This window comes from Ammodytes marinus, assembly GCF_949987685.1.
Source record: "Ammodytes marinus genome assembly, chromosome: 2".
Lineage (NCBI taxonomy): Eukaryota > Metazoa > Chordata > Actinopteri > Uranoscopiformes > Ammodytidae > Ammodytes > Ammodytes marinus.
This window is the reverse complement of record NC_137231.1, coordinates 1,804,628-1,876,716: the sequence shown is the minus strand read 5'-3', so window position 1 is coordinate 1,876,716 and position 72,089 is coordinate 1,804,628. Positions and strand designations below refer to the sequence as shown.

Genomic DNA, 72,089 nt, shown 5'->3' with positions numbered 1-72,089 from the left:
CCACTGGAGTTAGAAATATTAACGAATGAGTTTATGGTAGCCTATGGAGAAGAATTAACGGGGATATTGTCACATAACTCTGATCTACTCTCCTCGGCAATTCAGAAAAAAACAGAGCAATCATTTCGCTTCCGTATGAGAAGCCATAGTCTATTTTAAAAAGTTACGCATATCAGCAGTAAAGTAATAAAGCTGGCGCGGCACAGCATTTCTGACAGTGTTTTATATTCGCTGTATAATATGTTGGGAAGCTATAGCCTAATAGCCCACTGTGCAGTAAACAGACTGTCGCTTCTTTTAAATGGGGAGTGAAAGACATTAACGTCTGACACATAAGGTGACAGTTTCCATTGAAGAGCCTGATTGATTTATTACCAGATCCATTTTTCTCAAGTGATCACAGTTTAAATTATTATATCATTTTTATATTCATATTAGGCTATTTAACGAGGCTCGTCTGTGACTTTAGGATCGCACAAGTGAACAGTAACAATCGCGTGCAGCCGCAGCGTTACATGAATCCACCTGACATAAATCTGTTCAGTGGCACAGACGTTAAAAAGCATACAATACAAATAGGTTTATTAATCTGAATGTAGAGCATGTCACAATGTGTAAGGTGGCCGCCTATATGAACAGGCTGAGAACAAGGCTACTGATCAGATAAATGATCGGTCAAATGTAAAATCATCAGGAAATGATAAAAAAATCCCGATGGAGATTTCTATGGAGTGATTTTGCTTCAAACTGTACAGGGACGCGTGTGACAGTGACTCTTTCTTCAGTCGGAGCTGCAGCGTAAAGTGAAAACAAACTCAGGGTAGGTCTAACCACCTATCCAGCAGGTTAGACCCACGGCGTATGTTGCCGCAGTAACTGACTCTCGGTTGCGCTGAACCTGCTACCTGAAACGGAAAACCCAGAGTTTCCACTAACTCAGAGCGAACAAACTCTGGGTTGCCTCAAAACCAGCTACCTGAAATAGGCCCCAGGATATCTTTGTTTGTTGTTTTCTTTCATGTCTCCAGTTGGAGTTTGTTGTAACTCTGCTCCTCTTTTCTTCCGTGCCATTTGCCTCCGCTGTTCACCTTTCCTGCTCGCCTGCCTGCGGGTTTCCGGATATCCACTTGCCTCTGCTCGCCACGCCATTCAGCCGTCCAGTGTTCTGCCAGCCTGCCTGAAATAAACATTGTTCTAAACTGACTACTTGGGTTTCTGTTTGCGTTTGGGTTATACCGGCTATCATAACAATCTGAATGTCTTAAATATCATAGTTTAACTTATTTGCTTGTAGGAATTAATTTGTTCACCCTCTGAGTCAGTCTTTCTAATGATTCAGTCTGGAGATGTCTAAATAGATATGCCTTTATTCTTACAGTGGAACAAGGACATGCACCTTTATTTTCCTCAACTCTTTGCTGCCTCATCATTATGTATATTCATAGTGTGACAGGAATTAATGAGACTTTATTAGACTTTATTGTACTTTCCAGAACTCCTTCTTGCTCTGGGAGATGCAGATGGAAACAGTATGGTGTTTTTATGGGGCCCTGGCATCTCAGCTGACTTTATTGGATTTGTGTTGCCATGGTTTCTTAGATGCTATCTGTGTGATGACTGGAAGCTCTCTAATACCCTGCAGATGTATTCAGATGAGGAGCCTCTGGTTACTGCTGGTACATATCAGTGAATTGCTTTATAATTAGAAGCATGAAGACCTCAAGTTTAAACTTTCATAAAGAATTTTTTTTCTTATATATATATATACTTTGTCATATCTCACGGATGCTTTATTCTATCATTCCAATTTTTCTTGACTTTGGCAATCAATGTGTCCCCAATGACCTAGTCCACTAGCCTGGAAATCCAGACCCATATCTTGAACGATAAATGGTCTGGCCACGATCAATAGACCTCCCCAACTCAAGGGGCGGCTCCTACTCGTGCATTTCAAATGCCACTGCATGCAGTGAAAGTCGCCATTTCGTTCAAATCCATGATGGCAGCCATATTGGCTTATTGGAAACTGGAATCATGCATTTTATTGTTTATTATTCTTTGACGATTTCAAAAATGTATGGTTTACCTAATCCCCCAAAAACTCCAACTGAAATGACATAGTGAACTGGACTAACCTCATATAATTGTTTTCTGATTCCCTTGTAATTAGTGTTTTTGAAAAATAAAAATGTATCGTTGTAAATTTGACCCCAGTCAAAATCGCTCAATTGCTTTAATAGAACTATTTATCGGGTTCGTGTTGGCCATGGGTCCTGATTTAAAGTAGCACACACCATCAGGGGGGTTAGGGGAACTCATTTTAAAGCAGATCCATCAGTTATCAATGTTTGCTCCTCCTGTCACATGAACTGAGCATAGCATGAACAGCCTCTAAACACCATTCATTTTACATTATTAACAAATTGGTCTTTATTTGATTATTGATTTATATGTTTTCATTCTTTGCATTGACAGGGCTCATACTGGGCCTCATTTATCAACTGTGCGTAGACCAGAAAAGTGGGTATACGCACATTTCTACGCAAACCTCAGCATTTATCAATTTGGACGTGAGCATAGGGTACGCACTTGTAAGTGGACATGAGAAGTTGAATGGGTCAACTTCCGAACACTCTGTTTTGTTAGGGTAAGTCATCAAAGCAATAACATACTCCACCCTTAAAGGCCTACTTCACCGGTTTGAATATGAAGGTGTATTGAATTCTGAGATCCTATGTAGTATAAATGTGCAAACAAAATTAAAATCGGTTCATCCTAGCCTGAGAAAAGGCAGAAAGAGTGTTTTTTTTAACCCTATATTTCTCTTTCTCGTGACATCACAGAAAGAGAAATATAGGGTTAAAAAAAAACGTACTTTTGTAAATATTACTGTGATGTCACAGTAAAAGACATCACAATAATATTTACAAAGTAAGTTTTTTTTTAACCCTATATTTCTCTTTCTGTGATGTCACGAGAAGGAGAAATATAGGGTTAAAAAAAACACTCTTTCTGCCTTTTCTCAGGCTAGGATGAACCGATTTCAATTTTTTTCGCACATTTATACTACATAGGATCTCAGAATTCAATACACCTTCATATTCAAACCGGTGAAGTAGGCCTTTAAATTCATATTTGTGTCGATCAAAATGCTAACAGGATTATTTTACAAATGTAACTACATGTTGTAAATATTATAAAATAATTACAAGTGTAGCAACAGTCACAGTTGGAATGTGACTTCCTAGCTAAAGCTTCATTCATTTAATAATTTGGTTGAGGTCAGCCATGTTTTCAGTGACCTGAGAGATGACCATGAGCTGAGCTTTTCTAAATGGAACTCAACACTCCAGTGGTTACTTTCAGCAGCAACTGTTGTCTTGAACAGTATGTAAGCTCAAGTCTGCCCCCATCTCACTGATTATCGAGGGCTTGGAGCGAAAAGGAGGTAAGTGACATTTTCAGAATTTTACAGAAGAGCAAAAACAAACTTTTTATTGATCATAAATATTTAATAAAAAACAGCATATGGAAGCAATCTCTACTTTAATAGAGATTAGGCTTCAAGGGATTCATATTTTAGAAAAAAATTCAAATAAAAAAATAAAATTTATTAAAATTTAATAAAAAAGTGTTTATTTTAGTGTCATATGTGGGTATGTCAAATTCTCGAAACATATTCAAAAACACTTCTGTAATATAAGTGTTGGTCTTTTTGCAATCCCTCCATATTGTCAGATCTTTTAGCCTATTTATGATGCACTTACGCCTTTTGTGTGCCTACGCCTTTTGTGCGCCAAGCTCAGTGCACTTACGCCTTTTTTGCTCCAAACTCAACTGAAGGTTTTCACTTACGCCTTTATGTTTTCAGCCTTTATTTCAAAAAGTAAAATGTTAATTGACGTTATTCTTTTACCATATGATATAACTTATCAAGACCTTTTAAAATTATATATAAAAGTCATTTTCGCAAAATATGTCACTTACGCCCCTTTTGCTCCAAGCCCTCATTATCATCTCCAGAGTTTCAATTTGCACTGCAAGGTGAAGAATCTCTAGACCAAGATGGACAAGGTGTCTAAGAAGGGACTGTTATTAATGGTTATTATTGATTTGATTGAGATTTGATCCTTGTCCTTTAATATTATAGTTTCATTTGATTGTTTCCTATATGTTGTAACATACGTGTTTACATGTGAAACACACTCCTTGCACACAAACTAATTAAAGGCATATAGGTAATTTGAATCCAAACACTGTCAAAATCAGCTAATATCTACTCACCATCGGCTACCTGTCCGTAGTGTTTGTGCAATGGTGTTTACACACAGCCGTGGCTCCGCTAACGGCGATCTATAAACCCTGGCTCAGAGCCAGCAGCTGGAAATTATACTAACCACAGACAGAACGTCTGAAGTGACGGGCCGGGCACTCGCTCTGAGCGACAGATATTAACGCGGTTAGTATAAACTAGGGCTGTCAAAATTATCGCGTTAACGCAGGGTGATTAATTTCTGGAATTAACGGCGTTAATTTTTTTAACGCATGCGCAGAATGATCCGCCCCGTACATCCCACCGGCTCTGTACTACAGTCATCTAACGTTGTGGCTGACCCAGGGTCAGTAGCTGCGCGCAGCCAAACATAGAAGCATGTTAGCCCGTGCCGTGTTTTAAAGTTTTAAACTGCTAATGGTCACGTCTGTGTCGGGCTGGCAGTTGATGTCGGGAGCAACAGGAGGAGAAACATTGTCCGACACAAACGTCTGCAGTTTTCAGAGGTGTGTGTGAGTAGACATCAACATAACGTCGGCTTCCTGGCACAAATGAACAGTCCCGTACGACGTGGTCGCGTCTACAAACGCACAGACACACACACACCGCGGACTGTAATCAAGTTGTATTTAAGAATGCACAACCTATAGGTTCACCAAATAAATGGCATTCTATAGCCTATCCTATATTTGCCCAAAGACATAGTAAAGAGACAGACCAATTGAATTATGGTTTGGTTTAAATTTATTTTCAGTATTAAAACCATAATTTGGATTTTCAATTAATAAACAAAGCCTACTAATTTTAAATGTACATATCCACCTTCTGTCATTTATCTTTCCGTTCATACAACAATATACCGAGAAAATTCGATTTTTTCGGGCATGTTTCGAATTGTAAAATGAATCGTGATTAATCGTGATTAATCCACAGAATCCTGTGATTAATCTGATTAAAAATTTTAATCGTTTGACAGCCCTAGTAAAAACATAAACAAACGTTGGCTGGAGATGACCTAGTACTGTATGTATTTAATGCTGTTATTTGCTCTGCTGCTGCTCTGCCCAATGACAGAACCCCTCTGCTGGTATTGCACCTTTAGGAACACTTGTACAGTACATGTAGTTCACCTTGTGCATTCCAGTGTGAATCACATTATTAAGGGGGGAGGGAATAGTGCATAGAAGAGATACAATCAGTGTGACTTGCATTTAACTCCTGACAAAATTGCCAGGACACTGTCTCAGTCTTCCCTCTACTAAGCTGTGGGCTGTTGGTTTAAGGCAAAAATAACACATTTATCAGGACATGTAGCTGCTCTGATGTTTACAGTAGTTTCAATGGGCCTCATTTATCAAACTTGCATGGAAACTGGTGCAGATTCTGGCACAAATAGGCCTACCTCCCTATGCCAGGTATCGCGTGGGATTTATCAAACAGTCGTATCTCGCCAATCTCGGCGTATGCCAGGCAATTATTGATAAATGCGGCGGCTGAAAACAATGGTTATTTGAATATCACGCCCCTATATTTTCTCAGTTTAGAGGCCTCGCCCAGAGGTTTTGCGACATGGATATGCGCATTACGGCAAAGAAGAGGAACTTCCCTGAAGTAGAAATAGACAGAATAACAGCGAAAGTAGAAAAAAAAAGAGTTTCATTAAGGAGCATTACAAGCAGCATCACAGAACGCCAGAAGACAGCAGCTAGGAAGGAAATAACTGCTGCGGTCAACAGCGTTGGTGTTGACAACAAACGATCTCCAGCTGAGGATTTTGCATTTGAGGTTTACATCAGTAGGCTACTATCGCTCAAATGCTATAAAACAGCATATACAATTATATGTCGCCATTTCTTTACATAGATGAAGAAAAAGTGGTCTGACTCAAAAATCGCCACTAAAAAAGTGTGTTGCTGCTCTGAAATGCAACCAACTGCAGGTGCGGGCATAATATAGCCAGCTGCACAAGCCGACCCGGCAACGATCAGCTGTGAGAGCGCCCACCGTCCTGCTCCACCAGCAGATCGGAAAAACAAGACGAAAAGTGCCGGTTAATGGTGGAAATAAATCGCTCGCTTTAGTGAACAATGACACATTAAAAGAGGAACTAAAACCTCAAAAGTGCGCAGAATAAATAAAATGTTAAGCTGAATGTTGTGCCGTGTATTTTTGTTATCATAAAGAGCAGCGTACTACTTGCATAGCCTACATATTTACACTGTGTGCAAAATTTTTGGCAAGTTGTATTTTTGAGGATTAATTTTATTATTGAACAACTACTGTGCTCTCGGTCAATCCAAAATGTTAAAGAACCTAAACCTGAATATTTACGAAAGTAAAAGTGAGGTTTTGTCTTTCTTACGAGAATATATATATGTTTTGCTATTATTAGGCAACTATTAGTATGCAGAATTATTCTGCTTCCTTCCATTCATAGAGTCTGTCAGTTCAGCCCAAAAAGGTCCAACTAGCTCATCTTTAAAGATACTAATAGTTGCCTTTAAAGATGAGCTAGTTGGACCTTTTCGGCCTGCTGCTGCACAAAAAGTTGATCGTCAACAGATCAAGAAACTGACAGACTCCATGAATGGAAGGCTTGTGACAGTTATTGAAAAGAAGGGTGGCTATATTGGTCACTGATTTTCTTTTTTGAAATGTCGGAAATTTTTATTTTGAGTTGTTTTATTATTCTCACTTTAACAGATGAAAATAAACAAGTGAGATGGGAAAATTTTTGTTTTTTTATTTAGTTGCAGAATAATTCTGCATACTAATAGTGTCATGATCCTGCTTGGGCCTCAGGCCCTTGTGTTGTTTTTTCCCCTTTACCCTTGTCTGTGTTCTGGTGTAATTGCAGGGTTGGAGTCAGGTGTGCTGGAGTCAGTTACCAGCATTCACAGCTGCCATCAATCAACTATTAACTGCTCTTCATATACCCGGCGCTACCTTCCAGACACGGCCAGATTGTAAACTCTGTTACCCAGTCAGTAACTCTCCAGCCACCTAGACCTTTTGTAGTTCCCCCTGCATTTAGCATGTTGCTAAATTCTGTTCTTTTTTGCCACAGTCTCCCAGCCTGACTCCAGCCACCAGCCCTCGTCAGCCAGCTCTCCCTCCCTGGACCCCTCTGCCTGCCTGCTCTTGCCTGCCTCTGCTCGTCTCCCCGGATTCTCCCCTTGGCACTTCCTCCTGGACCCCCATGCCTGTCAGCCACTCCAGAGCCCGGCCCAAAACCCCAGATTCCTTCTAAATAAACCCTCTTAAACTGGTACTGTCTCTGCGCCTGTGTCCTCCCTGTCCAGCCGTTACAAATAGTTGCCTAATGATAGAAAAACATATATATATTCTCGTAAGAAAGACAAAACCTCACTTTTACTTTTGTAAACATTCAGGTTTAGGTTCTTTAACATTTTGGATTGACCGAGAACACTGTAGTTGTTCAATAATAAAATTAATCCTCAAAAATACAACTTGCCTAAAAATTTTGCACACAGTGTAATACTTAGACTAACATTTTGAATGAATGCAGCCCCTGTGCCTCAGTGTCCCCCCCAGCTGCTCCAAGTCGGAGATAACTGCCCTTACGCAGTCCCATGCAGTGCTCCTAAGTGGCCGGTGTGTGCAGTATTGAATCAGCGCTCCTACACATTTTTAAGTGATACATATCTTTATTTCGGTCTGAGCAAACACTGCATTTTTATTATCTTCTAATAATTGTCCAACAAAGTCATCGGCTACCCGGCACAGCCTGCACTGCGAGTCCATGCTGTTTACAAACTTGCGTACACGAGCTGAGAGCTGGCGTGGGATTTGAGCGTATCCTACCCTCACGTCCATATTGATAAATGCCGAGGTTTGCGTGGAAATGTGCGTACACCCACTTTTTTGGTCTACGCACGGTTGATAAATGAGGGCCATAGTGTCTTTGTGAATTGTAATCCTTCTTCACGGCAACACTTTCCTTGCAAATTAAACAGACAGACTTCCCCTCAGAGCCGGCCGAAGCCTTCATGGGGCCCTAAACAGAATTTGATTAGGGCCCCCTCTCCAAAGTCAGCGCTGCCCAAATCATTGACTATTGCTATTTGCCATTCAGACACCCAGTGTTTTCTGCGATTGCCTCCAATCAATCAGTTTTGACACCCCTGCACTATTGGGTTAACAAAGAAAAAAAATTTAAAATTAAAAGGGCCATATTACATTATATTTTTAAAATCGGCCGCGGGCCGTAGTTTGGGCACCCCTGGTTTAAGGGTTCCCTGTCCCTCTTCAACACAGTCTCATCCAGAGAGCAGCCCAGGTACAGTGCTGCTTTGTTCTATCTCTCCATGGGCTGTGAGCTACACAAAGCTCCAGGGCTTGTTATCAGGACTCTTTGTCCTGGCTCGTAATTCCCCCTGCACAGATCCCCATCCATACAACAGGCTCCAATAAAGGCCAAAGCCCTCAAGCTTTATTTCACCAAATAGGGTTGAAACTCATGTTCCTCAGTTTAATATACAGTATGTTGATAATGATGACGAGGCTCAAATGGGAATACATGCAGTAAGTCACTTGTACACAGGGCACATTGATATGTGTCTTTTCTCAAATGGCCTCTCAAGTTGTCCACTTCCGAGGGGGTCCTGGCACAGCCATAGTACAGCAGTTTGGGGTTAAGTGCCTTGCTCAACGGACACAATGGTAGAGATGGTGAGCACCGTAGTTTTATAACTAACACCCTCCTGTCCGGTGCCAAAGATCCAACCAGAGACCTCATGGTTACTGGTCGGCCCCTCTTTCCTCTAGGCCATCCTACCAGCCGTACCATGCATACTAATCCTAAACCTGCCATCAGAGCACCACAGCACTGCTTTACACTGCTGTCTACCCCTTTCCAAAGGATGACATAGAAATGATGGCAGTTGGGAAAATCTAACTTATAAATTGTAATACTTGATGACATAATGTTAATAATGCCAAGCAGAATGAGCCGTAACCTACTAAAACAAAGTTTACTTTGCCTCACCAGCATCATCAGATGACCTATATTCATCTGAAATAGTCATTATTTACAACAACGTAAACACATTACCTCATCGTGATCCATACTAACTGCCGTCTCTCGTTCATTCGCTTTGTGTGAGGATACGTAATCTTTCAGCTCCGTGAGAGGTGACACTGCATCAACTCATTGCAATCAGGGGTGTGTAGCACTGACTGGCATTAGTTGATGCTGTGTCACTAACCACTCTCACGGAGCCGAAAAGAGTCCGGTGCCCTCACACTTTCAACACACGGACATGCACTGTATTGCTTCCTGATCATTTGAATCTTGCACGCCCGGCACAAGCTAGAAAACAGCTTTACGACAGCTGGCGTCGTAAAAATACTACCGCCTTTGTCCAAAGAGGCCGCCAACGTGCAATGTTAGTTGTAGTGGCTTTAATTGATTTTATGTATAGCACATTCTAAGGGAGTTAAGCCAGTGCAGCAGATTGAAATCAATAATTATAGCCTACTATCAGTATTTTATTTCAAGGTGCTTTATTCTTTCTATCAAAATAGGACGTGCACTCCGTCCATAGACAACAGCGTTAGTGTTGCTTTTATGCAAAAAGAAAAGCATCAAGCCTCTTTAATGACGTGATTATAGCTGTAGCCTTTCTGCCTTCTCATAACACACACATCCTAATATATCTTCAGTGTATATAAGCAATCACTGTAAAATGAATATGATAAACTGACAACAAATGGATTTTAACAACACAAGAAGCTGATGTCCTTTCTTGCGTAATACATATTAATATGTCAACACTCATGGAGGGCAAGAATAGTTTGTTGAAAACATATCTTTCTTACAAAACTTATTAACCTCTTATTAAAGACATGCATCTGGAGCTTCTTATGTATTATATGAATCATGTAACTGATAGACATACACTAGAATAAGCACTATTGGCTTAATTGTATGCATTCAGGCCGGCAGTAGCCAGGAGCAGGGGTCAGCCCGGCCCAATGGAGACAATTAGCTTCAGGTTATGTTATGTATTATGTTTTCTGTTCTTGACTTCCATTCAGTTTATATTGAATGGTATGTATGTTCTATTGTCTGTATTTCTCTCCTATTTTGGCCCTTGTGAGTTTTCTTAATTTAATCTTTAAAAAATAAAATGCAAAACAGACAACATGGATAGATTGCGTTGCTCTTTATTCAGCAAACAAACTAAGTTGGTTTGTGGATTGACAAACAGCCATATATCCTGCGTCAACCATAATCTCCTCGTCAATTATCATCCACATCCACGCGCTGAGAAATGAACGGGGGAGGCTCCAATATTCCAATATGGTTCCTTTTCTTCACGTGATGAGTGAATGATGCATCTACAAAAAGACAGAAAAACGGTTCAAAATGTACGGTTATAGAAAGAGAATTCATATAAAACACTGTTTCAAACCGCCATGGTTGCGCGCTGTAAAAAGTGTCAAAACAGCTCATTTACACATACATCAAGAACAACTCATTCCAACACAGTTAAGAACTAATGGATCTGTATTTCCTCAGATGCTATTTGTCCCAGAATCCTGTGTGCCTTGTACACTAATGAAGCTTCAGTCTGACAAAAAGACTGTTCGTTGTTTGTTGTGTTATTACCATGATCATGTGACTATAATAATGTATTTTATGGCTGTTGTCTGAATGTGCATACTTTTGATTGACTAACACAGTGTGCTACTCTGATGGTTCTTAGCACTATAGTAAATATTGACCCTGGATCTTCATTTTGCTGGCTTCTTATTGCCTGAGTTTTTTGAGGTACCTGTATATGATATATATATATATATATATATTTGACTCGGCGTCATTGAAAATGAGGGTCACCCCTCAATTGGTCTCTCGAGGATAAATAAAAGTTAAATGAAAAATGAAATGAAATATATTCCCCACTGTGCCAACACAGTGATCTCACTACACACAATGAAAGGCTGGCTTCTTTGAGGCTAAAGCTATTGTCAGTCTGAACACGGCTAATCGGTCAATCATTTCAGTTACTTTAAGGCCCTGTTCTCACGGCAACACGAAACGGTGCAAATGCGGAAAAATTCCCGCGGTTGCACTATATCATGTCCATGAAAACAGCAAACGCAGGCATGAAACCGCAAGTTTTTGAGATCACGTCCCAGGGAGGATTTTTTGGAAAACACAACGGTTTTGGTTTCGTGTGAACATCGAAACCATTTCCCCTGGTAACGCTGACGTCACAGCTCCACTTCACGTATGCATAGTCTATAACATTTGCTGTCAATACCCACACGCGAGTTATAAAGTTAGAAGACAACATAACGTGCAGGGCTTAAATAGGCCTATAACACTCGCCAATTTAGTCTGTAGTCTATTAGTAAGTTATTGATACCATGCACCCGCCACTTTGTCTGGGGAAAGATTTGTGCTCTGCCGCTTTTTCTAGCAAAATAAACTTGTGTACACGGCTCTCTCTACATTAAAAAACACTATCCATAGTTCATCAGCGCGCAACGGTTAAGTTACTGTTCAACAAAAGGAGCATTAAGGCTACGGCTTCACAGTAAAAGCATTTCACTGGCTAAACATTAACAGCATTTCACTGGACAAACGTGAGTTGACTTTTATTTTGAAGTACGCCTAACAGGAAAAGTAGCCGCTCACGAAGCCCCTTCACTATCAGCATGTCTTCTGTTTTTACGAGTTCAATGCGGTGAAATAAGAGGACAGAAAGCTTGTCATTTACAATACTTGTAACCCCAAGCTTACACCAACCGCTTTATGAACGTTAGTGGCATTAATTTTCGGTTTCAGTAAGGTTTTATGCATCAAATTGTACCGGAAAAGCTATCTACTACTACCTTGTACCGCCAACTGCTGGCCTGGCATGCTTACTACATCGATTTCGTCCCGTTTCCTCTGAAAACATGTGCACGGGTGAAGATGTCAGATAAATTGTGTCTGAACGGGGTTTTTAAAAAAAAAAAAAACGGGAAAACTGTCACGTTTTCACCGTGAGAACAGGGCCTAAGAAATATCAGGCGGGCTAATACTTGTTGGGTAGTCTCGCACAGCCAGCCCAAAATACTGCTACTAGTAGTATGGTCTGGGCACACGCCATTTAGTTTCGAGTATAGGGGAAAAACTGGACTGGCCTGTTTTCATTGCTTTAAACCAATCACAATCATCTTGAGCAGCGCTAAGGAGAGGAAGCCGCAACGTGTCCTTTCAAAATAGTGCAATTTGGTGCTGACCATGGATCTATATTAAAAGGTGCCGACCGACACCGTTAATGTGTGTGCAGCAACATTATGAGCTGGATACTATCAAACCGTATCAAACACACACGCTCACTTTCTGTTGTCTCACGTTCTGAGCAGAGCATAAACCACAGGCTACAGCGGGAAGAGGAAGGGGAGGAGTTTGGCGACAGTATCTGTCGTGAGCACGATACTAGTTGTCTATATCCGGTTAGCTAGACTACTTGTTGTGTAGAGCAAACTATTCAACCCAATAACTAATAGTCCACCACCTTTCAAACTGGGATTCAGTGAAATTGAAATCAAGGTGATGAATTGAAGAACGCAAAGCACAGTCCAGAGCATTGCGTTTTTGTCAGCAGTGTTGGTATGATTTGTGCAAATGCTCAATTCACTGAATAGCCTTTGATAGTGTATTCTAACTTTGGTCTGTCAGGATCAGAGATGGAAGTAGCATTAACAATGGCACGATAGATTGCTGTTTGTTCACTGGTCAACGTTAGTCCATGGTCATTCCTTGGCCTTAATCAAGCTCTTATCATTTTAATGCCAACGATGACGATCCCTTCACCTGAACAAGGCTTATTTTTAACCATACCATGATTTTCCTGAACCTTAACCAAGTCTTTTGTGTCTTAACTAAAACAATTCTTGACCATATTTATTAAACAGATATGCAGACAGTCAATATGCTGCTGAGAGTAAAACATTTATCTTCACTCTGCAATTTAAAGTTATTGCTCTTTTAAATTGAGACTGTGTCCTTGGGGTGAATCTTTCTGTACTAACGGTTGGTAAATGTATGGGAAAGTGAACCAGAGAAAAAAGCATATACCTATTAAGGGTTCTACAGTATGTGGATGCACAGGTGAGCTGTGCAGTGGCCGGTGACCTGTGGTGAGTACTAGGCAGAAGGTGTAAAACACATTGAATCTTAACACCAAAATCACATTCCCCCCACCTGCACCTCTGGGTGGAAATACCGACAGACAGACAGACAGACAGACAGTGTGTGGCATGTTCCTCAATGTTGCACAAATGTGGTAGACAATGCACTCCAACAGAGACATACATTCCCTGCCTTTTCAAGCATGCCCTCAAATATTGCTCAATAGTTTTGTCACCGTCAAGAACAAATTGATGATATTATGCAATGATTCTGATTCCTTACATAGCAACCCAAAGATCAGCAAAGAAACATCAGAGATCTCACAGAAACTGCTCTCAACAGAAATGATTCAATGTGACAGCTTCTCCCAAGTACTGAGTAGTGGACTGATGATGAGTTGACCATGCCTAACACGGCTTCCTGTTAAAAGTGGGGATGTACAGTCTCTGTAGAAACGTAACCAAGCAAAGCCAAAATGAATGAAGTAACAAAAAAACAAAAAAGGTGATAATGAGCGGAGAGGAAATAAAATAATGATGTTGATTAGATTTTAGCTGCTGGTGTGAAGCAGCCATGAGGCTCGCTCTCTTCACCCTCACCCACAATGCTTCTCTCATCACAATCACTCTTAGAACTTTTAGGCTTCACTCTCACTTCCAGCTAGATATAACACTTAACTAAAACAGAAAAAAAAGTCTTGCGTCATAGTCAAATGTGTTTTCTGAATGTGTGTATTTTGTAGATACATCAATTTGACATGTAATGCACAATAGTGAAATGTAGGCTCTGGATGCATTCAAACTTTTTAACATAATTTTAATGTAGTTGTTTTTTTTCCAACACAGTGCAGGATCACTGAATAGACTGGACTAAATTGCTTTTGATTGAGCAGTTTGACTTGGTACAATATGTTTTTCTCTATGTGGTCCCCTGTGTTCCTCCCTTGTATAACCTACTAGCCATGCGTACATGTCAGCGGTCTTACAAACAGCATTTATTTTTAATTTAATTCACTCATTTTGTATAAGCCCATACAGGAAAAGGTCCAGGATATTAAAATGACTTCAATGTATTTAATTTTCTTTGTGCAGCCTCTTTGTTCTGCCATGCACTGACATCTTCCTTTTATCGCTTTCAGTTATCATGAAGAAAAAAAAATTATTTGCCATGCGTCCCCTTTGTGAAAAGCTTCCATAGCCTATGGAGGAGAGAATGCTTAAAAAAAACATGGTATGCTAGTTGATTATTTTGTCATTTGGATTTATATGAAACTACAGCATACAGTAGGATATTTGTCTGCTATTTGTGTCATGGTAAATTACCAATTTCTCAAAAATTATAGCAAGGGAGATAATAGCTGAAAGTATTCACGACTATAAATTGGTTTTGAATATGCCCAATACCCCTGATGATTTCTTCACCAGATGGACAATCATCCTGCAGAAAGAATTTGACATAAAAATATTTTCAAAGTAAAATAAACTGATTAATAGGTCAATAAATGCTGAGCCTATAGATGTCAACTGTGGCTATGAATTCAACTCCAGGAAGGATAGTATATACGCAACATGGCGTTCTGCAATCTACTGCTGAATGAAATCTGTCGTGACCGAAGGATGCGCTGCACTATCATCCCCTAAACTCTCTGTCAAACTTCATCTATTATATTCAAAGAATAATCTCAAACTGGTAGAAGGAGAGTATTGAGTGTCGGGATTAACCAGGAGGAGGATGAGGTGCGTTCACAAAACTGGATTTTGACACATATTGAAACATTACCTGATCGTCGATTGGCTATTTTGTTAAGATATAACGAAACTCCCTGAGTATGAGATCATACATGATCACACACTAATCAGCTTGAAACAAATCAAAAAGATAAATGTTTGTGACACTATGTTTACTTGCTGAAAAGGAGTCTCAGTCTCACTATCAAATTGCGTTTTCATTTAAAAAAGCCGTAACAATAAAAACAGCAACAGTGGACAAAGGGGAAATCTAAATTCCAGTGAACACATGCAGCCAATATGTGACGGAAAGGTCGGACACTTGTACCATAAAGTCAGACCGCAGACTGCACTCTGATGTGTCTGTTTGATGGCAAAAAGCCAAAGGGCGGTTTTCAATTATTTCTTATTTTTCTAAAAAACATGAAGAACACATTTGTTCTTGTCTCATTGTTTCGAAATTAATAGAGATGACGTCACTAAAATCAAGATAATTTCATTTGTTTGTAGAAGGGTTTAGAAAATAATTCATCAATTGAAAATAATCTAATTTTACTGTCAGATTTGATCGATTTCATTCAAGAAAGAAAGAATAATGACAGGAGTCAGAAATGTCTTAGGCGTGTTTGTCGTAAAGCAGACAGGTTGTTTCATATCTCTGCCGGCTAATGTGCGAATGTCCACTAAGAGAAAAAAAAAGAAAGCCCAACTCCTCAATGTCATAGGCTACTTTGTAAATTATTCAAATGTATCAAACAATACATTGTTATAGAAAATCCACAGACCAAACTCCAATTGTTTTTACTTTCTTTTTACTTCAGTTAAGAAATTACACAAAAAGTGGCAAATTTGTCGACAATAAATAATAAATAATTTTTGTTGCACGGGAACAAAATAAACATTTTCTTCCAGAGCTAACCGTATTTTTTTTTAACTTATTATTAATTATACACATCTTTGGGAAAGAAAAAAAATATCGGTCGGACACTAACTCACACATAATGTCCCACGAAGCGTGTGGCAGAATAGAGGAATACCTTGTTGCAAATGCTTTAGCCTACTTGGGTCATGGAGGAAAGTAATCAAAAGAAGAAAAAGCAGTGCTGTTGTTGCCCTCCAAATGCTCTATTATATGATGAGGTGCATGAATCGAATGAAAAAATCACCAGTAATTGTTGTCTATTCAAAGTAGCGCACAGCATTCGCCTATAGGATGGAACTGTCTCTCCTATAGTCGGAGATCCCGTTTAGCGATGTAGTCAGGCTCACGTCGTCTCGTTTTGGCAAAACTGTAACCAGGCGTATTGAACGTTATGACGCATCCGTCTGTCTCTTCTAGGACGGCCTAGTAGGATGAGTGGCTGTGGTAAAATCCCATGATTGTCTTCACAGTGTCAAAAATACAACGCGGGGGTTGCCTTGGTGCAGAATGGGATGAACCGGGCGGTGCAGTGTGCTCAGGCCTCGATAGGGCTGGACACCATGCTGTTCGGCGTGTCGGGCAGCTGGGACGACATGGACGCGACCTCACTGCCGGTGGAGTTTGAGCCCGGCCCTCCCTCCGAGAAAGTGACCTGTGGAAGACAAGGGGCAGCCGGTCAGACTCATCGGAACACGCGCCTTCCACAGGGATGACTGATAAAGTCCATTCAATGCATCAACAGTAAAAAAAAAAAAAAAAACTAAAAAACAAAACATATACATTATTCTGAAGCCCCTGAACACTGTTGCCTATTTATGAAAGTGAACTTGCAAAGTAACTCACTTATTATTTCACAACATTATTAAGGCATCACAGTGAACACTATGTGTTATCAGAGAGCGGCTGACAGTGACCCTTCTTAACTTTAGATTATTTTTCTCTGCGCTGCACGTTTAATGTGCATCAAGAAACGCTCGCGGTAGCCTAGGCCTATGCTATTTCACTGGAGATTGATTATAATAGTTGTTAAGTGTCAGTCTTCAGTTGAAGGTGGGAAAAATATTCTAATCAATACAATGAAGTGAATGGAATAGCTGAGCAATGTGTGACATTCCACTGCTGGTCGTAAGGTGTGCTTGTCCAGAGACCCGGCGCGTAATATAGGCTACTGCAGGAGATGGTGTCATATGGGATGCGACACACAAAGAGAACATCAATCAATGAGAAATACATTATCCTAAAATGTTCGAAAGACACCTACGGCCCCTGCGTCTATGTTTTCACATCAGGACTTTTGCTTTTTCCAATTCCAGTCATGGCCGAATTATGAACAAACAGAGTATCATCTATCAAATAAATAGTGAATCAGCAAACTCACAGCAACATTTAACGCCTTCATCCAGATAATCGATGCCCGTTCTACCATTAGTCTGTTCATACATCCGAAGGAAATCTTTTTTTTAACCATATTGTAAAACTCAGAAAACATCTGCACCAAAATGAAACCCTGCTGTCCAGGAATCCTCAGAGGGATAAAACGCTCCACTTGTGAGGGGCCTGCTAAACGAATGCGTATATTTGAATGCATCAGTGTATTATGATATAAAAATAAAGCTATTTGACAGAAAATGTACTGATACCATTGGATTAATCTGAATGTTGTGAATACTGCGCGAGGAATCTTAAACGAAGATGCAATCTAACATTGCAGCTAAAATTATTAAATAAATAGGCAAAAGGTACATTTAAAGCATGCCTGCAAAAATGACGCACCAGTTGTTGGAAGGCCGGCTGGTCTATGTCGCTCTGCAGGGCGAAGTCGCTGAGAACCTTCCAGGGCGGCTGGTAGCTCTGCACCTCCACCGGGTTGGCCTGAAGCCCGCCGTCATGCCGCTCCGGACTCGCGGCCACCATCGGGGTGCCCGTCATGCCCTGGATGTTCTGCAGCAACAACAACAACAACACACTTCTGTCACTGTGGGGGTCCTACACACATGATAATGAGAGAGAGAGAGAGAGAGAGAGAGAGAGAGAGAGAGAGAGAGAGAGAGAGTGTGTGTGTGTGTGTGTGTGTGTGTGTGTGTGTGTGTGTGTGTGTGTGTGTGTGTGTGTGTGTGTGTGTGTGTGTGTGTGTGTGTGTGTGTGTGTGTGTGTGTGTGTGTGTGTGTGTGTGTGTGTGTGTGTGTGTGTGTGTGTGTGTGTGTGTGTGTGTGTGTGTGTGTGTGTGTGTCAGAGTTTGGGAGGGCATCTGAAATGAATCCACCAGTCAATCAACAGAACAATCAATAAACAAGCAAACAGATGAAGACGCAGATCAAAAGGGAAACATGTATATGTCTGTGCTCATCGCCCGTCCCTTTATGCACACGTCCACAACATACGTCAACCTATCGCTCCCGTTACTCTGACAAGAAAAGTCATTTGGTTCTTTCTGAATATTTTTTTTTAGTTTTGCTTAATGATCGTGCCACCTTACAATTACGCTGTATTAAACATTGCATTAGAAACAGACAGGGTTACAACATTTAGGGCCTGTATTTGATCAATAGGCTGTGCGTATTTGAGGAAAAGGACTTTTGGAAATGTTTGCCTATGTGTATGTTGCTCTCACCGTCTTGTCATTGGGCTGCTGTTGCTGCAGCTGTTTGATCAGGATGCTCCTCTTCTTGTCCTTGCAGCGCTTGTTCTGGAACCAGACCCGGATGACCCGCGGGCTAAGGCTGGTCATCTCCACCAGCTGCTCCTTCATGAGCGCGTCGGGCCGCGGGTTGGCGTTGTAGCAGGTCCGCAGGGTGTGGAGCTGCTTCTCGTTCAGCACCGTCCGCACCCGTGTCGTCTTCTCCGGCTGTTTGTGCACGTGAGGCCGCAGTGCGGGCTGCCGGGCCGAGATGGGTTCTGCTGTGGAGGAAGGGCGAGATAAGGAGTCAGGGACGGGGAGATCAGTGGATGGTGTGCAGGGGCTTATTGAGATGAGATAGGGGTGTGAGTTTAACTGAAGTGGTTTCAAGCTGTTACTCCTGCAACGCGCGATGTACAACTTTATCATCCTTAGGCCCAGTTTATCTCTCTGATCTGGTAATAGGCTCCTTTACAAACACAAAGATGCTGACTCCTAGAAACAACTGATCACATCAGACCCGGGCGGTGTCCACAAAAAGCCGCACAATTATACGGCGCGTTTTTGGGTTAAATGCTCCCGTATGGTCCTGCATGCGTTCACTGGACTATCTCTAAATACAGCATGGTTTCACGAACTCCAGATTCCACTCCATATGTCTACATTTGGGAGAATATCTCACCTCTGATCCTTATACTGGCCTACATCTAAAAGCACCAGGCCAAGCTGTACGGCAAGCTGCTCGTATGGCTATAGACGCTCAGAGCACTGCACAGCATTTCTAATTCAGACCAAACGGACCCCAAAGTCGCCTCATGTTTATCCAGCAATGACAACTTGATGTTCTGACAGCAGCGCACATGTTAACTACAGACTCTGGTCGGACATTGCTATGCAGAAGAGACCATGTAAAGACTAAATATATAGAGGAGCAGAAAGCAGTAGCCTTCCACTCCAATGGAAAACAGCAACGAGTCAAATAGGAAAGCAGAAAAGCTCCAGTTGTTAATTATGTCACCAGGAGTGCATCCCATTTACATATGAGACCAGGCCAGTAAATCACTCTGACATTGTATTCTCAGTCCGCACAGCACTGCGCCTAACTCCGCGGAGATGTGAAATAAATCCGTTCAGTTGAACATGAAATATCCCAGGCTGCTGTCCGAGCCAAAAACCAATCTAATTAGGATGCGGGCCGTCGGGGGAAAGTAATAGTATCACACAGGGCGAGCGCGTTCAGCAGGCTACGGTCCTCACGCATCTACCTGCCATCTGCAGCGGCCTGGCGGGGTGCAGCGGGCTGAGAGGGTCCGGAAGGCTGGCCCGCTCCAGCACGTCGTGGTCCGCCCGGCAGAAGAGGCCGTCCTCCCGCAGAGCGAACTCATCCCCCGGGATCAGCTGTCGGCTGCACGCCACGCAGCGGAAACACTCGATGTGGTAAACCTTGGAGCGGGCCCGCATCACGAAATCGTTCTTGCTGAAGCCGATGTTGCATTTAGCGCATTTAATCCCGTATAACCTGCGGGACATACAGGCGCTCCGATCAGACACTGACACATAGGCCTATCTAATGAGCAAATAACGCTGCAACACGTGAAATTAAACGACACGCTTATCGTTAATAATAAAAATAAGAATAGAAATATTATTATTATTATTATGATTAATAATAATAATAATAATAATAATAATAATAATAATAATAATATACAATACAATGCTGTATTAATTTGTCGTTTTTAATAAACACATAGGCGGCGTCAGTGAGCCTATTGACAAACAATATTTATATTATTAGTGGTAGTAGGCTAGTATTATTATTACGAGTGTTATAATACTTATTATTAGTAGTAATAGTAGAAGTCAGCTACTAGGATGTATAGCTTTAGGCCTATATTTATAATCTAATCTTAGATCGAAATATTTTCTGGTGAATTTGAGTTGCTTTTCAGGATGATAGTTAGCCTATAAAGAGTCACATTGGAGATAGGAGTATTGGTATCAGACAATAACTGAAGCCCTACTCAAATTATTATTGAAGAAATTGTAAACGTATTAACTTCAAGACAGTGAATAGGCCATTTACAGGCTGCATCATAAGACTATCTTACATCAGGGTGTATTTAGGCCTATAGAATGCTAAAGAATATGATCGGAATTATTATAATTTTTTTAAGCCCTAGTGCATGTTTCTTTTTGTAATGTAAGACAACACAATATAATGATAAAGGGATGTTTCTCTTCAGGGTGCACTGTGTAGACAACAGCAAGTTGTTGTGGCAGTAAAGATGATTATGTTCATATTATAAAAACAAATAAAAATAAAAGTTTAATCCCACTCGCAACCGGGTTCATGGCGCCCTAAATCAGTCTCCATATTCTCAATCTGATATCATAAAATAAAATAACAATAATTATAATATTCCAATGGCTGTGCAGCCCAAGCTCCTGTTCTGTAGCCTATGTGAAGGTCCCGTTCCGTACCTGATGTAGTCCCGTTTACAGTAAGTCTTTCCGTCGCGGACGAAGCACGTACACGACTCGTCCAGGTACTGGCTGCACTCGGCGCATTTCAGACAGGCGGCGTGCCACTCCAGGTCCGGGGACACGCGCAGGATGTACTGGTCGTGGATCTGGTTCCCGCAGCCCACACACAGAGAGATCAGCCGCTTCTCTGGAGGACACATCACACACACACACACACACACACACGCACACACGCACACACACACACACACACACACACGCACACACACACACTGTTAACACACACTGTTCACTTCTGAACGCTCTACACTCGTCTAATAATAATAGGCCAAATAGTAATATGTATTATTATTGATAATAATAATATTAATATTATTAATACTACTACTACTATTACTAATAATACAAATAATAATAATACTATTAATAATAATACAAATAATATGGATTTAATCATGAGGCCATCATGAATAAAACGAAAGGAACAGTTCAACCTTCAATGACAATAAAACGTATTACTGTAAAAAGTATTTTATGACTTTATAGGCCAAGAAGATGTGTTGTGTCTTCGGGCATTAGCCTACAATAGAACTTATTCAACTCTCAGGTTGGGATGGATTTCGTTTCAGAAGCGCAAAAAACACCGAACAAGTTCCTTACTTTTGGGTGGATCCCCCATGTCTCCCATGTCCACAAAGTAAGGCGACGTACGGTCCACTGTCTCCGCCTGGATGCTCCTCTGCTGCCTACCGGGCTGCCGGGCCAGGGGCTGTGCTGTCCGGCTTACAGAAAGTGTGTGTGTGTGTGTGTGTATGTGTGTGTGTTTGGAGCCGGTGTGTGTGGAGCTCTGATCCTGACAAGCGGCGGCTCTGACGTAGGATAGAAGCACGTCATCTGCATGAGCAGCTGATTGGCTCTGCAGACCCGAGTAGCTCTAACCACCACACACACGCGCGCGTGTGCGCACACACACACACACACACACACACACACACACACACACACACACACACACACACACACACACACAGACAGACTAACTAACACTTATTATTGCTGAATATGATATTCTTATTCAAGCATTGCTTTGCTCTATTCTGTTCTGTTAGTTTTTTATTTTATTTTTACAGTCTGATGCTGTTGTTTCTATGAAACACAACACACGATTAATCTATTTCTGAAACATTTATTTTGAAGCGGACATCAATGGGCCATAGAGGGACATTTCCTGCACTTGAACTCTTGAACAGGAGATAATAATAATAATAATAATAATAATAATAATAATAATAATAATAATAATAATAATAATAATAATAATAATAATAATAATAATAATAATAATAATAATAATAATAATAATACATTAAATTTGCGCTTTTCCAAATGCTCGAAACGAGATGGATTTATATTTGACTCGATAAACGGCCCATAGTTAAATCCCTGAGACATCCGTTTTGGCACAGCCTGTGTCTACCGATCATGTTTGAAACATAGCGATATGAACTTCTTCGGTGAAAGCTGTGACAACTTATTTGTGAGAGATCAAACCTGCGCCGAGTTGAAGATGAAACGGTGAACACTTGAGTCAAACATGAACATGTGTGGTCTTCAGTGCGGAGCGGCTGAATCAGAGCGGGGCCGTCCCAGACACACACCAACACGCCCTCTTGTGTTAGTAACACACTCACGCCGTAAACACACTGTAACTCATTGTTTTTTTAAATGTAATTTTACGTAATATATTTAAAGCTCGTGAATAAAATTTGCAATTTTAAAGCTGAGCATTGGGATGAGACGTGTAACCACTCATGTGCTTTCAGACAGCATTCCTTGTTACTATTTGAGACTGCACATTTTAATTTTACTTTTCACTTTGAAATCCAAAATAACTAGCCTACCAACATTAGAAATATGCTATGTTATACTTTATTCATATAATAAAATATATTTAATAGAATATTTTATACTGGATACTGCCCTCATTTAAAGAATGACATCATTGTTCAAACAAACAGGTTGGTCAATGATCTGTATTTAGGTTCAAAATGTCGCTCAGGATTACAAATAATGAATCTATATTCATATGGGATGTTTCTGAAAACATGCTTATAAGCCCAGTGCAAATAGGTACTAGTGATCCCCTTACAATCCAACTTCTTTTCTTTTTAACTGTGTCCGTGATATTTTCCCAATCATGCCATATCTGTGCAAATAGATTCACATACTGTATGTTTGTCATATACTATACGACATGTGAATCGCACAGTTGAAAAGTAAGACTATAATATTTTACGAGTCATTCTAACAACATAATTCAGTAGGAAATATCAGAAAGAAGCAGAGCACAATAAACATAACACATAAAACAGTGTCAAATCAATGTAGAATAGTAGAGTGCAAAGATGAATGCAATGGACTAAAGTAAAGTGCAGCAGTGTAGAGAATGGACACGGGTTGTAGATAGGAAAAGAGAAATAAAAAAGATTAGTTTTGGTCGCAGTGTCTGCATATGTTTCTGCCTTTTTAAGTCATTTAAGGAGATGAGTCAAGCGAAGTCAATTGTAATATAGTCTTATATCACAAATAATATCAGGGGGATTTACACTATGTGCAGCATGCAACAGCCTCTGGTTTTATGACTTAGATTCATGTAAGGAAGTACTTTAAGAAAAATAATTTAACAGGTGAACAGTTAAAGAATCATGAGGAGAACCTTGAGAAAGACTCAGTAAAGGATTTGCTTCATTGTATATTGGTTTTGTATTAGTGTTGCCTCAAAGTGTATTATTATCAGTAGTGGAATTTAATTTAATTTGATTAAAGGCTGATGTTTGATGAGGTTTTGTAATATGCTATCTCTTACCGTCAACTTCTACACATGTCCTGTATGACCAAAGGTATGAGGACAACCTTTGTAATTGTGATCCCTCGTTAAATAAAGAATATAATGTAAACATTTAAGTTACGTGACTTAATAGATTTTACATTGTTTTTTATTTTAACCCATAGTTGTATTATTAGATTGTGCATTTGTTTTAACTTGTCTCATTACCCATCTGAGAGTGATGTCAATCTCACAGCAAACAATATTTTTGAACAATAACGTTCTTCAAATGGTTTATGTTTGCCCCTGTGCACTGAACCAGGAACTTTTAAATGGGTTTCCTAGAATTTTTTTTTCTCCCAGTTTGGTGTGGAAGAACTTTACTAGAGCTTCCAGCCCTCACCCACCCACCGTCACCCACCCATCTATCTATCTATCTATCTATCTATCTATCTATCTATCTATCTATCTATCTATCTATCTATCTATCTATCTATCTATCTATCTATCTATCTATCTATCTATCCATCTATCTATCTATCTATCTACCTCATTGAAATACATAATGAAACCCATTTCGGCCTAGACTTGGTCTTTAGACGTGTTGTATCATTCTATATGATATGATCATTCCCGTTGTTTTATAACACACAGAGTCTAACCTGTGTTGTCTCAAAAGAGAAACAGTAATGCTGGGGCCAAATACAAGGGTGTAGCAGGTGTATTTTAATCATTAGCTCCTAATATTTTATGTAAAATGAAATGAAAATGTGCTGTGTATTTACAGTGTGATCTATCTATTATTTATCTATTGACTGGTATGGGACAACAAAATATTGTCACAATTTACAATAATATTTGACTTTATTCTCACTCAATATAACTCTTCCTCTTGGTTCTCTGTTTAGATAGATACTATATCAATTGTGTGTGTGTGTGTGTGTGTGTGTGTGTGTGTGTGTGTGTGTGTGTGTGTGTGTGTGTGTGTGTGTGTGTGTGTGTGTGTGTGTGTGTGTGTGTGTGTGTGTGTGTGTGTGTGTGTGTGTGGACAGGGAATTAAAAGATTGGGAAAGCTGTAGAATGTAAACACAAAATACCTGTTTGGAACATTACTCACATAAACATGTTAACTGGTAATAGGTGATATATTATTATGAATGGATATAAAGGGGCATCCCGTAAAGATTCATTCTTCTTTTGTGATGCTTTTCCAGGCTTTCACCGCAGCCTCTTTCAGTTGCTGTTTGTGTTAGGGGGTAACTCTCTTAAGTCTCCTCTTTAGCAGGTAAAATGCATGCTCTATAGGGTTTAAGTCTGGAGATTGACTTTGCCAGTCTAAAACCTTCCACTTCGTGCCCCTGATTAACTCCTTTGTTGTGTTTTGGGTCATTATCTTGCTGCATGATGGAGGATCTTCCAATCAGTTTGGTTGCATCTTTCCTTAAATTGGAGGACAAAATGTTTCTGTAGACTGTTAATTTTGCTGTTGCCATCATGTGTTACATCATCAATGAAGATTAATGAGCCCATCTGAGAAGAAGCCATGCAAGCCCAAGCCATGACATTGCCTCCACCGTGTTTCACAGATGAGTTTGTATGTTTTGGGTCATGAGCAGATCCTTTCTTTCTCCAAACTTTAGCCTTTCCATCACTTTGGTAAAGATTCATCTTGACAACAACACAGTAACACATGATGGCAGCAGTAAAACAAGTCTACAGAAACATGTTGTCTGCCAATTTAAAGAAAGATGCAACCAAACTGATTGGAAGATCCTTCATCATGCAGCAAGATAATGATCCAAAAAAACTGCAAAAACAACAAAGGAGTTCATCAGGGGCAAGAAGTGAAAGGTTATAGACTGGCCAAGTCAATCTCCAGACTTAAACCCTATAGAGAATGCATTTTACCTGCTAAAGAGGAGACTTAAGAGAGTAAACACAAACAGCAACTGAATGAGGCTGGGGTGAAAGCGTGGAAAAGCATCACAAAAGAAGAATGCAAAAGTTTGGTGATGTCAATGGGTCACAGGCTTGATGCAGGTATTGCAAGCAAGCAAAATATTACGTTTTATTCACTTTAATTTATTCAAAGTCTATCTGTTCCAATACTTTTGCTCACCTAAAAATGTGGTGTTCCTTTTCAACTAATGCTATCTTCTCCGTTGTGTATCAGATCCAGATGTAAATACCTGGAAATGAAAGCTGAAATGTTGAGCTATTGTCTCATATTCATCTTTTGGTGTCAAACCCAAATGTTTCCAGTCTACAGCAAAAATAAAGGAATTGGCCTCACCGTTCCGATACTTTTGGAGGGGACTGTACATATGATGTGTTTTGTACTGTTATTTAAAACATGTCGAAAGGCATTAGGAAATGGCAAGGCATTAGGAAAACATTCTGTTTTATTCACATTTTACATAACGTCCCAACTTTTTCGGAATTGGGGTTGTATTTGTCTGTATGCGGGTCAAATTGACCCAAACATCTTATGAGGGACATACATGTGTGGTGGTAATTTAACAAGTGCTCTCAATGGTCTTTTTTTCTTTCACTAATACTTTGTAGAAAAAAATCCATGAAAAAGGCCATGAAGTTTCAGGTTGAAAAAATTAGTTCTAATTTTTCTTAATTCAAAACTTTAAACGGGTCAACATGCAGTTCTAACATTTAAAATATAACATACTTCTCTCTACAATATCTGTGCATGGCAACTGATTAAAGGTTAAGGCTGACATTGTTCTTAATACCTAATATGAAGGCCGTGGTTACAGTTTAAACAAAGCAAATTAATTGCAGTTCTAAGATGGGACACAAACAGTCATGTCCTCCACCTTACTCTTGATTGGCACTCATCATCGGATGAAATGATCAATGGCTGAACAGGGAGAACATCTCTATTGTCTTTGTGTTATTGGTTATTCAAGTAGAATATTTGAGAATGTTGTTCTGTTGTGTTGTTATGAACATATTGCTTAGCTAAACATAATAACGACTTTTGTTGTTGTCTGTCAACTTTAGTTAAATATCTATAATCATATTTTTTATACAGGTTAAGTTGTTGTCCACATAAGCAGTCCTGTCATTTTTCATAGTATGGATAGATTAGTAGAAGAAACATTACCCCCAAACTGTTAATGTTCTCACATTCACATAAATCTGTCATATATTTTGAATTCAAATAAATAACAGGCTGGCCCTGAATGACCTTCAACTTTCAGCTCCTCCCTAACCCTTCTCCCAGAAACTCTGAATGATACATGTCAAGTCCTTCACCATCACTCTAGACCTGACTGGGACATTTCAGCAGACAGTCCCAGGCTGAGGCTGCTGTCCAGTGGCTGGGGAGGGGAGCTGCCTCCCCTGGGTGCCCCCTTGTGCCCCACACACCATATGGTCTGGCCTGGCCATATAGATGGGTTAGCTGCTCCATGGACCACCTGAGGCAGCAGGAGCTCTCATAATCACTGGAGACAAGGGCCACTTGACACCAGGCTGACAGATGGTGCTCCGGCACTGCTGCCCTGTACCGCTGCTGTTTGTGTGTGTGTGTGTGTGTGTGTGTGTGTGTGTGTGTGTGTGTGTGTGTGTGTGTGTGTGTGTATGTGTGTGTGTGTGTGTGTGTGTGTGTGTTTAGATTCAGAGGCACAATAAGGGTGATGATGTGTCAGGGGTGGTTAAACATGATGGTGGCAGCCCATCTTCTTTTGTCTCTAGGGCAGCCGTAGCCTTAGGCTATGACTGCAGGCACATTTTATCACATATAAGGAGCAGAGCCTAAATAACAGATACGCATATGGCTGTCAATTTGAACAGGGCTGTACAGTGCGACAGTTTTGATCGCATTTGCTACTGAAATTGATCACGTGCGATGATGAATACAAGTCCATTCGCACTAGTGCTAGTTGATAATGAGGAGAGTCTTTGAAACACAGAGGAGAGATGCACAACACTGCTTAGAGGGCTCTACATTAATACTCCAAATGGGGGTAAATGTAGTCTTAGGCAAGTAAGTTATTGAGTCTACCCTTCACTTTGGCTGGTGAAAGATATGTGTCCTCGGGACCTGTGCTCGTGCAGCGATTCTACCGTATAAAAACTTCACACCAACGGTAATAACCGGAAGGAGACGGCACATTACCGCAGTTAAGTTAGCGCATGTGCAAACAGAACATTTCCTGTGTGCCTTCACATGTTAAGCCTGTTACTAGCCAAACGTGAGTTGACTTTTATTTTGAAGCCGGTAAGAACAGGAAGTTAGCGCTTCACAGACCTGCAGTGCTCTAGATAGAAAGGCAACTCATTCAGCTGCAGAGAAAAGTCAACAGTAGTCTAAAAACAAAGTTTGAAATAAGCCACTGAAGAACAACTTCCATCACATTCATAACGACCTATTTAATTGATCCTAAATTGTACCAATATGTATACTTATTTATTTAATAGGTTATGTTTAATGTTTTAAAGTTTGGTTTTAATTAACAGAAGGACATTTTCAATTTTTTTATTATTGTTATTAATATAATAATTTTATGTATATACAAAACATATATAGATATAGATTTTTATGGGGAAAAATAATTCTGAATCAGCAAAAAATTGCAATTGGCAGGTTAGATTCTTTTGTCTAAATTGCAATCAGTGCACCCCTATTCATTCTTCTACAATTATTACTGCACACACTAGGATATAATATTAATTGAGAATCTCAAATGAGACCAAGATGTAATTACAGTGAAATGCATGGGTTAAGGTTATGCAAGTTTTCGATCATACTTTGTGTGCTACCAAATTTATTTTTGTGCTACTGAATTTTTTTGCTTGTTAGCACCAGTGCTACAAAAATAAGCTTACAGCCCTGTTGAAGTTTACAGACAGCAGAGTAACACTAAAACTCTGATATTTCCATAAAACACTTATATTTCTATAAAAACAATATTTCAATTTTTTCGTATTAAAGGTGCAGTGTGTAATATCTGAATATTTAGTTGCATCTAGGGGTGAAAGTTCAAGAAAGCAATGCTCCCTGGGTAATCCCTCCTTTTCCAATAATAACAGAAGCAACAGTGGCCTTCAAGGACGAGAAGCTAGTTACTAAAGATGGCATCATCCACCACTGTCTCAACTCTGTCCAAAATATCAAGTGTTGAGGTGGATTAGGCAAGGCAAGGCAAGTTTATTTCTAAAGGTGCGGCCACACTACACGCGTACAGACGCATATACAATAGGCAATTTTTCCATAGAGAACCATTGGTTAACGCGCGTAGATGGCGCGTAGATGCGTTACACGTGCTAAAGCAACACTTTAGGCGCGTTTGCCGCATTTGAGCCGCGTATATACACACCTAACGCGCCTACGCACGACGATTAGCCGCGTTGGCCAATCAGTATTGAGCTTGACCCAACGTCACATACATTGGCACGGAAGGAGAACAGTGTACAGAGTCTGATAAACACAGAGGAGGAAAATGTATTGCGGGCGGCCGGTGCTGTATGACAGCCGCTCGGGAATAGAAGACGTGGGGAAAATAAACCAGGAGAATGGACTTCCTGGTTAATTGAGTGAATAGCTGTATCCCATTACTGCTAAGGACGCGGTCTATGAAGGCTATAGCCTGTGAAGGCCGATTCTAAGGCCGAACGAGTGTTGTTAAACGAGACGGTCTCCGTTTACGAGCATTTCCGGTTTGCGTAGCAAGCCGTTACCTTGCGTGACGACTCGCCGCTCCTGTGCTGCCTAGCAACCCTGATTGCTGCCAACGGAAACAGCCTTGTCAACAGAGGAAAAAATAAAAAGAAGTTGCCTACCAGACGAAAAGAAAAAAAGTACAAGAAAAAAAGAAAGGAAGATAAAAATTAAGAAGATGGAGCAACACGTTGCCGTTTTGTTATTTTTATTTTATTTTATGCCATCTCTGAAAAAAACGCAATGAATCTTGGGATATGTTAGGCCGCGAAGGATCCATCTGTTGCAGCCTTCAAAACCGTGAAACGAAGGCTGCATTTCTCGGCCGCATATGAAGGAGCCTTGCAAATCGTTGCAAATGGAACAAGCCTTTGCACGCCGCTATGACGCAATCGGTCTTCAAATGCAGCCTACGTAGGTGGCGACCCCTGAATTGAGATCCAGCTAGAATGTGCAGCTGTGCTTTAGCCCAGTGGTTCTCAACCGGTGGGGCGCGCCCCCCCGGGGGCGGACACTCTACCGGGGGGCGCGAGGGGGATTTAAAAGAAAATAAAAAAATAAATTAAGATTTTTTTTTTTTTGTAATTTCAATTTTTTTCCTGATATGTATCCTAGTTCAGAGATGATATGTATTTTTTTTTCTTTCTTAACTTTTTTTGATAAGTAGTTGCCAAGTTCATCACACAAACACTCCAATCCACTGATATGAGATCAGTTTGCAATTTTCAAGTACTGAATTAATGGTAGGACTGTGGCCACTAGAACTGGTCTCTGGTCAGCAAAGGTCTTGAAAACAGCATAAGTGTGCTTGTGACATGCGTGCCACCCATGCATGTGTATGGGCACGTGTCCCAGCAGATTTTTGAAATCTGAATAAAAAAATTTAAGTTTGTAGTTAGCGAGTGTAACATGTTCTTAGGGCAGAATTTCATAAATAAAGGTTTATTTTTTTAGCAAGATATTTGGTCAAAAGCTAGTTGTCATCCGTCCCTCTGTCCAGTTGTTAGGCATCTGGCTGCTAGCAAGTTATGTTGTTTTGCTAATTTTACTATTCATCTGAACTGAAATAAATATTGACTTTTTCCTTTATTATCTTCGCCAGAATGCACCAGAATGCTTAGATTACATGTTAAAAACACAAAAAAATCTTCTGGGGGGGAAAACTAAACCCCAGACCCCCCTTCAGGGGTTTAGTTTCCTGACAAACATTACAATGGATACTAACATGATTTGGGCATTTGGGATTATAAATCATCTTTGAATTGGTTGTAAAGCATATCACATGCTATTCATTCAGGGGTGCGATGGCCACCCCACTCTAGCTCTGTGGCCCACCTTGGCCACCCCCAGTCAAAATTTCCTGGAATTGCCACTGAGACACACACAACTCCGTGTTCAGGCTGCACAGCACATTAATCGCAGGTAGCATTTTGAGCTAAATCTGGCCACTTTCCAAATCCAAGACTCAATAGTTGAAACATTCTCTGAACTGGGTTGTCAGACAGCAGTGTTTCCCATTAATCATAGACTTTGTTTTGTGAAGCTTTTTCATAACAGGTATCCCTATTGTAGAATTTATTCTGTGTATGTTCTATTTAGGCTACTATTTTCTTCTCTTCTAAGGAGATTTAAAAAAAAAACATTTCCTCAGTGTCTCATTGATACAATCTCATAATTAGCTTTTAAAGTGCACCAGAATTTAACGTTAAAATATAAGAAATCTATCTATCTATTTTTATATTATTTTTACATGAAAAGGTTGGGTGGTACTCCCTTAAAGAGAGACGTGATGCACATTGGCATATTTTTATTTACAAAGCCTTGACCGGGAAGCTTCCTCGTTATTTAACAGAAATGTTGCAAATTCCAGATGGGCTTTATCAGACCCGCTCCACTGACATGCTTATGCTTTATGTCCCACAAGCCCGGTCTGAGCTGGGAAAGACAGCTTTTAGCTTCAGTGCCCCCGACTCCTGGAACAACTTACAGCAACAAATTAAACTAAATACCTTCATATCCTTTAATCAATTTAAACAAACTATCTTAAATCTGCCAAACTCTACATGTAACTGTTTTAATTAGGCTATATTGTACTTTCACCCATTTAATTTAATTTTAATTGCTGCCACTCTTCACCACTATGTAAATGTTTCAATAGTTTTTTTGTTTTTTCTTCTCTTCACCTGTTGTTGTGTATTTGATGTATTTGCATTGAATATTGTGTATGCATTGTTGTTTTTCCTTGGAATTTGTTTGAACTCGACACCATTGAAAATGAGGGTCACCCCTCAATTGGTCTCTCGAGGATAAATAAAAGTTAAATAAAAATGAAATGAAAATTTAAAGTTAAAGCCTGCGGCTTGCAGGCGCCCCCTGTTATTCAAATCTCGTTTGAGAGATAACTTAAAGGATTACTTCACCGATACAGAACCTGCTTTCTATCATTATAAAATGGCTATTATAATATAAGGAAAGAGGTTTGTCTTGACTCAGTCTTCCCTTGGCCCAGCTGTCCTGATATTCCACACCCCACACACTCCAATGGATGACGTATTTTGCGTCATCCATTGGAAACGTGGTTTGCGTGCCAGAGGGCCCGAGGACTACAGGCCTTTAGTTCCGCACATTTTTATGCCCACCAATAAGGAATGAGGGGGGCGGGAGCTCACGGACGAGATGTAAACACAACGTCCGCCATGTTTCTCCCCCGCTTAGAGAAGCCGACTCCCGAGAAACTCCGACCATGATGGCACAAGGACATTTTCCATTTGTAACGCCTGAAGGGGATTTTTAATGTTAACTGCAGTGAACGGACATTCGTGTCTAGCTGTATAAACCGGATTACAGCGAGGAAGAGAGGTGTTAGTCGTAAGGAGGAAGAGGAGAAGCTAGCTGTAACTACACTAGCAGCTGCTCCAGCCGCTGTGCCTGGTGTGTTCCCTGCGTTCACTGTTAGGCCTTTCACACCGCCGCAAAATCGGAGCTAGTTCTGGGCTTGTTCGGAGTTAGAGCCAGTGTTTTGGTTTCACACCGCCAGAGAGCCTGCTCCGGGCCGTAAAAACCGGGGGAACTCATACCCCAGGATTGAGCAGGGTTTGATAAGAACTGCTTGCGCGAACGGTTGGGGGAGGGATTATCCTGACCAACCAGAGCAACTCAAACCTCATGCCCGCCATATTTAAAAACACCGCAACTACGAGACGTAAACATAACATAATTACCGAACGTAGCGATCAAATTGACCGGCGAGAATACGCTGTATGGGTCCTGTTTGCTTAAGAAAGCAAAGCGAGAGCCAACAAGTGTAAAAATAAGACGTATTCGCCGCTGTTGTTGTGCTTAAAGCTAGCGGTAGCTTTAGCGTTAGCCACAAGAGCAGCGGCGTCGGGTGACGTACACACACGTTTACAGTGACGTCATGACGTTGCTCTCTTGCCGGCTCCATGGCTGTCTCCGGTCGATGTGAAACCAACCGGTTCATAACTGGGATAAGGCTGTAACCAGTTTTGAACTGACCCCAACACCAGCCTGGAACTGACTCTTGGTTCATTTTGGTGTGAAAGGCCTATGTTAGAAACGTCACCGTAGCTTTGCAGCAATTATGGACAGAGGGACCCTGCATACATATTTCAGTATTGAGACGGTGAACTGGATGCGCCAGCCACAGGCCGCGGGGAGAGACGGACGTCAACCACAACACAGTAAGTTTTTATTTTTACTCATTCTCCGCCACACATCTTGCATTTGCGCCTGCCTTTCTTTTTTCCCCTGGCGCTTGTGTTAGCAGATCAGAGCAGCTACACAGCGCTTCATTAATGGGAATTATCAGAGAAAAACTCATGTAACAGGCTGGTAAAAGCAGCGCTGCAGCAGTGAGACACTGACTGTGTGTGTGTGTGTGTGTGTGTGTGTGTGGGGGGGGGGGGGGGGGAATGCGAGCTAGATACACTGCACATACGTAGGATGTGACCCGGGCGTAAACACAGCACAAGTGTTATATCTTATTATTAAAGTTTTGAATCATGTTCTAAAATGTCTTATTGGCACTACGTTTTCCTGTGGTTGGTAACATGGGCAGCAAAGCCAACGTGAAGTAACCTTGCAGTTCTTTTTCATGTATGCGAGCTACTGCAGGCTAAAATGAGCTTGTCTTACTAATGTTTTGCCCAATGTTTTATAGACAATATCGCCGATTCATGCAGTTTCCTGGCGTGAATCATGCAAAGAGAGAGACCCAGCACCTGACCATGCACGTGATGAGCAGTACCGTGGCTATCAAGAAACAAGATCGAGCAGCTGTGACCAGAACCAACACACTACACATTTTACTTTTATAAATAGTTGTTCATATTTTTGCGATTAAAACTTTGAACTCAAGTTGGTTGATGTGGTTTGTCTACTAACCAGAATGCTGTTCAACTGGAGTACTATTAGAGAAATACAAATTTCTACTGGGGAAAAAGGTTGAGAACAATCTTCAGATGCTGAGCTACTGTATTCAATAAATAAGCAAATGTTTTTTTATGCTATCAATATAGAAATGTGACCTGAAGTACTTCATTTTAATATATTCTGGCTAGCTTTGGAAGTAACACTTATAGCTTAGTTATTTTTCTGGTTTATCTGTGTTTTTTCCTGTGATCCTGTCAGTATGATGAACCTACCTTGCATCCTTGTGATTTTATAACATTTACCTCATAGATTGTAGATTAAAAACAATATGACATACAGTAATCTGTGCATCAAAATCAGTTACTATTGTTCAGCCTCCAACCAACAAGTCTGTGGTGAACATGGGTGTAGACCTTATAGGTCCATGGTGTAGACAGGAGCCCAAGGTAAGGTACAACAACATAAGATATTTTATTGTTTACAAAGCTAAATCTTGTGGCAAATCAATGCTATAGAAACCAGGTAACACACAATGAGACAATTCTTAAAAGTAAAATGTCCAATATACGAACATGATAAAGATAAGATATAAAGGATGAGCTATGAACAAAACATTTTACAATAGGTCTAGAGGTGTGAGGACATAGTATTAGTATTGCTGCTGAATTTGATGTAGGGGGCTGTTATCCTCTCTGTGAAGCTCACTGCAGCCTCTTTGATGTGGGCACTGGTTGCAGTTGAGTGGGAGACAGCCATTGATCAACTTTAAACCCCACTATCAAAGCTGACATGGAGGGTGTAGACATCGGATTCTGAAAGTTCACCATAAAATACAACAGTTAGGACCATAAGTGAAACATAGCGGATGAAAACTTTTTTCTTTAGTTGCTTTACAAACACACAAACGGTTGTTACATTAGTTTGTTTCTGAAACAGTTTAGCAACCCCCCCCCCCCCCGCCCCCCCTGACAGCAGCTATAATTGCATACTGTGTGAACAGAAATGTATAGGTTGAAAGTCTTACCTGTACGCGAGTGCGTTCTGCAGGAGGTGGTGCATTAGTAGCTCTGTAGGACAGGGTCCCGGTCCGCATACGTCCCTCCCGTCCAGAGTTTCCTCTTCTTGCCCAGCATATTTAGTTTCAGAGACCTCCGGTTTGAAGCTAGGCTAGTTTTGTTTGTCTGTGGGTCTAGCTGCAGGCATTTGAAAAACTATCTTGAAACTAGCAAACTTAGCCGAGTGCGCGTTTCCTTCACTCCATTTTACAGTGAAACCGGAAACTCCTACTTAGAAAATATCATTCATTCATTCATTGTGGAATCTAAATAGTGTCTGTATTTGTCGAGGTATCGCGCACAACTGTATTTGGAAGTTGTTGTTTACCAACTCTCATCAGAGTCAGACGAGACCTGGACGAGACGAGACTACAAGGGAAATGTGGGCGGGGCCTATGAGGACTGCGAGCGCAGTGCATTGTGGTAGTAGTAGGATTTCTGACTTTAGAGCTAGAGACAGCCAGAGAGACCATAAAAACACTCCTTTTCTCAGGCTAGGATGAACCGATTTCTAAAATTTTTGCACATTTATACTATATAGGAGCATAGAGTTCAATACACCTTCATGTTTCTATCGGGGGAATAATCCTTTAAGGCCTTTTCAGACGGGAGGAGACGTTCTGTCTGTCCAGTTACTACTCTGTACTTTTGAAATGGTTCCGGTGCTTAAACGGTACTTGAAACGGTACTTTAAAGCCTCAAAATGCACACACTTTGTCAAAAAATAATGCTAGATCGCAGAGTTCTAGTTACCCCAGTACAGGAGGTTCCGGTACCAGCTCTCCGTTTAAAGGGTCCGATTCCTATCACCTGAGAGTCTTACTCGTTCAAGGATAAACTAGGGCTGTGTCTGAAATCGCGCACTTCTGTACTTACACTTACTTTTTTGAGTGCACTTTGCGCAAAAACGGAGAGTGTGCCAAAATGCAGTGCACTGTAAGTTCCTCGGTCGTGCACTCAAAACGGTCTAAAACTTGAGTGTGGAGCGATGGACACTTTCCACACTCAACGGCCGCCATCTTGCCTACGTAGCGGAGAGGACGGAACATTAAAATCAAAATAGAGGAGCTTGAAGCAACTGTGGAGACGGACGCGCTCTACAAAAGTTAAATTACACATTTGTTTAGTTTTTCCGTACAACTACACTGTTTTAGACTGTATCCGACCGTTTAAAAAAAAATACCACCGAAGAAGAACCTTCAAAATACAAAGTCATTTCCGGTAGGTGCGCGACGGCAGTTTGGACAGTGCACTGTAGAAATGAGAGCACTGCGTCTATAAGTAAGTGTACTGTAGGGATAATAAAGTGCACTCAATGTAAGTGCACTTACGTGAGTGCGCGATTTCAGACACAGCCTAGGAATAATTAAACTGGTGGCGAGGAGACACGCCTAGCTTTCTAACTGCCTTCGTCCTGATGTCTACCCTGCTTACACTGGCCCAGCAGTAGGACCGAATAGCCCTCGGGTCTTACTACCACACCAGTCGCATCAGTTAACGGCAGCTCTCCTCTAAATGATCCAGGCTCTTGGTATGGTCGCTAGGATAGGGTTTTAATGGCCAGGACAGCAGGCCATAAGGGTATGTTTAGTTTAAAGGGCTAGAAGTAACCTATAAGAACCTTTTGTAGATGTAAGAACCCACTTCACCTAGTAAATTACAACCTTAGAAAAGATAATGATCCAAGGTCCACAACGTGTTAAAAGAAGATTAAATGCTTTATTGCTATTAAAGGCAGGCATACAGCTCAATTCAGATTCAAAATTATTACTTACATTGGCTGGCTATTCTCACAACGGTCCCTACTCTATCGTCTAATATCTAACCTTATGCAGCAGAGCTGAAGCGGGGAATATTGGTATCCGGTTGGGTTGTGGAGAGGCAGAGGGAAAGTCACTTGGTCTAGCAACTTCTCCTTCACCGTTGTCTGGGAACTGCACGGAGATCCTCACAAACTTTGTACAAAGTCTCAGAAAGTTCTCCTACAGGAGAGGAGAGGGGAGCTTAGTCAGACTCAGCCTTCCAAACCTCCTAGCCGTCCGGTCTTGATTCACTCAGTCCAACAGTGTGAGCGTTGAAACAAAGAGTTCTCCTAATTGTCCCTTCAGCTGGTTGGAAGTGGTTAAGCGCTCTTCTTGTCGGCCCTCTGTGATTCAGCTGATGAAGGGTGTTGAGTTCTCTAAGTCTTGCGATGTCTTTGCTGCGCAGTTTCTCTATCTCGTCCAGAGACTTAAGTTATTTTCAGAGACTTAGTCCTTTACTTCGTCCGTAGCTTGCTTCTCCGGGGTGGTCGGTCCTAGGTCTGCTTGCTTCCGTCCGCGAGGTCCGACGAGGCTTAATTGACTCTTTCTCCGCAAAACCTTGCCTTATATCTCTCACAATTTTATAATGAATAACTGTTGCTAGCCTACCCCTTCCCCTCTCTCTCTCCCCGCCTGCTTTTGCTGAGATGCAATATTTGGTTACCTACTTCTCTTATGGCAACAACAATAACTTTCTACTTAGATTCTTATCTTGACACCTGCCTATACAGGATGCTGCCAGCTTCCTGTGCCGCATCCTGTCACTCCAACTCTTGACAGCACTTCTCTGACTATACTTCTAACATTATAACACATCATAGTACCTCTAAATCATACGTACTTTAAATCATATTATTCATTAATACATCAATCAACCATTTCATGGTAATAGCATGATTATATAGTACCTTTAGCATTATTATGGCTTTCTTCCAGAGGTGGTGAGGAGCAGTTAGGGATCCAAAGAGGCCTACTGGTAAGAAAGCATTATTATGGCTTTATACCAGAGGTGGTGAGGAGCAGTTAGGGATTCAGATTACTTGACACCTTTTATATCCAGTGCCAAATTGAACACAATTAACTTTAACAATATAAATACAAGTAACTTACAAATAAACTATTTTAAAATGTAAATAAAATAAAATTCACACAATTTACATAGTATCTAATACAACAATACTGTTTCAAACAATATAATAATGGAGATTAATGTGGAGAATACTAGGTAATATAATCTCCATTTTAAAACTTTAGCTAAAAGTAATCATTTTTATAAGAAAGAGTCCTAATGACCTGGGGCCGGTTTCCCGATAACGTCCTCTCTTAGCGAGCTACGAAGACTCCTACGTTATGACTTACCAAAGTTGTTTACCTCTGTAGTCGTGGTTCCCGAACGGTCTCTTAGGAGAAACACTCCATACGTCGTACGTACACTGCTGAAATCGATTGCTCAGAGTTCGATTTTCCATGTCCTGCTTATTTCATGCGAAGCTGCATGACAAGTCTTTGCGAATAAAAGATTACTAGAAATCCTTCTAAGCCGAAACATTTATTTAACACCTCTTGCTTTATAATCTCAGTATCTTTAAGAACAATAATCACGTTTCGTGGTGGGTCAGTAAGGAAACTGAAAGTAGAATATCGCCAATGGCCTATATCAATAAAAACAGACGGCCCAAACAGCGTCCAAATGAGCTAAAATCCTAAATACAATAAACAGTAACATGGCACACTTATTTTAAGGTAAGCTTTAATTGATTATTAATTAATTTTTTCACACGTTTACATGTTTTGAGGCGGAGAATCCGACGCACACTGCGGAGCTGTCAGCTGAGCCGGCTCAGCTGACAGCTCCGCAGTGTGTGGAACACAGTGCGATGGTTCTAGTGTTAACCTTGGTCGAACGTATTACCATAGCCTATAGGCCTACTGATTTAAAAAAGGTAGCCTAGGCTATAGAAAAATATAGAAACAGCGGAGGAGATTAAGATTGTTTCCAGCAATTATTTTCTTCATGAATGACTTGTGGCAGTTCCATGCGCAACAGGGATGTCACTCGTGTCCGTTTTACGCATGGTGCTTACGGAAGGAAATGTGGGGGTCTGTGGTCTGTAGTAGCCAAGCCTATCTCTGGCGATGCCACAGCGATCGCAGGGACTTCACTTGTCATTAAACTTATAAATCTGACTGTATTTCATATCAAAGGGACACAGCGATGACTGTATTAAATATCAAACTGATAAAAACGATCCGACTGTAGACTGTAGTGTATCACGTATAAAGTAGCCTATTTTCATATTGACGGACATCGCATCCAATCAGTTAATGCTGATTGTCAAGTCAGTTAGATGACTATGTAGGCTACTTATAGTTTGAACACTTTGTGAATCAGAGTGAATGGTATTCTGCTAACATATATAGCTTACTTTAAATGTGAAATGTACGCTATACAGTTATCGTTTTTAACAGTTTGTTATTTAATACAGTCATCGCTGTGTCCGTTTGATATGAAATACAGTCAGATTTATTAGTTAAATGACACAAATGAGAGCTGAAACATCCCTACGGTAGAGCTAAGAAGGCTCTGCGGGCGCTCCAGACCAACCTTACCAACGTAGGACGTACGAAAGAGATTCGTAGCAAAGAACGTTTCGGGAAACAGGCGAAATGTTAAGTAGAAACTCTACGTAGGGGTTACGAATGACGTAGCGTTAAGAAGGCTCTACGAAGGCTTTGGGAAACCGGCCCCTGAACAATACATCACCTTAAATATTAAAATAGATACACATATAAAACGGGCATATAAAAGGAAATGCAGTATTGGATTTGCAGTACTTCAAAGGAATAAGTACACCCAATGAGAACCACAGATTAAAAAAAACAGTCAAGGAAGAGTGTGTGCCTTTTGGAATATTAACTGTGCTCATTTGAATTTAACTTGAAAGATCAGCTCAGTCCTCTCTCTCCTCTGCCCTTGCCCATGGCGGTTAACCCAGCATCTCTTTTCTGATATTGAAGTCCGGGCACTGTGTGTGAGCGGACCCACATTCTCCTAAAGCAGAAGTAAGCGATATAGTTTTGTTCATATACGTGGTAAATAGCTCTTTATTCATACAGCAACGATTTATACAGAAGAGAGAACGCTACAAAGAGGTGGGTCACTCTGTCTATGAACGTGGTCCACTTTAGGGGTGTCTGAAATCATTGGAAAATGATATATTACCAATTAGAAGGGATATACTGTGTGTGTATATACAGTCCCCTCCATAAGTATCGGAACAGTGAGGCCAATTCCCTTATTTTTGCTGTAGACTGGAAACATTTGGGTTTGACACCAAAAGATGAATATGAGACAATAGCTCAACATTTCAGCTTTCATTTCCAGGTATTCACATCTGGATCCGATACACAACTGAGAAGAAAGCATTATTTGTAAAAGAACACCACATTTTAGGCGAGCAGAAGTATTGGAACAGATAGACTTTAAATAAATTAAAGTGAATAAAACGTGCTATTTTGTCGCAAAACCTTTGCTTGCAATAACCGCATCAAGCCTGTGACCCATTGACATCACAACACTTTTGCATTCTTCTTTTGTGATGCTTTTACAGGCTTTCACCGCAGCCTCATTCCGTTGCTGTTTGTGTTAGGGGGTTACTCTCTTAAGTCTCCTCTTTAGCAGGTAAAATGCATGCTGTATAGCGTTTAAGTCTGGAGATTGACTTGGCCAGTCTAAAACCTTCCACTTCTTGCCCCTGATTAACTCCTTTGTTGTGTTTTGGGTCATTATCTTGCTGCATGATGAAGGATCTTCCAATCAGTTTGGTTGCATCTTTCCTTAAATTGTCAGACAAAATGTTTCTGTAAACATCTGAGTTCATTTTGCTGTTGCCATCATGTGTTACATCATCAATGAAGAATAATGAGCCCGTCCCAGAAGAAGCCATGCAAGCCCAAGCCATGACATTGCTTACACCGTGTTTCACAGATGAGCCTGTATATGTTTGGGATCATGAGTAGATCCTTTCTTTCTCCAAACTTTAGCCTTTCCATCACCTTGGTAAAGGTTCATCTTGACAACAACACAGTAACACATGATGGCAACAGCAAAATGAACTTAAAAATCTACAGAAACATTCGGTCTGACAATTTAAAGAAAGATGCAACCAAACTGATTGGAAGATGCTCCATCATGCAGCAAGATAATGATCCAGGAAAACTGCAAAAACAACAAAGGAGTTCATCAGGGGCAAGAAATGGAAGGTTTTAGACTGGCCAAGTCAATCTCCAGACTTAAACGCTATACAGCATGCATTTTACCTGCTAAAGAGGAGACCGAATGGAGTAACCCCCCAAAACAAACAGCAACTGAATGAGGCTGCGGTGAAAGCCTGGAAAAGGATCACAAAAGAAGAATGGAAACGTTTTGTGATGTCAATGGGTCACAGGCTTGATTTCAGTTATTGCAAGCAAAGTATTTGCGACAAAATATTACGGTTTATTCACTTTAATTTATTTAAAGTCTATCTGTTCCAATACTTTTGCTTGCCTAAAAATGTTGTTCTTTTTCAAAAAATTATATCTTCTCAGTTGTGTATCAGATCCAGATGTGAATACCTGGAAATGAAAGCTGAAATGTTGAGCTATTGTCTCATATTAATCTTTTGGTGTCAAACCCAAATGTTTCCAGTCTACAGTAAAAATAAAGGAATTGGCCTCACTGTTCCGATACTTATGGAGGGGACTGTATATTAGGGCTGTCAAACGATTAAAAATCGTTATCAGATTCATCAAAGGATGCTTGGATTAATCACGATTAATTCTACCATTCGAAGTATGCTCTAAAAATTCCCATTTCTCTGTATATTGTTGTAGGAATAGGAAGATAAATGACAGAAGTTAGATGTAAACATTTAAATTTAGTTTTATTCATTGAAAATCCAAATGATGGTGTAAATCTTGAAAATAAATTATAATCAACTAAAACATATGCTACCACACCATACTTCAATTTGGCTGTCTCTTTGCTATGTCTTTGAGCAAATACTGTATAGGCTATAGGCAGACATTTGTGTCCTCCCTTGTTCTGAACGGAGAAAACAATGTTTCTCCTCCTGTTATATATATATATATATATATATATATACAGTGCTGTGAAAAAGTATTTGCCCCCTTCCCGATTTCTTACATTTTTTCATATTTGTCACACTTAAATGTTTCAGATCATCAAACAAATTTAAATTGTTTTCAAAGATAACCTGAGTAAATATCAAATGCAGTTTTTAAATGATGATTTAATTTATTAAGTGTAAAAATCTATTCAACCGTACCTGGCCCTGTGTGAAAAAGTAATTGCCCCCCTTTAATAAATCAATCGATTCACCACATATTTTGGAATGTTGAGTTCAATTTAATGACAACACCCAGGCCTGATTACTGCCAGACCTGTGTAATCTAGAAATCACTTAAATAGAACCTGTCTGACACAGTGAAGTTGACTACAAGATCTCAAAAAGCAGCACATGATGCCACTATCAAAAGAAATTCAAGAACAGATGAGAAACAAAGTCATTGTTGTCTGTAAGTCTAGAAAGGATTACAATGCCATTATAAGGCTTTGGGACTCCAGCGAACCACAGTGAGAGCCACAATTTACGAATGGAGAAAACTTGGAACAGTGGTGAATCTTCCCGGGAGTGACCGGCCTTCCAAAAAAACTCCAAGAGCTCATCAACGACTCACCCAGGAGCTAAGAAAAGAACCCAGACTAACATCTAAAGAACACCAGGCCTCACTTGCCTCAGTTAACATCAGTGTTCATGATTCCACCATAAGAAAGACACTTGGCAAAAATGGGATCCATGAGAGAGTTCCAAGGAGAAAGCTTCTGCTGACCAAAAAGAACACAAAGGCTTGTCTCACATTTGTCAAACCACATCTTGATGATCCCCAAGACCTTTGGGAAAATATTCTATGGACTGATGAGTCAAAAGTGGAACTTTTTGGAAGGCCTGGTTCCTGTTAAATCTGGTGTAAGGCTAACACAGCATTCCACCATAAGAACATCATACCAACAGTCAAACATGGTGGTTGTGGTGTGATGGTCTGGGGCTGCTTTGCTGCTTCAGGACCTGGACAACTTGCCATAATTGATGGAACTATGAATTCTGCTCTCTATCAGAACATCCTGAAGGAGAATGTCCGGCCATCAGTTCGTCACCTCAAGCTCAAGAGAACTTGGGTGATGCAGCAGGACAATGATCCCAAACACACCAGCAAGTCCACCTCTGAATGGCTCAGAAAAAACAAAATAAAATGTTTGGAGTGGCTTAGTCAAAGTCTGGAATTAAAACCGATTGAGATGCTGTGGCGTGACCTCAAACAGGCAGTTCATGCTTGAAGACCCTCCAATGTGGCAGAATTGAAATAATTCTGCAAAGAAGAGTGGGACAAAATTTCACCAGAGCGATGTAAAAGACTCATTGCCAGTGATCACAAACATTTGGTTGCAGTTGTTGCGGCCAAGGGTGGCACAACCAGTTATTAGGTTTAGGGGGCAAATACTTTTTCACATGGGTGTAATAGGTTCTGGTTAACTATTTACATTCAATAAAAATAATAGAAATTCAAAAGCTGTATTCTGATTTCAATAGAGTTGCCTTTTTCTTAAATTATAAATGTTTTAATGATCTGAAACAAATAAGTATGACAAACAAGCAAAAACAGAAGAATTTAGGAAGGGGGCAAATACTTTTTCACAGCACTGTATATATATATATATATATATATATATATATATATATATATATATATATATATATATATATTATACTGTATATATACTGTTTTTATACCACTTTTTGGGGGGATACATATTTTTTCATATTTGTTGGGGGGGATACATCCACTGCATCCCCCCAAAAAACTAGGCCCAAACTACAGCAAGTACAGTCGTGGCCAAAAGTTTTGAGAATGACACAAATATTACATTTTCACAGGGTCTGCTGCTTTAGGGTTTTTAGGAGTTTTTGTTAGATGTGTCTATGGTATACTGAAATATAATTTCAAGCATTTCATAATTATCAAAAGCTTTTATTGACAATTACACTGAGTTCATGCAACAAGTCAATATTTGCAGTGTTGACCCTTCTTTTTCAAGACCTCTGCAATTCTCCCTGGCATGCTGTCAATCAACTTCTGGAACAAATCCTGATTGATGGCAGTCCATTCTTGCATAATCAATGCTTTGAGTTTGTCAGAATTTGTGGGTTCTTGTTTGTCCACCCGCCTCTTGAGGATTGACCACAAGTTCTCAATGGGATTAAGATCTGGGGAGTTTCCTGGCCATGGACCCAAAATCTTTATGTTTTGTTCCCCTAGCCATTTAGTTATTACTTTTGCTTCATGGCAAGGTGCTCCATCATGCTGAAAAAGGCATTGTTCATCACCAAACTGCTCTTGGATGGTTGGGAGAAGTTGCTCTCGGAGGACGTTCTGGTACCATTCTTTATTCATGGATGTGTTTTAGGCAAGATTGTGAGCGAGCCCACTCCCTTGACTGAGAAGCAACCCCACACATGAATGGTCTCAGGATGCTTCACTGTTGGCACGAGACAGGACTGATGGTAGCGCTCACCTCGTCTTCTCCGAACAAGCTTTTTTCCAGATGCCCCAAACAATCGGAAAGGGGATTCATCAGAGAAAATGACTTAACCCCAGTCCTCAGCAGTCCAATCCCTGTACCTTTTGCTTCTTTGCGTGTGGCTTCTTTGCTGCCCTTCTTGACACCAGGCCTTCCTCCAAAAGTCTTCACCTCACTGTGCGTGCAGATGCACTCACACCTGCCTGCTTCCATTCCTGAGCAAGCTCTCCACCCCCCCCCCAAAAAAAAATATCAAAATCCCTGTGTTTTGAAAGATCTTTTCATTATTTTACACATTTTAAACATATTTTTGAAACATTCTAAACATCTTTGTGCGTTTTTAAACACATTTCTTTAAACATTTTAACATCTTTATCGAAGTATGTTTTTGTTTTGCTTTTTTTAAATACATTTGAACATCTTTATCCAGTGGTTTAATCCTGCTTCCTTTAAGCATGGATAGTAGTGACTGAGTGTGCAATGGAGTGAGAGAGATAGGCAGAAAGACTTGCCCAAATTATTGACTATTGTTAAATGTCATTCACCCTAGTCGCTAGTGCCTCCAATGTCCTGCTGGGTGAAACTAGTAGCCAACAGAGATCCTGACCCTCTTAGGGGGGTCCTGGGGTATGCCCCCCCGGGAGATTTGTTTTTACCTTTTTAAAGTGAAATGCATGAATCTGGTGCACTTTGAGAGGAAAATTAAGAGGCTAAATCTGAGGAATTTTGTGTGAACAAATAATTTGGAGACACTGGGTCGGATTAATTAGAAGCTATTTCCATAAAAATATGTATTTAAAATTAAATATTAAGCAGGGTCCTCTGGGTTGGGCTTGTTGCTCTTTTTCTTTTACGGGACATCTTTCTCTGTAATATAGTGAATGCATTTAAATGCAGTGAGAGGAACGAAGCAGAACAACTCTTGTCCAGCTATCTTTATTTCCACAGACAAGGCTGAAATAGGCTATAGACTATACACAGTGCATGGGAAACTGAGGGCAGCCCCATTTCCAAATGTTTCTAAATAAACTCAATACACACTGTGCATGGACGTGAATGTGACGTGATCAATTAACCTCAGATTACCTCCCAGATGATCTGATTCAATTATTAGGCTATTAACTATCTAGACCAAAACATTGTATTCCTTTTTTTGTAAGATAACTTACATTTGCGCAATATGATGTTAATATCAAAAAAACAACTCTGCGCCCCACAGTTTGAAAACCACTGGTCTAGGACATAAGTAGACCTCAGAAAACAAAGGCCTAATATGTTCTGAACATTTCCATATAAAACACTTTAGTATAATTTATCTTCTTGCACATTTGAAATAGGTATTTATAGAAGTATGTCAAATCGGAGAAAATCCCCCTAGACCTCAGAGGGTTAAAGCATTACTGGTATATGATATGAGTTGCATAAAGAGGGAAACACAAAGCAGTGTCTGCCATCATTTAAGTTTGCATTCCCATGCCCAGCAGTGAGTTCTCACCATGAGTCCCCTTGTAAAAGGTTTTACTACAAGGATAATGTTTATTCTTACTGCCACCTCACTCCAAAAATGATCCAAATATTTACATCATTCATTAATCCTGAATTTCCCCTAATGCATCACTTACAATAACAAATCAGACACCTCCCAAGGAAGTGCTGTGGTCTAAATGGGCAGCTGAGAGGATGAGTGTATGGTCATATTTGGAAATTTGACATCAACATTCGGTGTCCCAATTCTGATCTGACCCTCACACCTGGATCATGTCACGGCTCTGACATCTACAACAATGTAAGAAAGGGCTGTTAAGTACTGCTGTCAGTGTGATTAATAAAAATTGCTCAGAGCACATTACTCAGCCTTCAAAGTACACTGATAAACCCTGGAACAATTGCCCTTTCCTTTTAAGATTTAATAAGCGAAAAAGTAAACTGTTTTGTTTAAACCACAGGCCGAATATTTGTTGTCATCCGTATGTTGGGCTTAGTGAATCAGAAGTGAAATGATTGTCAATGCACATTTAAGCCAATGTGACATGAACTCATTGGCGTAAGTAGACAGGAAAACCCATAAGTGAAACCATCGGCAAACTTTACCCTCTGTCTTCTCTGCTACAACAGGAAACAGTTGCTCAATGGCTTCCACAGAAACCACACCAATGAATGGGTTAATACCTCTTGCATCAAAGTACCATAGATAGATAGATAGATAGACACTTTATTGATCCCTTGGGAGTGTTCCTTCAGGGAAATTCAAAAATCCAGCAGCAGCTGTAGTATATGCAACAAGACACAAGCAAGTCACTAAAATGCATCAATATACATGGTAAAAAAGTAAAATACAGATTTATATTTATAAATACATTTTAAAAAGAAGCAGCAGCAGCAGATGTTAGCAACAGTTATTCATTTATATCTCTGTTTGACCTTAGTGTGTAGTAATAAATAAATAAATAAATAGATTATGCAAGCTGTTGCGGTTATGTTCCATCAGCCACCCCCCTCCTCATAAATCATATGTCACATTACAGGTAAATGCAAATAAAATAGTGGCTGGTATTAGTAACTCCACCTTACTATCTTGGCAGCTATCAAACATGTATAGGCAACATTTGTATGTGAGTGACAGATGTGTGTTTGTCTTATCAATTGTGCATTATTTTAGCCTGGAAATCCAGACCCATATCTAGAACGATAGAGTGTCTGGCCACAATCAATAGACCTTTCCAACTCAAGGGCGGCACCTATGCATGCATTTCAAATGCCAATGCACGCAATAGGATAGCACTACAACCAGAGCAATAAACAAGGTGACATATTAAGCAAAACATTTCATCAATTACGCAAGACCAAACCTGCTGCCAATGAGTACAGCATTATTTCACTATGTTTCTCAGAGTCTAACCTGTTTATTCTTCTTAGCTACTGAACCATTTCATAGCTTTTTTAATATCATACAACGTTCACAGTTTTTTGTTTGGTTGCAAGTAAAACCAAAGCAGTGAATCTGCATCGGTGATACAAACGTTTCTCTTGTGTTCTCCTATAATAACAGTATTAGATCTTTTTTGTGACAGTGTAAAGTGATACAGTGAAAACTGTAATTAGAATGTCTAATTGGCATATTTGAATAGAATGAAGTAAATTACAAGTGCTTCATGAAATAATTGAAAAACAAAGCAATTATGTTGTACAGGCACCATTCAGTCTAATAATTACAGTCTGACAGCAGACAGAATGAGATGGAGGAGGCTTCACTGCATGTCACTACTCGCAATATCTCTCTCTTATCTGACAATCATGGACAGAAAAGAATCTGTGATTAACATACTTCCAGAACAGCATAATGTTGACTATTATGTTGTCTACATGAGACATAGTGACTAACATCAATACATTTCATTTCTCTAAACTTGATTCTGTTAAATAACTAGTAGCGCCTCAAGACAAAGCTATATGTTTTCCGTCTAAATCCAAGTCTCAGCACCGGAGATCTCAGACAGACTTTTACAGATCCGGCCCGAGGCATAAGCGAACTAAGCGGTTGCTTAGGGCCCCGACCCTAAGCAATTTTAGTTTGAGTTTGAGTTTGTGTTTTTGATATTAACATCAGATTTTGCAAATGTAAATTATCATACAAAAAAATGAATAGGGGAAGGTGGGGTGATTTGTGCATTTTGGAAGTTGCAAAACCCCTTGTTTCTAGAAAACCGTGGAAGAAATTGGAAATGTGACCACATATTTAAGAAGAGCCATCCATTTGACTCATCCTGTAAAGAAGGGAGACACAAGGAATAAGATATAAGCACATTTAAGCTCAAAAAACTGTGTTTTGCCTTTCAAAGTAAAATTTCCATGATCAAGGTTTTTTGATTATTGTGTCTGAACAATTATAGACACGTTTGAAAACATTTGACACATGTTTTAGTGCTTTGGTATGCTATACTTTGAGTCTATATAGTTAGCACAATGTCAACCCTAAATTGCTGCATCATGCCTATTATCCAAAATTCTGGGGATGGGGTGATTTGTGCGCAAGGGCCTGGGTGAGTTATAAGTAAGTAAGTAAGTAAAATGTATTTATAAAAGCACATTTATGACAGTTTGCACTGTCCAAAGTGCTGTACATAGTGCATTCAGTAGGTAAACAATGAAGGTAAAATAACAATAACCAAAATAAAAGACGTAAAGCCCATACATCCACATAAACACAGATAGTAGTGCAGAGGTAAGTAAGTAGTGCAGAGGTTAATGGGGAGGAAACACCAGGGTGTACATATGGGTTTTGAGCCTTGATTTAAAGGCAGAAATGTAGGGGGAATCACATTTGTCAGGTGGCAGTTGGTTCCACAAGCACGGAGCAACTAGTGCAAAGTACATTTCTGAGAGTTGTGCCAGTGGCATGGCTGTATACGCTGGTCACCAAAAGAAAGTGATTGTCTACAGTAGCTCAGAAGAGGGTGACATCTCAATTCCACTTAACGACACCACTGATGAGAGTTCAGATGGCCAGAAAGATGATGATGGTGACTTTGTCATTGTGACACAATGACGCACAAATCACCCCACTACGTGGGGTGATTTGTGCGACAAGACAACTTTTTTTCCGAAAGCTATATTTCTTAAACAGTTTATTCCAGATCCAAAGTTTTTATTGCCAGGGATGCACAACATCCTGAAATATATGTACATATTTGAGTTGGAGACATAACTGTCAAGGCCTCACTTTAAAATCACTTTGAGTAAAAAGTTGCACAAATCACCCCACCTTCCCCTACAAGGTTTTGGTCCAGATAATTTATATCCTAATAATTGAATCCGTTCATCTGGGAGGTAATCCGAAGTTAACTGATCACGTCACATTCACATCCATGCACAGTGTGTATTGAGTTTATTTAAAAACATTTGAAAATGGGACTGCTCTCAGTTGCCCCTGCACTGTGTATAGTCTAAAGCCTATTTCAGCCTCGTCTGTGAAAAAAAAGAAAGCTGGACAACAGAGTTCTTCTGCTTCGTTCCTCTCACTGCATTTAAATGCATTCATTATATTACAGAGAAATATGTCCCGTAAAAGAAAAAGCTCCAAGCTCAACCCAGAGGACCCTGCATAATATTTTATTTTAAATTAATATTATTATGGAAAATCCATGTGTCCTTCTTCAATAGCTTCTAATGCATCCGACCCAGTGTCTCCAAATCTTTTGTTCACACACAATTTCTCAGATTTAGCCTCTTCATTTTCCTCTCAAAGTGCACCAGATTCATGCATCTCACTTTAAAAAGGTAAAACAAAATCTCCCGGGTGGGCATACCCCCGGACCCCCCTAGGAGGGTCGGGATCTTGGCTGGCTACTATTTTCACCACATTGGAGGCACTAGCAGAAAACACTGGGTGTGTGAGTGACATTAAACAAACATCAATAATTAATAATCGTCAGAGAGGGGCCCCCCCAATCATATTCCGCTTAGGGCCCCATGAAGAATTGGGCCGGTTTATATGTATTGCAATTCTGGCGGTAAATAATTTGATTATATATTCAAATAAATAGAATCTAATATGAAGGTGTATGTTGGTTTCAGATGTTAGATGCAATGCACTGCAGCCTACAGAGAGTGTGATTGGGTGTGCTCTGTATTGTTGGACACAATTATACCCATCACCTTTGGTATCAAACTATATCTTCTTAAGTTGTGGAGTGGTTAAGCTTTCTGAGCTGGCAGCTGTCATTGCTGTTGACATGCTGTCCATCAACAGATTTTGGCTAACGGGATGCAGCAACTATGACCAAACAACTCAGCCTGTAAGGCATTACGTTTGCAGTAAAGAACTCCACTTCACACTCAAGCTTCTGGTGAGTTTCCAGTCTGACTGAGTTTTCACTGACATATCAGCAAAAACCTCAGAAGCTACCTGAATGTTTTGTACACTGCTCATTACTAAAGAGAAAGAAAGAAGAGAAATAACAGGTTGGAGCCTAGCACATTTTACCCAGAAGTGGGCTAACGGCCCCCACACACCTCCTACCTCTACTGCGCGTCTACCTCGCGTCTGCGTCTGACTTTTTGTCACAGACTGTGAAATCAACGTAGAGCGAGCACACATCCAACCTCAGACGCACTGCTGAGGCGCGTCGGAGGCGCGTCGGAGGCACGTCTGCAGCGACGCTCCCCTTCACCTCAGGAGGCTCGCCTATTTTTTTCTGAGAGCAGCGCGTCTCTCTCGCGTCTCTGTGCTTTAACTGATAGAGAAATACTCTGCTGACAGTCATACCAGCAGCATTCACTCTAGTTACACGTTTACCCGGTGTGTTTATTTCAAAATAAAACATCCCTCAGTCGTATACGCGAATAATCCCTTTATTTCACGATTTAATTGTGCAATCAAAATCCGAGGGATTTAAAACCTAATTTTCAATTAGTTCTGGCATTTCATTTTTGGATAAATGACACATATAGAGATCCAATATAGTGAAGAAATAAAAAAGATCATGATGAGCGCAACAGTTTTCCGTTGCTCTATCTGTCTACGGCCTTCTTCTTCCCCGACCACACCCCCCTCTCTCTCTCCTGTATAAATCAGTAAAGTGATTTTTGAAATACTCTGCTGAGAGTCATATTGACTTCATACTGGCAGCTTTCGCTGTAGTTTCACCATTTCCTGGTGTGTCCCCTTCAAAATAAAACTTCCAACAAGCAAAAATATGGCAAAAAAAATAAAAAAATGGCAATGGGGCGCACGGATTACTGTTCAGACTCAATATAAATCATATGCATCATAGATGACATGAAAGAACTTCATTTTTAATGGGAATTATCTATGAAAACTCTATGTAGAAAGATAGGGCTTTTAGAAGCAGCGCTGCAGCAGCAGCAGCTGCTGAGACGTTGCATGTGTGTCCGAGAAAAGTCCGAGAGAGGCAGCAGTAAGGTAACGCGACGCGCTCCAGAGGTAGACGCAGCAGTAAGGTAACGCGACGCGCTCCAGAGGTAGACGCAGGATGTGTGTGGGGGCCGTAACGGTCAGAACAGAGCCGATCATAAGCACAAATCAATTATTTTTAACATTCAAGTTTCCATATGCAGTGAAATACTCAGAGCAGCCCTGCATCACTGGCAGATGGAAGTGGACACAACGGTAGAGTTCAGTTAAATAAGAATATGATACGATCCATTTAAATATGCTTGGACTGGCTCTGATATTTAGGACCAGCTTGAGCATATCTAATAGATATGACTGACCGGATAAGCAGCTCAGAGAGAAACGCTACAGCTGAAGTGATACAGACATTTGATATGCCATGGAAGAGCCTGAAATGTAACGACCCGAAATGTTATTAAAAAAAATTAACAAAACCCATAATCACTTTTTACCCAGAATGTAGCAATTTATGACATTCTGGGTCACTTATTACATTATGGAGCAAAACAAATATTTGTGTAGTGTAGTATCAAAGTTTGTGTATAAAGACCTTGAGCCTTGAATTCCATCAGAATTATTTACATAATGCTTTTATTGAAACTACACTCTACATTGGAGCAATATAATCCATAAATGATTGACTCACTCTATAATGTAATAAACTTTTTGCACTTGTAGAAGAAAAACATTTGATTTGGTACATAATGTTATAACTGACCCAAAATGTAATAAGTTGACATATTTTGGGCAAAGGTTATTAGTTTTATTTTTTTATTTGGGTTATGTAAAAGAAACGATCTTGTCATTCATCAATAGAAATATTGTGGTGTTATCTGGCTCAGAGACAGCCTGGAAATCCAGACCTGCCCCCAGCCAATTTAAATTTGCTCAGCGTGTTGGTCTGGGCACGCTCCATTGAAGCTCATTAAATATGTCAGAAAATTCTGAGATACGTTTCAATTGGTTGTATCTGATATGGGCGGGCCAGAGCCGTGTATGTCAAAGCCGTGATAATAAACAACAGAGATAGCTGTGGATATGTTACGATTTGAAAGACAGCACTCAAATCTTTCATTAGCAAGTAAGAGGAATGTTCTGTTTTGCCGACCGACCATGGCAAAGGTTTGATTTACCAGTTAACCCTGCTGTTTGCTAAACGAATGTGGCTTAATATGTCACCTTGTTCATTGCTCTGACTGGTTGTAGTGCTATCCGATTGTGTGCAGTGGTAAACTCTACGTATATCTATTAATATTGTTTTAAACCTTACCTAAAATGTCACTATCCTATAAGAGCAAAAGCTTTTTTCCCCTATATACTGTAGCTATGTTCTGCTGAAGGAACATAACCGGTTGTTCTCTAGAGGTTTCCATAGGTCTACTGAAAGCTCTGTAATGCATTTGACCAGATGAGACCTTCATGTAGGTCAGATGTTTTCTGGGCATGGCTGCCCACTTTATCCACCTTCTGGGACCCTCAGAGAGAAACCCTCTGCTTCTTTGTCTTCCCCAAACCCTGCAATGCCCTTTCAGGCTAAGGTGACAGCAACTGTGTCTAATTGTTTGGAAGGGAACTGTGTTGCAGGCCATCTTACAGTTGAGAGGTCACATCAAAGGTGTCAGACCCAGACCTCTGAAGAGATGCACTGGTCTGATCTGACACAACATGTTTGACCTTTATTTCATGTTCCCACCTAGCATTCCAGTCCAAATTTTGGACACAAAGATACTATCAAAGTGAAAAGAAAACGTGCATACCTCGTAGCTACAAGTTCCAAAACTGTCTTCTAGAAAATGAGTTTGAATATGAGTAAAATTGTTTTCCAAATTACGTTGTGATGACAAACATAATTGCTGGCTATTGTGAGTGATCGATTCACTACGTTAATGTTCTGCTTTTGATTTGCAGGGGGCTGGTCCATGGTGGAAGGGGGATGGTCCATTGTGCATGACTTTGACTCCTGAGTTAAGGGAATTAATTCCTTTCAATCCAATGTTAATACATCCAATGATGTCACTGTATTAAACTGGGTCTTTCCCCATCCTTAACCAAGCTGCAAATGCCTGAACATAACCGTAAAAAGTGAAATAATAATGTAATCACTTCAAGTGGATGTGGCATAGACATTTCATCATTATGCCAATACAAATGTAATCTGGCGGGCATAATGTTTCACTCAGAGCACATTTGCTATTGCAAACACTTATATTGCAAATAAGTTAGGACTGTTGCGTCAGACAGATGCATCACACATTGACCACTTGTTAGCATTATAATATTTTCTGTTAGAACACAAGGTTTAGAAAATATTAGACAAGATAATATTGTAGTCTTTTATAGGTGATGTTAATCAATCAATGCAACCGGATCTTCTATGTACTCTTTCCCATCAAAAGAACAAACAAAACCATACACAATTGAGCTCCACCAGTCACTCTCATCAATAGCCAAGGAAAATAACTTGTACTTGATACTGCTTCTCAATAACCATCTAAAGTACATCATCTGCACATGCATTTATAAGGCACTGCCCTGGCAATCATGTTTACCATAGTCTTATCATCAGCCAGTATTTCCAAAATACTAACCTTGCACTATACATGTCAACATCAATGAGAGGCATGTTGCGCTTGGTTTGCACCATAGATAGTATATAAAATGGATGTAGCATCTGGGCTGATCTCAGTTATTTCAACTGCATTCAATCGTCGACTCGTATGCGCATCGCCATCTAGCTGACGTATACCTCCGAGGCGAAGTTAGGGCCAGCGTCTAACTGTCACTCAAGAGGCCGCGCCCCTAATTATTCATACACTTTAACCTCCAATAGAATAAAAACTAGCCTGGTACTAAAAAATTAACCCCCCTCAGTGTTGTCTTGGAGATGTGACCGAACAATACAGACTGGAATGTATTTTTGTACCAGACCTTAAATACCGTAGGTGTAATAATGCTGTGAAAACGGCCTATTTAACAGAAGACTCAATGAGAAATTGCTCTAGTTTGAAACATGCCCCTAGTTGCCACTCTGCAAACTGCATTTTTTTGCTGGTAGAATTTTCTGTGGTTGGGGCTTGGTTTGCACCCAAGAAGCTTTTAGAGAGGCAATGGGAGTTCTTGTCTGTTGAGTTACACTGGATATAAACTTGTATTATCTGGTAGCTGGCTGTGTTTCGGAAACTCGTCGGTCCGCTCATTGAACAATGCTGAACAAAACGAATAATTTTATTTTTTAAACTCATTGCTTAACCGATAGTATAGAATATGTTTTGCCAGATTAACAAAATATATTTTACATTAAAGGCACACTATGCTAGCCTGGCACGGCCCGCCTATGTACTTCCGCTCAATCGTCATTTCCCTTCAGTAGTCAGTCTGCGCCAAATTTTTGGCGGTCCAATCAGCGAACAGAGGGAGTGGCTGAGAACAATGACGTTGAGGTTGTGCGCCAGTTTCAGTTGTAGTCAGAAGCTGGCGCATGACATACAGTCCCCTCCATAAGTATCGGAACAGTGAGGCCAATTCCTTTATTTTTGCTGTAGACTGGAAACATTTGGGTTTGACACCAAAAGATGAATATGAGACGATAGCTCAACATTTCAGCTTTCATTTCCAGGTATTCACATCTGGATCTGATACACAACTGACTATCATTATTTGTAAAGGAACACCACATTTTTAGGCGAGCAGAAGTATTGGAACAGATAGACTTTAAATAAATTAAAGTGAATAAACCGTAATATTTTGTCGCAAATCCTTTGCTTGCAATAACTGCATCAAGCCTGTGACCCATTGACATCACCAAACTTTTGCATTCTTCTTTTGTGATCCTTTTCCAGGCTTTCACCGCAGCCTCATTCAGTTGCTGTTTGTTTTGGGGGGTTACTCCCTTCGGTCTCCTCTTTAGCAGGTAAAATGCATGCTCTATAGCGTTTAAGTCTGGAGATGGACTTGGCCAGTCTAAAACCTTCCATTTCTTGCCCCTGATGAACTCCTTTGTTGTTTTTGCAGTTTTCTTGGATCATTATCTTGCTGCATTATCTTGGAGCATCTTCCAATCAGTTTGGTTGCATCTTTCTTTAAATTGGCAGACCGAATGTTTCTGTAGACTTCTAAGTTCATTTTGCTGTTGCCATCATGTGTTATTGTGTTGTTGTCAAGATTAACCTTTACCAAAGTGATGGAAAGGCTAAAGTTTGGAGTAAGAAAGGATCTACTCATGATCCCAAACATACAGGCTTGTCTGTGAAACACGGTGGAGGCAATGTCATTGCTTGGGCTTGCATGGCTTCTTCTGGGACGGGCTCATTATTCTTCATTGATGATGTAACACATGATGGCAACAGCTAAATGAACTCAGAAGTTTACAGAAACATTTTGTCTGACAATTTAAGGAAAGATGCAACCAAACTGATTGGAAGATCCTCCATCATGCAGCAAGATAATGACCCAAAACACAACAAAGGAGTTAATCAGGGGCAAGAAGTGGAAGGTTTTAGACTGGCCAAGTCAATCTCCAGACTTAAACACTATAGAGCATGCATTTTACCTGCTAAATAGGAGACTTAAGAGAGTAACCCCCTAACACAAACAGCAACTGAATGAGGCTGCGGTGAATGCCTGGAAAAGCATCACAAAAGAAGAATGCAAAAGTTTGGTGATGTCAATGGGTCACAGGCTTGATGCGGTTATTGCAAGCAAAGGATTTGCGACAAAATAGTACGTTTTATTCACTTTAATTTATTTAAAGTCTATCTGTTCCAATACTTCTGCTCGCCTAAAATGTGGTGTTCCTTTACAAATAATGATATCTTCTAAGTTGTGTATCGGATCCAGATGTGAATACCTGGAAATGAAAGCTGAAATTTTGAGCTATTGTCTCATATTCTTCTTTTGGTGTCAAACCCAAATGTTTCCAGACTACAGCAAAAATAAAGGAATTGGCCTCACTGTTCCGATACTTATGGAGGGGACTGTACGTCACGACCAAACATTATGCGATTGGTTATGGCAGATCCAGAGTGGCACTGGGCAGATCCAATAGTTTTAAACTTGAACAGACACCCGCCTTCAAGTGAGTTAACCTCTGTCAATTGAGCGATTCCAGACCTTCTGTACAAATGAAATGAAGTACGATGGTCTGGTTAATTTTTCTTGATCATAGACTCACTCCCTCAAGTGGAGGATATTCTGCAGCTCCTCACTTACTGTCAGCATGGGCACACTGCTAAGAACACTACAGACTCAGAATCCAAGATAAAAAGCAGCAAGCCCTCACTAGTGAATGTGTATGACTGCTGTATGTTTGAGGTGGTGGTCGGATGGGCCGTTGGCGCTGAATGGCAGCCACGCTTCCGTCAGTCTGCCCCAGGGCAGCTGTGGCTACTATCGTAGTTTACCACCACTGGTATGACTGTGTGTGAATGAATGGAACCTGGAACCCTGTAAGCGCTTTGAGTCCTTAGGGAATAAAGCGCTATATAAATCCTATCCATTACTAGCAGAGGACCGTAACAGATGTGTTGATGCAGACAACTACACCAGAGTAATAGACAGACTAGTCAGATAACCAGGGTCTGACTCTGGACATATAAGGAGGTTCAGGGGGCAATGAGGAGCATCAACGCCAGAAAGGCAGCGAGACCACATGGTGTCCTGCTCAGGGTCCTCCAGGCTTATGCAGACCAGACATCTTCAACCTTTTCTTGAACCACACCACTGTCACAACATGCCTCAACACTACTACTATAGTGCCAATCCCCAAGCAAAAAAATGTTTGTTGTTTAAATGACTAACGCCCTGCATTCAGCCCAGTGATAGCAAAATGCTTTGAGAGACTTATTCTGGCCAAGGTCAAACATTGCATCCCTGCCACACTGGACCAGCATCAGTTTGCCAACTGGGCAAACTGATCAACATGGATTTCAGTTTAGCTTTCCATATATCTACTGGCTCAGAATATCTCACTTGCCGGTCTTTTACCACTCCATTAATTTTACACGCTGGCTCCTTTTGTGCTGTTGTGAATATATAGAAATATTTTTTTAATACAATTAACTTACAATGTACTAATGATGCATTTTAGTTGTTCATTGTTCTTTTTTTGTGGTAATAGAGATCACCTGCATCTACATTCAGTCCCATATTGATCTCTGCAATGACCTATATACTGTGCTTTGAGCCTTTCGCATTCACAATATATTTATTTTCTTTTTTTGCATTTCTTTGGAACTCAGCTTATTAACTAGCTTTTGGAGCTTTCAACTGCATTTCATGGTTTTCATCAGCATCAGCAGATGCGTTGGATAATTTAGGGGTTTTATTTCCACAACAAAGACACACATACACACACACACAAGAACACTGAATATTTTATAGTTATTAATTCTTTATTTTAAAGAATATATATAAAATTAAGTGATCTTTTATTTCCCTGAACGAACCATATTTCTGGCAGTTGGGAAAAAGGTTACAAAACATTATTGAGACAGACATTTAGGGAGATACGGTAAAGCAATTCAACAAAAAATTAACTGAATGGTTGTTAGTATATTATACCCCTCTAATAACAAATGTTCGGATCGTAATTTAATTGTTGAACTAGGTCAGCCTTTAAAAATATGAAGGATTTTAAAGCATAAAAAACTGTTTTAAATGTGTTTATTTTACCACATGTCCAAAGACAAGCAGGACAGGATTTAGTAGCAGGTTATGGTCTGGATCTAATTGACTGTTGTAAAACAGAGGCTGCTTAGTGAGCGACAAGTGCTGCAGGCAGCAGCAGCGTCCTATAACTTACTGACTGCTGGTACTTAATATATAATGCAATATTCTACACTATGCCATTTGTCATTTGAAGCGAGACACAGATTATGGCTCAAGGCAGTGCATCTGTCCTAGGGGCTGCTGGGAAATGGACTAAAAGCTCTTCCAGCTGAGCCGAGCCAATCACACACTGAACCCTGGATCACCCTCACTCCTCCTCCCCAGCACTCTAGCCTTACACACACAAACACTCTGCCACGCGCTCTTCCACTCACACACACACACACACACACACATCTCTCCCACTTTTAGCAGGCTTTCTTGACATTTTTATTTTCTTGCTCTCTTTCTCCGTCTCTCGCTCTTCCTCACACACATACACGCACACAGGCACACTCACTCACACACATACACACACACACACACACACACACACACACACACACACACACACAGAGCGAACAATTTCCTGCTGGTTCATCCCTTCATATAGGAGTTAGCCATTTCCTTTCTTGTTGCACACTAGCCTGTACACAAACCAGGCCTGGCTCAACCCACAGCTCCCCATTGGTCTCTGTAGCAGGTCCTCTCCACAGGCAGTCTGAGCCTGATGGGAGTCTAAATGAAGCATATTGACGTCCCACTGGGGCACAGACTAGTTGCTTTGACAAATCCTCCCTGGCATTTATCAATCAAGTGGTCCTGAGCAGAGTGGGGACCTGTAAACCCCGGCCACAAGCACATGCAGCGTTTAGAGAGACTAAAAACACCATTCAGTTTGAGCCCCAGCATCACCGCCACTCCCCTCGCCAACAATTTATGCGCACGTGCCACAAATTAAAATGAGGGGGAGGTTAGGGAATTGTCAGCCTTCAAATGGCAGACATAAGTTACAAGCAAAATTTTAATTAGCCAGGAGGTGTGGGGTGATAATTCAGGGGGCCCTGTTCTGTCAGGGGGCTTGTCTACATTGTGTTTGTCCTTTCAGCAGGCATCTGGAGACTGCAGCAGGGCCCCACAACAAGGCTCTACTGAGGATAAAAACTACTTGTGACATACAATGAAATGTAGGAACCTCCTTCACATTAACACCCTCAGCTAAAGTGATATTCATACTGACGAGGCTCCTCTGAGACTTCCCTGACTTCACTGTGCATTTCGGACCATTTACCATAGTCACACATATTGTTGATGATTGACACTTACTTTTAAAAGCATACTTTTGCGTAATAGATTTTTTTTTACAGATAATTTGTCACCTATAATGGATAACATAACTTCACGGTTCAATTCTGAAGATTTTTTGTGAAATGGCATAAAAGGTAAAAAAAAAAAAAACAGATTGGAAAAATAAACAGATAGTGTTATCACCAGGAAAACATTGTGACATGAATAGTGAAATGTCTCCAGCAGAGCCCATCAGCCAGGACTGCAGGAATCACATTGACTCTGTTTCACTTTTTTAATGAGCAACCTCTTCTCTCTTCTGTTTCTTTATGTCATCATTTCTGTTTGAAAACTGTTCTTCAACATAATAAAGCGTGGTAACGCTTTATATTAAGGTTCTTGTTATAAGCCTTAGTTAATAGGTAATAAGGACCTTATTAGATACTTATTAACAGTAATTTGTGTAAATAAGACTATATTTAAGTGTTAATAATAACATAATAAACATGTTGACAGTGTGATAAGACGTTTATAAGCACTTATAAGAAACTTCTTAACTATTTTTTGATTGCTTAATAGCATTAATAAAAGTCTTATGAGTTTCTGATAGCTGTTAATAAAAGCATTACAAACCCATTTATTGAGTCTTACTAACTTGCCTATTATGTCATTGTTAAACCTTTACTAAGCATTGTTTGTTGCTTTATGAAGGTAAACACATCTTTATTAATTAATTATTAACAGTTAACTATGATCTATGAACAATGCTATTAAGGTTAATAAGTCCTTTATTAAACAGTTAATTATGCATTTTGAAGGTACTGGATCTAAAGCAAGAGCAATGCTTATTAAGGTTAATACATCCTTTAATACACTTAGAATTAGAAAAACTACATGTAAATACAATGTTAGATACATTTAAAATAATAAATGAATAAGAACAACAAAACAATTAAACAAGTAGAGCAAAAAAAAACGTACATCAAAAAATAATTAAAAAAACTCTGTTGTTGGGAAAACAATATAAAACGACGTGGGGTTGTATGAGTTGCTTCTGCATGTTGAATCTGTAACCTTATGGAGATGGCAATCATCACTATAAGACTTTAGGCGAGACGTTGCTGTATCAGAAGTCAGCATTATACTGTTGCAGATAGGACAAGCAGAAAAGTGCTTTTTCACCACATATATAAATGCTAACCTAACAAATACAAGTCCATTCAATTGTTCTCTAAATGTAGGATTTCGTCAGTGCCTTAGGTTGTCACAAGACTGCCGTTTATTTTTGCACTTTTTTTCAAGTTTGGTTTGGCCACGTAAATCGTAAAGCAGCTGCTTAACTCAAATTTCATGATTTATTCGCTGCTCTGCACCGACACAACATGGTGTGTTAATACATGGCTGAACTACACTTGAAAAGAAGTGCAAAAATAAATGGCTGTCTGGTTGCAAACTAAAACAGTGAAATTATTAAAGGTAACATATTATGCACTTTGCTGTCAATTTTATATGGTCTAAGTAGTCCCTAATACTTATTTTTTTAGAGGTTTGCTGAAAAACCCGTTCAGATCATTTATTGTAGCAAGCCTCTATACCCTGATTGTCCTCTGGTCTCAGGATGACCTATATTTGTGCGATCTGGCTGGCCCCTCCCACCTCTCTGCCGGGCTTTCTTTATATGGCCATGGGGCTCTCCCACCGTCTCTGCCATGCTCTCGCGATACTAGAGAGACACTACGTGAGTCGTGACTGCGAGTGTTTACAGGAAGGGGGAGAGTGAGAAAAGGAGAGATTGTTATTTTTTTTGATATTTTGGCAGTCTCTAGGCACACCGTGGCCCCATGGATATGTTAGAACACATTTAAAAAGTGCATTTAGCATAATATGTGACCTTTAATGCATACATTTGAACAGATCATTTTATATACAGTATATGGTAAAAAAAAAGCCCTCTTCTGCTGGCCCCCTCTGCAACAGTACAATGCTGACTTCTGCTATATAATGTATATAATACTTCCTCTTCCTGTTCCCATCGTCTGAGGAGGAGTCAGAGGAGTCAGACGACAACGGACTTAACTCAGACGAATCCGAGTCGGGCTTTTCCGTACAGTGTTGCCAACTTAGCGAGTTTGTCGCTATATTTAGCGACTTTTCAGCCCCCCTGGTGACTTTTTTTTCAAAACAGCGACAAGCGATAAATCTAGCTTTTTTTCCTGGTGTAATTGGTGACTTTTTCGCCGAAGCAAGTATCACTTTTAACGCTTCTCAACGGGCAGCGGGAGCCTCCCGGCCCGTCCCCCGTCACAGAGCACTGACAGACGGCCCGGTCCTCGCGCAGCAGCCCCTCCCAGCTGCGGTCAGAGCAGGAGATACTCCTCTCCGCTCGTGTTCCGTTAGCATCGCTATTAGCAGTTAGCAGCTTTTCCCACCTCTTCTACAGTCTACGAGTAGTGCAATTCAAAATGTTATGCAGTGCTTTTTTAAACCATGAGCATGTATGATTACTGCTAGACTTAACATTACCACGTTGGTTGAAATGCGATTGTCACGTTCATAACACTAGAACCTCATCTATTCAAATATTACTGTATAAAACCCCTGTCTACAAATATGCAAATTAGGTGATGACGTCATCTACACATATGCAAATTAGACGATGACGTCATCTGGCGACTTCTAGCGACGTTTTGGACAGCCAATAGCTACTTTCCTTACTGGAGAGTTGGCAACACTGTTTCCGTAGCCTCATGGGAAGGTTGAGTCAGGCTGGTCTTTCCTGTTACTGTATAAAGACAATACAAAGAAACATTGATCACAATTAGACAGATAGCAGACAGGTTACAATAAGCATTTAAGCCATTTGGACATGGAATCTGCAAAAGGGGGTGCAGTATCAAAGTACATTTAGTCTGTAATGGGGAAAATTGTTGAAAAAAGTAATTATTTTCTTTCATTCAGATAGTTGTCCCTTCAAGAAATCTACTCAGAAATAAAGAAACAAACAATCAAACCTATGCCACACAAGTGATTAAGAAGCTTAAGACTGAGACTTTCTCAGGACAACAAAGATGAGAATTAACTGACATGCTGTGCTCTCTTGTTGCATCAAACTAAACTAAGGTAGACCAGGAGGGTAAAAAAACACAAATCACACATGCAATGCTGTTTTTAACCACCAGTTGTCTAAAGCAAAAACAAATTGTGGGGGTTTTATATGATAGCGTAAGCTAAACGTTAGCTCAAAAAGGAAGCTCACCAAAGCTTCTGAAAGAAAGTAATGTAAGCCAGGCAAACAACTAGCAAGCTAGAACCAGCTAACGTTACTATAGCATTACATTCTTAAACTTACCAGAAGAGTCATCCTCCAGTTCGGACTTCACCCTATTATTTTTCACAGACCTGGGTTGTGGTGCTGACGACTCCGACATGTTCTTCTTATGTCCGTGAAACACTTTGTCAAGCATGGGCGTCAAGCCATCAGCGACTTGCATAAACAGAACTTCCGGTTTTACAACTACCTTCAAAATAAAAGCCTTTAAGGATCTAATATGAGGCACAAAACCGATCATACAAATCATATTCATCATAGATTGTGAAAAATATACAACGTTCTCGGGGCATCTCATTTTAACACTCACTCAACATGTGCGCGCACACAAAGATGTGAAAGAATCACTTCAGAGCAAAAACAAATATATTATGCACTCATTATGCTAGATGCCAAAAGACAACATTTTGGAAAGAGGGATGAAAATCAGTGACTTTACTACGATATGGCGCTGCAAACCAAACTCAGAAAACTCATTTTTGAAGGTACTTCAACTAGAAAAACATTAAAGCTAATCAAATACCTTCACCGCTCTAACATTGTATTTACATGTAGTTTTTCTAATTGTCATTGTATCCTCCTTGACAAGATATAGTACTTATTAACTGTTAAAAAGTGTATATTAAAGGATGTATTAACCTTAATAAGCATTGTTCTCGCTTTAGATCCAGTACCTTCAAAATGCATAATTAACTGTTTAATAAAGGACTTATTAACCTTAATAAGCATTGTTCATAGAGCATAGTTAACTGCTAATAATTAATTAATAAAGATGTGTTTACCTTCATAAAGCAACAAACAATGCTTAGTAAAGGTTTAACTATGACATAATAGGTAAGTTAGTAAGACTCAATAAATGGGTTTGTAATGCTTTTATTAACAGCTATCAGAAACTCATAAGACTTTTATTAATGATATTAAGCGATCAATAAATAGTTAAGAAGTTTCTTATAAGTGCTTATAAACGTCTTATCACACTGTCAACATGTTTATTATGTTATTATTAACACTTATATATAGTCTTATTAACACAAATTAATGTTAATAAGTATCTAATAAGGTCCTTATTGCCTATTAACTAAGGCTTATTACAAGAACATATATATATATATATATATATATATATATATATATATATATATATATATATATATATATATATATAATAGTATACTGTTTAAGTAATAGATTGTCTGAAAACATAACTCTATTAGTCAGTGTGAAAGAATACGTTTGGCTCAAGGCATAGCTTCATTTTAAAGCACTCGTCTCCAAACGTCAGAAACATCACTATACCTAAAAAAAATAATAATGATATTCCACACTTCAGACTCCAAACCAAAAAACGAAATTTTTTATATTTTCCAATTGTTCCGTACACACGCATACGACACATGCAAACACCAAATACAGCCAATAGTTCTGTTTCCTCCAGTGTGTAAAGTGTATTTCCATGTGACTTGCATTTGATGAAATAGTTCTACGTATGTTGAGAAATATCTCTGCAAATCAATTTAAGTTGAATAGCAAAGTCGTCTCTGATATTCACAATCCTCTATTGTGAATTGCTTCAACTAATTTTGCATTTCTGTTTATCATTTGTTTGTGTTTGTTTAGTGATGCCTACTTTGTTTGATTTTTGAACCTCTGTATAACTTAAAGCTGGGGTATGTGATTTCTGATTGGTCAAAGTTAACATGAGCTGTACACTTTGACCAATCAAAGCGAGGCTCCGATTCGCTGTTCTTATTGGCTGTTGGGACTGTCCATTCACTTTGGCACGACTTTGTTGGTGTAGAGCGTGTCAGGGAGGGACCAAAGGGGAGGGACCAAAGAGAACAAGTGGAGCAGTTGAGGTATTTGGATTCAAATCTCTATCCCAACTGCCATTTTCTCCCCAAATCCTCCACCCCAGCTTTAATTGATTAAATGACTTTTAATTGTATTTTTAATTTTCCTTACATTTAAGAACCTTTAAGGTGAACTTTCCTTTACATGCCTCTAGGGGTTTTTAAACGTACTTGCACAATTTGTTTATTTTAAAATTGTCTTTGTATTTTAATATATGTTATAATTCTGTTCTGCCTAAGTTTTTTGTTGTTGTTTTTATTTTGCAAATAAATCAAATCATCCACAACAAAGCCTCTGTCTCTGTCATAAAGCATGGCTGGTGTCACCGGCGCACAAAGTAATCACAATCATTAATATTTTACAGTTCGCCCCCTCCCCCCCCCCCCCCCCCCCCTTCCCCAATGTTATCCAATCTCAGCTCCTGTTCCCATCTGCACTTTATGTTGCCATTATTTATTTACTGATAAAGTATGTGGTAGGATAAACACCCTGCTGGGCTGGGCCTGCTAGCTGGAAAGGGGGGAGGATGGAGGGGTATTTAGAGACCTTCCCTATGCCCTCCCTCACCCACCATTCTTTAGGGTGTGTGGGGGAGGGGGTGTGAGGGAGGAGTCTAGATTCAGCAAAGCACAAATGTTGGTTCATGTTCTTTCTGAATGTGTTCGATGTAACAGTGTTTCTATAGGAAAGTAGTTTGATTTATTTAACCATTATCTATACTCAAGAGATCATTGAGGGGTGACCCTCAATTACAATGACGTCCGGTCAAACAAATGCAAAGCAAAAACAACAACATAAACACAATATACTGTACAATGCAAATACACAACAAAGAGACAAAAGCAGTATGTAATTACAACACAGCCATGACCCATATGCGTATTGCTTTTCTGCCAAAGAAGGAATGTGTGCATGTTTTAACTCTACAATTCACTTGTATTTTAAATGACACAGAATCAATTTTCAAACTGTGGTCTCCTGCATCAAAGTTACATACCGTTTGACACACTGATCAATCATAAAATCAAAAATACACTGTTGAACAATGGTACACTGACCACTTCTTTTGTTTAAAAGTCAACCTCAGTGAGCCAAGGTGGATTTGACAGCTTCATTCATTGTTAATGCTACTGTTAAGTAGCCCACTGAGCAATGATTAGAATATAAATGCATTCACATATCACCAATATGAAAAAACACAATTAGTTTAAGTATTGTAGCATAGCAGCACTGTGTTAATGATGGAGATTAGATTATTATTATGATCTAGTTATTTTGCCCTCATAGATGACTGACAAGGTTTGTACTGTAAAGACTCTCAACTATTAAAGCTGGGATATTTTATCTTTGTGATTTAAAAAAAAAGAACTTAAGGATATGTAGGGCAGAACGGGGGAATCTGAGGCATCGGGTAATGTGAGCCACCCCCTGTATCTAGGCAACGGAAAACATTTGTGGTCATGTGAGATATATGTTTTCAAGCCCCTCATTTCCCCATGGCCTTGAAAGAGAGGACCTCATGGTGCTGTGGTAAGCATGTTTTTTTCACCAAAATAGGTATTTTGCATGTAAAAGTAAATTTTCTTGCTGTCAACTTAATCAACTGTTGTGCCAAAGCAAATGTATTCACGTAGAAAAACTTCTATCATACGTGTTGATGAACTACCAACATATGAAACCATGTGATGCTGATAACTGAAGAGTAGCCTGATATGCTAAGAGAGGTAGTTTTTTCTCAAATTGTGGTGGTGGGGGAAAGTGAGCCAAATGCTGTGGGGGAAAGTGAGCCACTGTCTCACTGTCCTCCACCATGAGGCACACGTTAAGTTTAGTCTTAAACATATTTTAATGAAATATTACATGACATACGTTTTATTTTAATGTCATACACATTGTAGAAAAGCCATCATGCCAAGGAAATACACCAGGAAGACGACCTGGGGCAACCACAGGGAAAGAGCACCTTCTCATCTTTTCCTGTAACCTTCAGGGCTGGAATGTAGAGTAGGCATAGTTGTAGAGTATGACAGGCTGATGTTATAATCCAGTTGGGTCTTCTCCTGTGTTCTGAGTCCCAGGCTGTTCTCGCTGGTTCTGATTTTCCTATGCTTTGACCCCCAGACACAAGCTGGCTCTAAGGGTCCTGTGTTCTGACCCCCAGACTGTGTTCTAATCTAACTGGTTCTATCTTTAATTTTAATCTTATTAAAACCTTTTGAATTATAATATGTTGTATTTGATTTTGTTCAGAGTTACTTTCAAGTGTTTAGAAAATTTGCTTTGCTTAATTGACCAAACCCCATAATTCTTTTACTAGTCCGACATTAGTTCTGGAATGTGTGGCTAGCTTTCAGGATTCTTACTGTTGTTATGGTAGTTTCAGAGTGGAAAAGGTAAGTGGATCAGTTTACCCCACAGCTGGGGAAAAGTGAGCCACATGACAACTTTTTTTAAAACAACCATATTTTCACTGCCCTTTGTCTTGAAAAAATTCTGCTAATGCCCATTTCTAGGAAACATCCTGAATTAATGGGAAATGTATAAATTTGAGTGACAAATCATTTTAGCTCGCTTAGAGGGGAGCAAATGTAAAAAGTGGCTCAGATTACCCCGTTCTCCCCTATATCAAAATAATCCACATGTGCAGGTTTCAGTCGATTACAGGGTCTGCATGTATGTTTGGATTCATTTTCAATGAATTGCCTAACCCTGATTCACACATTATATTTGCACTGGTCAAGAACCTGATACCAGTCTGAATCAGGACATAGCAGAGGGATGTCATAATACCATGAAATGTTGCCTTGTTGTCTTACTTTCTAGTCCAATCATATGCTTTATGTTTAAAATAGTCATTGTAAAATAAGTCTTAATATGATCATTATTTAAGCCATCGTGTCTAGTAAAAGATGTTGGTGCCACAGTCAGTTTGAAGCCTGAAAAACCTGGTGAGCAGCTTGTAGTAAAGTAACATGAGGCTGAAAGTGTGTACTCACCGACAACTGCAAATACAATCAAGTCATTACAAAAACAGCCTAGACTGTGTCATACTGGCTCTTCCATGAGGCTACACATTTTTCTAACCCAGACTGTAATATTCTGTTGCATGCTAAACAGATTTCATAAAAACTGTAAACCAAACTCCAAACTAGCTTATTCCATCCTAATTAAATATAATTCATGCAATGCTTTTCTAACTGTCATTAAAATTCCAGGAACAGACTTTGCCGTTCAATTAGAAATAAACTGAGCACTGCTATCTCCCACAATATATAGCAGTATCCTGCGCTTTGATTGCATTACTATTCAACATGACTCCGTGAATGATTCTGGACCTTCTTGGAGAGTCTCCCACTGTTTGGATTTTTTTTTAAACATTGCTTAGTACACTACAATAAGAGAAGTGTCTGTGTCACATACAGGTGAAACTTGAAAAAAAAATGAATATTGTGCAAAACTTAATTTACTTCAGTAATTCAACTTAAAAGGTGAAACTAATATTATATAGACTCATTACATGCAAAGTGAGATATTTCAAGCCTTTATTTGTTGTACATTTGATGATTATGGCTTACCCCATTCCCCAAATTCAAAATGAAATCAATAAAAAGAAGAAAAAATTAAATACAAAAATGTCGGCCCTCTGAAAAGTACAATCATGCATATGTACTCAGTACTTGGTTTGGGCCCCATTTGCATGAATTCCAGCCTCAATGTGGCGTGGCATGGATGCTATCAGCCTGCACTGCTGAGATGTTATGGAAGAACAGGATGCTTCAATAGCAGCCTTCAACTCTTCTGCATTGTTCTGTCTCATGTCTCTCATCTTTCTCTCAGCAATGCCCCATAGATTCTCTATGGGGTTCAGGTCAGGAGAATTGTCTGGCCAATCAAGCACAGTAATCCCATGGTCATTGAACCAGGTTTTAGTACCTTTGGCAGTGTGGGCAGGTGCCAAGTCCTGCTGGAAAATGAAGTCAGCATCTCCATAAAACTTGTCTGCTGAAGGAAGCATGAAGTGCTCTAAAATGTCCTGGTAGATGGCTGTGTTGACTCTGGACTTAATAAAGCACAGTGGACTAACACCAGCAGATGACACTGGACTTCAAGCATCTTGGATTGTGTGCCTCTCCATTCTTCCTCCAGACTATGGGACCTTGGTTTCCAAATGATGCAAAATGTGCTCCCATCAGAAGAGAGGACATCGGACCACTGAGCAACATGGTTTTCTGCACATCTGTCAGGTCAGCAGTCTTCCCCATGTGTGTGAATTCTACTGAACCAGACTGAGAGAGCATTTAAAGGAACCCTTAGCAGGTGTTTTGGGTTAATTAGCTTATGAGTGTGACACTTTGAGCCTATAATATTGAACCTTTGCACAATATTCTAATTTTCTGAGATTTTGAATTTGAAGACATAATCATCAAAATGATAACAAATAAAGGCTCGAAATATCTCCCTTTGCATGTGATGAGTCTATATAATACATAATAGTTTCACCTTTCAAGTTGAATTTGTGAAATAAATGAACTTTTGCATGATATTCTAATTTTTTGAGTTTCACCTGTATAAGGGTCAAATGTAGTGTTGCAATATAAGTATGTTATGTAATAAGAACACACATTTTGATCTTTCTCATCTGTGAAGCATGGGCCTGCGGGGGCAGCAGATTATTTCAGGGTGACCCTTGTTATCTGTGACAGAAGGAAGTGGCTGCCAAAAGGTTTGCTACTTTGTATTAAAACAAAATGACCCATCCATTTATAACTGCTTATCTTAATTCCAAATGAATCACATATTTTTGTTCTGGGTTTTTAAATAATATTTCAACATAAATGAAAGTTCAACAAAGTAAAATCAGCTGCATTTCCATAAATTTCCCTAATGGATGAATGGACAAAGGACAACATTTTCAGGATACTGTTGCAATTATGCCTTTCATCCCAAGCTTCCTGATTTTCATATAAAAGTCTTTTTTTGAAAAAGCACTCAGTGACATGGCAAATAACACAATGCTAGTCAAGAGCAATGCTGACTATGGATATTCATTTATGGCTTGATTTTAAAACAGCACTTTGAAAGCAATAAAATATTCATCATCAGAGTACAAATAGCCTGGCTGGAGAAGTATGTTACATAGGATGCAGGCTGGTCAACTGCTGCGGCGCTCTTCTCTGTCATTTGGTTTGGTTTTGATAAATGCCTCCCATTCATTCTACAGGAACCTTCAGTCGTTTAAATCCAATTAACTTTTTTTCAAATCCCCCTTTGAGACCATGAAAAGCAAACTTCACTGCACGCTGGCCTACTTGTTCAAATATCTTGCTCTGAAACTTAAATTTGGAAGGCTGGGAAACTGACCAATATGACAATTTAGGAATAAGAATAAAATGTTTGTGCGTGTGGGGCATTTCTACCAACATTGAGCCAGTCCTTAAAATCTTAACACTGACAGAGGTCAGTGGCCATTGAAATCTCATTGGCGACCCCAGTGGCCACCCCAGCTCTGACAGTAGGCTATTAGACCCAGCAATACAATGCACCCTCAGACAGGGTGTTCAGTATGGCCAAAAAGATAATGGCAGAGGTTAAAATTAGGATGGATAACTCTATGCTCACTCCTTTCCAGGTCCACACCTACGTTCCATTGAGGACAGTGCTACAGGCTGCAAGGCATTGCACTTTCAACAACAATAACCCTAACCCTTCATTCACATTTTAATTCAAAATAAATGTGTGTTATTTTCATTATTTTAAAGTCACCAGAATGCGAAAAACAATGTCTTTAAAGCTCAAATTCTTCTTCGTAATGCTCCCTTGTTTCTAAGTCTCAAGGTAGGTATATATTATTATGAATATCTTTTGGATTGGCTATAATGCATATCACATGACATTCATTCAGGTTTGCGATGACCACCCCACTCTGGGTTTGTGTCCCACCTTGGCCACCCCAGTCAAAATGTCCTGGAAATGCCACTGACTGAGGCAACAGTGAAAGGACAGGACTAATCTAAAATATTTGAGGGTGTTCTATACAAATCGAAAAGGGAGAATGTATAGCTGTTGGTTGTGACAGCAAAGGCCAGGCGAAGGGGGAACCGCCTCTGGACCACAGTGAATGTGAACTCCTGGGGCTGGTCATGGAGAGGTGTCAGCACAGCCCACACAGTCCAACCTTAGAACACCCATGAGTCTGGTCCGGTTTCTGAGGCGGCTCCATGGTGCGATTGTCTCCTACTGGGAGCTTGTGTCCCTATCAAGGCCGTCCACATTTTCGTTAACAGTTGGTTTGTGTTTGTCCTGTGAATGACAAATTCTTACTGGTATTACCTCCATAACTTTGATCTGTGAAAAGGCAGGTGTAATAATAACCTAGAATAATACTAACCATGTGTGTGGCTGGGCAGCAGAGTACCTCCATGTGTGTGTTTAAAAGATGAGATGTTGAGTGACTGGGAACAGAAATGATCATGTTGTAGGTTGTTGAGTTCTTAACACTTGATAATTGTTATTATAAAAAATGAAAGTGTGTGTGTGTGTGTGTGTGTGTGTGTGTGTGTGTGTAAGATTTTTAATTTTAATTTTTTTAAATTTAGCCAATGAAAGAAATGTTAGTATTTTGCATGTATTCTGTTCAAGGGCAGAATAAAATGTGTAGCATGACCTGTTGGATGCAGACCCACTAAAACCAAACAAAGCTGGATGCATCAAAATTCCAAAGTTATATTGTGTATGTCTGTCATTTGTTGTTGGTGTGAAGGCCCCATGACGGACATGCAAGAGAGATGTGTAATTCTGGCCCCCACATGTGTAGTTTTTGTGGGCCCTGGTTCTCCTGTGACCCATGTTGAGCCTACTGTTCACATGAATCAGTAGTTATTAAAGTCACTAAGAACCAGGGCCGCCGCTCCCTATACGCAGAGTACGCAGACTGCGTAGGGCACCAAGTTCCTGGGGGGGGCACCCCAAAAAAAAAAATTATATATTTTTTTTTTTTTTTAATTAAAAAGGAAAAAGAGATGGTCCGGGGGCCCCCCAAAATAGTTTATTTTTTTTAAAGTTCATGATAATCATTACATTACAAAAAATATATAAATTAGTTATGAACAGGCCCATCGTTGTTTTTTCTTAATTGTGTAACCTATCCAGGGGTGGATTACTGCACAGGCACACCGGGCACAGGCCCAGGGGCCCAAGGGCTCAGGGGGGCCCTTAGCCAGAGATACTGATAGTAACTTTTCATGTTGCATAGTCAAAGAGCTCAGTCACTGATGTCAATAACAGGGTCCAAAAAGGAATAGCCTAAATATAAATACTCATTAAAATGTAACAAGATAGAAATCATCATGGGCCCCTCAACTAGTAGGGGAGAAATACAAAAGCAAGTTAAAAACAACAGCATTAGTAGCTCTGTCTAAGGGGGTTGAAGGCCCCCTCACACATACACAAATAAACTTTATATGTGTGAATTCTAAATTGTTCATATCCAC

General features: G+C 40.0%; 1 protein-coding gene across 2 annotated transcripts; it reads right to left on the bottom strand.

The window, feature by feature from the left end:
- Window positions 1-16,608: 16,608 nt before the first annotated feature.
- isl1a (ISL LIM homeobox 1a) lies at window positions 16,609-21,889 on the bottom strand (the record flags this gene model as incomplete). 2 transcript variants are annotated; one of them, XM_080040797.1, is made up of 6 exons in its annotated part: window positions 16,609-16,725; window positions 17,847-18,014; window positions 18,685-18,971; window positions 19,956-20,209; window positions 21,175-21,364; window positions 21,838-21,889. In XM_080040797.1, 6 exons carry the CDS (start codon window positions 21,863-21,865, stop codon window positions 16,609-16,611), a joined length of 1,044 nt encoding a protein of 347 aa, XP_079896923.1. The 2 variants fall into 2 exon arrangements, with proteins under 2 accessions (XP_079896923.1, XP_079896922.1); XM_080040796.1 differs by having other exon boundaries at window positions 18,685-18,968; window positions 21,838-21,865.
- Between the last annotated feature and the right edge of the window lie 50,200 nt (window positions 21,890-72,089).